This window comes from Equus caballus, chromosome 19 (genome assembly GCF_041296265.1).
Source record: "Equus caballus isolate H_3958 breed thoroughbred chromosome 19, TB-T2T, whole genome shotgun sequence".
Taxonomy (NCBI): Eukaryota; Metazoa; Chordata; class Mammalia; order Perissodactyla; family Equidae; genus Equus; species Equus caballus.
The window spans coordinates 30,308,782-30,380,870 of NC_091702.1; the positions used below are offsets into that span (position 1 = coordinate 30,308,782).

General features: G+C 36.6%; 1 long non-coding RNA gene across 1 annotated transcript; it reads right to left on the reverse strand.

The window, feature by feature from the left end:
* Positions 1 to 28,596: 28,596 nt before the first annotated feature.
* LOC111769031 (uncharacterized) lies at positions 28,597 to 58,435 on the reverse strand. The gene is made up of 3 exons (XR_002801744.2): positions 58,336 to 58,435; positions 52,403 to 52,805; positions 28,597 to 29,028 (listed from the first exon to the last, which is right to left on the reverse strand). It is a non-coding gene; the product is annotated as an uncharacterized lncRNA (long non-coding RNA).
* Between the last annotated feature and the right edge of the window lie 13,654 nt (positions 58,436 to 72,089).

A 72,089-nucleotide genomic window follows, 5' to 3' on the forward strand; every position in this document is an offset into this window, starting at 1 on the left:
AAGCTTGTTTAAAGTGATGTCATGTCCAAGAGAAAATGGGAGAAGATGAACTGGAGACAATAAGTACAGGAACTCTTTCAAGAACTTTTTCTTGAAAAAGTAAAGAGGAGCAGAGAGATAAGTTGGTAGCTATAGATGGAAATTTGATGAGAGGATTTTTTATTTTAGGAGAAATAACAGGTTTCAAGTAGTGAGTGTGTTTAGTTTAAATCTACCATGAGTTACAGCTTTGCCCTAGAGGAGTGAGTCTGAAAGTTTGCTGGAGAGGGACAGAGAAGACGAGGGGTGTGGAGCACCACACAGGGACTGAGCTCCAGTCACCTCGCATTAAGTGTATCTATTTGTTATTATGTCTCCCACACATACTGCAAAGTAAGCTCCATAAGAGAGGGCCCTTGTTTTATTCCCTGCTATTTCTCCATCACCTTGAACAGTGCCTAGCATGCAGTAGGCATTCAATAAATATTTGTTAAATGGATGACTATTTTTGGCGAACATTTGAGGCCCAGAAAAGTTAAATAAATTGTTTTCCCAAATCATTATGTCAGAGTAGAACCTACCACCTGAGCCTCCTGATTCCCAATACAGTGCACGTTCAGTCTTAGGAAAGCCTGGGTGTCAGAGTTCACTCCCTGCTCCTCAAAGCAGTATCAGAGGCAGTTACAGCTATTGCAAAGGCGGAAATGAGGCCGAAAAGAATGGAACAACTTTCCCACTTCTTTCCAAGATTATCCTAAGTCACTGCAAACACTGTTTTCATTCTGTTTAAAAGTTAAATTTTTGTTGATGATGTGGCTGTTAGTTAAAACTTAGGAGTCTTGAGAAATCTATAAATGATCTAACAAAACTAGTCATTTGTTTAACAATACAAGTGAAAATGAAATTTTTGAAAATTACCACAAATCTTGACCTTCTTCCCAGTGCACACACACTCTATGTATTTTTCAAGGACTGCAAACAATTGAAAACTTGCAAATATGACTCCTTGAGGTAAAAAGTTACATTATATGTAAATGTAGCAGATGCTTGCACAAAGCTCACCACTAATAGGACTTTTTATGCAATTAGAAATAACCTTGAATCTCTTATGCCTCAGTTTAATAAACTATATACAGCATAAGATTGAAAGGTTAAGAGAAGAAGTCTATTTCTCTGTAGTATTTATTCCTGGATGTTTAGCGGCATTATTAAGCAGCAATGAATCACTCCATCCATATGTAAAACTTCCACACTCTGTATGCATACGTAAATCTTTCACATCATGTAAAAAATGGCACAGGTCTTTTTTACACATACATACATAAATGGGAATTTTTGCCCAACAAGAAGAAGACTGGAATTTACTTTTATTAAATCAAATTTTATAGCTGTTTTATAGTTCTGTAAAACCTCATAACTAATTAGAATTGAAGAAATATTTTTAGGAGAGTCAGGGACTATACAGTGAAGCTAATTTATAGGAGTATCCAGATAATTATAGGTAAATTACTAGACAGTTTCTACAGAAATATACAATGTATATATAAATCAACATAGATGGAGACATGTAACATGCCTGTATATGGAAGTTAAAAATTGGTTCTCCAATCATGTAACAATAAAGTGCCCCTCTTGATAAGTTTCTAAAAAGCATAACATTGTGAAATAAGACAAATAGTTTGCCAGACATTGTTTGTTTTTCACCTTACAACTTGCCTCATCCTTTCATCTAGTAATTTCAGTTCGGGATGAGTACTCAGGGAAATAATCAAAAGCAAGGAAAATACTATATGTTTGAAGATGTTCGTTGCAGTATTTTTTATATAATTGTAAAACTGGAAAAAACCTAGATGTCCAACAAGAGGGAGATAGTTAACTAAATTTGAGTCTGTCCACTTAATATTATATGTGACCATTAAATGCATAGTATAAAATGCTCACTGTATAGAAATACACATTTAATCTGTGTGTGTTTAATTAAACAGTTCAATCTCAATCAATTCAGCTATCATTGTATACGTATATATTTAACCATGTGAATGCTACCTGGGCTTAAGGATAGGGAAAAAAAACCAGATAAGTAGCACCCTTTATAAAATTTTGTCTTAAGAATGCTTAATTCTGTCTGATTGAGCCACAAGGCACATTGATAAAGATTTTTAGGTTCCCAGGGTAATTATAGTTCAGACCTGAACGATCACCATTTAGACTTTCTTATTCATTGCAACTAGCCTCATGAAGCAGAAAAATTTACGTTCTTGATTCCGGGTGTTTTGCTAGCCTCTTCAAGTCATTTTGGAATCCTTTTTCAGGCGATATGAAGTAACTCTATATTTCAGTGCACATCTTTGCTATAGAAACGTGATTTTCGGCTTTGCAACCCGAGGATGCATTCCATGTATGAATAGGAGTCTTTGTGCAACAAGAGTAAAGTCATCAGCTTCTATGCTATGAAGAAGAAATGTTCATCTCCTAATGTGCATATATGTAAGCCACCTCTTTAAAATCAGCCCCCTTAAATGGCACCGAGTACGCTTCTGTGTATGACACATCAATGTCCATTAATTGCATGAAGAGAACCGAGATTCCAATGGCAAAATCTGTAAAAGTAGATATACAAAGAAAAGTGGAAGCATCTGTTTAATATATACGACATTAGAATTTAATTTTACCTCTGTGATGCTTTTGTGTGGCTGCAGTGTTACAGCAGAGCACATAAGCATAGCCGTGCAGTGTCAGCAGGTGCATGCCACCAAATTACTGCTTTTAATTTGCATATTCATCTGCTAAGAAGCATGTCATTATCATATCAAAGGGATACTAAGCAACATCTAGCTTGGAGAGATGTGGCATAGTTTCAATAGGAGCAATTAATGCAAGATGAGGACTCTCTTTCTGTCATGTCTCCCAGGGCTAGCTGTAATCGGGCTGATTATTGGATACCAATAAGACCGAGGGCCCAGTTGGCACAGAATAAGAGAAGAACTGGAAAGGGAGCCTGCTAGTCCTCTCCACTGTACACTTGATGGCAACGTGATGCTCTGGTCACTCAAAAGAATCCTGCTCTTATTATAGACACTGTCTATATGCACTCATCTATTTCAGTTATCATAAAATAGCCACATGAGGTCCAAAAGTATTCATGTATTAAAAAAAAAGAATGATCTTGACTTTAGAGGGCACGTAAAAGGAAATGTGAAAGAGACATTAATGTTGTATTCACAAATACAGGTTTTTGTACTTAGGTAAATTTCATTTGAACAAACAAACATCATCTTCCTCGTTCAAGCATTTATTGAGCACCTAAGTATATGTCAGCCAGTGTCAGGTGATGGAGATGCAGACGCGAACTCCTCACAGTCCCTAATCTTGATGGACTTGCAGTTGAACAGGGGAGACAGACATGTAAATCAAACTACACTTGAATAACATTTTCTTCCTTATTGTTTATGAAATTAGAAAAAGTCACAAAAGTGCAAAGCTGACTTTTTGAGATGACAGTAAGGGCACATGGTATCATCTCTTTTCAGGAAAGTCTTTAAAACAGAATTTTTAATTTTGGTTTAGTTTTAGAAATGATCTCACTTTTCCTCTCCTAATGGTAGTAGCTAAAAACAGTGTACAAATTTGAATACTTGAACAATGGGAGTCTCAACAATTTTTAAAATTGTTCTATTGTTTCTCAATCTTTCATTGGTATAAGAAAGTGCTTTTAAAAGGCAAGAACCATTAATAACTTGCTTCCTGCAGTGCCTAGGATGGGATGATACAAACATCCACTTTCATTAATTTATTCAACAAATATTTTTTGAGCACTCACCATGTGCACTGGGGATACAGCTGTGCCTGTGCCTACCCCTGAGTTTACAGTCACACGTGCTCCTGTGTGTGAATATATGTACCAAGCACATGCCTAATGGAATGCTCAATGACATTCATTCAACAAGCATTTAATAAGCACCTTATGTGTACGAGGCTAGGGAAATGAAAGGGATATAAACTTTACCTTGGAAACTGCAAACCAGCAGTGAATACAAAAAAGGTTCCGAAATGACCGGTGGGCCTAGGACCAAATGGCTTATGTGAAACAAAACTTAAAAATAAGAAGATATTCTTTTATGGGTATACAATCTTCGAAGCAGTTTCAGACATCAACCAGTCAACTAAGTATGACCCCAGAAAGTTTACCAACCCCTTTCTTATCAATCACTGTGAAAATTTCAGAGATGAGGCCTTGGACCTTAGTATGCATCAGGGCCGGGCACTTGGGGTACATCACCTTATTTAATATCGGAGGAAGATATGCGCTAAGACACCCAATTTGCTGATAAGGAAACCAAGGCTCAGAGATATACATTTCCCAAGATCACCCAGTTGGTAAGTAGCTGAGTAGGATTGGAACTCCGAGTTTTGTGATGCCACATATGTGTTCTGTTCACAGTTCTTTATAACTCAGCATTAAATATCCCAGTCTAATTTATTTTGTGGCAATGAACTTGACTATCAGAACTAGCTTGCATGATTATCACTAATCGTTTTGAGCAAGAACAGTATCTGCCCAGTACCACCCTTTTACTTTACTATGGTGGGATTTATGGGTTAAATGAAGTACAGTATATCACGAAAATTTGAACAAATGAACAAAAATATAGTCTTTTTACTTATATGTTACTACTCTGGTTGACTTTTTCTGGTTGACAAATGGAGAGGGTCTTTTCTCTTTGTAACTAAGCTTATGCTGAGAATTGTGGACTCAGAGTGCTTGGTTTGTTTCATTTAAATCACTTGTTCGGTAGAGTCGACAGAGCTGCTGATTTGGAGTCAGAAGACCTGGGTTTAAATCCTGGCTGTCTGTGGAAGACACTTTGCTAGCAAGGGCTTCAGTCTGCTCATCTGTAGAATGAGGAATTTAATCTATATGCTACCTTAGGTGGCTTCCAGGTCTAGCTTTCCATGATTCTATAAAAAATAGCTAGCCAGAGTCCTCCTTCAAATATAGTGCATAAAATATTTGACTAGTCCATACTTCCTGAATCCTTCTTTCCTACAAAAAATTAAAATTGTCAATCATGTTTTGAAGTAATACCTTTAGGCAAAGCTTCAGTAAATGGTAAAATTATTGTGTTACCTTCTCACGAAAGTTGACTGCATTACAGCACTGAATGTTTACTTATATTTTTCTTACCAAGAAGGAAGAAAGGAAGGTAGGATTGGAGGAAGGATGGAAATAGAAAAAGGAAGAGAAAGGAAGAAAGCCAGACTTGGGTATATGTATGTTATGTGTACATGTCCAACATAAGTGTTACATATGCATGCATACATGTATGTTGCATGCATGCATGTATGTTACATATACGCAAGTGATCTTATTGATAACTTCTTTAAGTTCTATAATTTTTTTTTACTGCCATAGAAGACTGATGAAAATATTGCCCTTCAACAAGTTGATATTCCCAGTAGCTTATGGCACCCTTCCTCTAAGTGAAATGGTGGGTTCAGCAAATACTGGAGTTCCTCAGAAAAGTTTATTTGGTTAGTTCTCCTGTTCTGTTAACAGGAGTCAGCTTTATGAATCAATTGATCGAACTTTTTTTTTTTTTTATTAATGTTATGATAGATTACAACCTTGTGAGATTTCAGTTGTACATTTTTGTTAGTCATGTTGTGGGTACACCACTTCCCCCTCTGTGCCCTCCCCCCACCCCCCCTTTTCCCTGGTAACCACCGATCAGATCTCCTTATCAATATACTAATTTACACCTATGAGTGGAGTCATATAGAGTTCGTCTTTCTCTGACTGGCTTATTTCGCTTAACATAATACCCTCGAGGTCCATCCACGTTGTTGTGAATGGGCCAATTTTGTCTTTTTTTATGGCTGAGTAGTATTCCATTGTGTATATATACCACATCTTCTTTATCCAATCATCAGTTTCTGGGCATGTAGGCTGGTTCCACGTCTTGGCTATTGTAAATAATGCTGCGATGAACATAGGGGTGCAACGGACTCTTGAGATTTCTGATATCAGGTTCTTAGGATAGATACCCAGTAATGGGATGGCTGGGTCATAGGGTATTTCTATTTTTAACTTTTTGAGAAATCTCCATACTGTTTTCCATAGTGGCTGTACCAGTTTGCATTCCCACCAACAGTGTATGAGGGTTCCTTTTTCTCCACAACCTCTCCAACATTTGTCACTCTTGGTTTTGGATGTTTTTGCCAATCTAACGGGTGTAAGGTGATATCTTAGCGTAGTTTTGATTTGCATTTCCCTGATGATTAGCGATGATGAACATCTTTTCATGTGTCTATTGGCCATATTCATATCTTCTTTTGAATTGATCGAACTTTTAACTATTTACATTTATAACTACAACTATTTATGTTATTTATCACTATTAAGTAAAATATTCAATTGTCATTTACTCTGGGCATTTGGATATTTCCTAATTGATTTGCCTAACCCTGCATTCACACAAGGAGGTCCACAAGATCCCTCTATTGTTTTCAAAAGATCCTAATTCATATCAAAATCTTAACTAACCTCACTCAGAAAAACTAATCACACACACAACTCTGTTAGAGGCATACTCTAAAGATGGCACCTTTCACAAATAAATCACATCTTCAACCATCAGTTCATTTTGTGCCTTCCTGTCAGCCTTGGTACAGCTTCCCAAATTTCCATACAGTAATTGTAAGCCTCAAATAAATGCTAAATTTTTATAAACTTCGAATAGGTTTTTTACTCATAATTCATGGAGGAAGTTTTTGTGTCTCCTGTTATCTTCATTGCTTATAATAGTGATGGAGTTTCTCAGCAAGTCTGCTCGTAACCCTGTCACCTCCATGTTTAGCTCCTACAGTAGGAAATGAGAACCTCAATGCTCTCCTTGGGAGGATTCAAAGTACTTCATCTGTCTTATGTAAACAAGAGGTATTGGTAGAACATAAGATTTTTAGGTTTCTAAGGAAAGGTAAAGAAGCTGCTTTCATTTATGTATCTATGTATTAGTGCATGCAGTAGAATAAGAAAATGTGTTGTTCTTTAGAAGAAACTAAGATTTATTGGTACAATTCAAATGGCCCGAGACAACGTTTGTTTGTTCCTAAAAGAAAAATCAAAAGTAAAAAGTATTAAGTGATGACTATAACAAATTACTGAGGTTGAAATTGAAGAAAGAATTCTAGGAGTCGGCCCCGTGGCCAAGTGGTTAAGTTTGCGCACTCCGCTTTGTTGGCCCAGGGTTTCACCGGTTTGCATCCTGGGCACGGACATGGTACCACTCATCAGGCCATGCTGAGGCGGCGTCCCACATAACACAACCAGAGACACTCACAACTAGAATATACAACTATTAGTGGGGGGCTTTGGGGAGAAGAAGAAGGAACAACAACAAAAAGAAGATTGGCAACAGATGTTAGCTCAGGTGCTAATCTTTAAAAAAAAAATCTAGTATCACACATTAGATTTACAGTTGGTAGGGGAGGGGAGATATGAATAGAGGAAGATAAAATTGTGCCATCAATAACATGAGAAGAAGTGCATCATGGACAAATTTTATTTTAACTGCACAAGATCTGAAGAGTAATAGATTCATTATATTCTTACATTATGCAAAATCATAGCTAGAGATCCTTGATCCATTTAGGAAGAAATACTTGGTGGAAAGGTAAATGAATGCTTAATTATGTAGTTAAAACTAATGTAAAACAGGAATGAAACTTGAAAGCATCCACAACCGTACGACAAGAGTATGTTTATCTGGTAAAAGGGAATTAAACCTTTCCAGAATAGAAAATTGATGACACACAGATACGCTTTGTTTGGCTGCTTTAAAAGTAGGGAAATTTCACACTCAAAATATCCAGATTTCTTTCTTTCCTTAAAAAAAACCCATAAGATCTGTGAGTCTCTTCTGTTTTGCCTTCGTCCCCACCAACTCCTTTCATCTTACACCCAGACTGGTCACCTACCTGATCCCCTGTTGGCTTTTGAGTGATCCACCTCTGATGTGCTAAGCATTACTCCAGGCCACATCCTTTATCTTGATAATCCTCGAAAATACCCCAAAAGACAGATAACGTAATTCACATTTTAAAGACAAGGAAACCGCAGCTCTGGGAGATTAGGTAATTTACACAATTATTCATGTAAGAATAGACTATCATACTCTTTATTACCTTTCTCTGTAAATGATACTTTAAGGATTAGAAAAGTTTAGACCAGTCATTCTCAAACTTAGCTGCATATTAGAATCACTTAGCTGCAAATTAGAATTTTAAAGGAGAAGCTTTAAAAAAAAAAGAAAATGTGGGGCTGGCCCCGTGGCTGAATGGTTAAGTTCGCGCGCTCTGCTGCAGGTGGCCCAGTGTTTCGTTGGTTCGAATCCTGGGCGCGGACATGACACTGCTCATCAAACCACGCTGAGGCAGCGTCCCACGTGCCACAACTAGAAGGACCCACAACGAAGAATATACAACTATGTACCTGGGGGCTTTGGGGAGAAAAAGGAAAAAAATAAAATCTTTAAAAAAAAAAAAAAAGTGTGGGCCCCGTCCCAAGCCATATAAATCAGAATCTCTTGAGAAGCATGGGTATTTTTTTTAAGTTTCTCAGCTGATTTTAACATATAGCCAGGGATGCAAACCCCTAGTTTAGGTATCAAAAGGCAAGATGACAGGGGGCTGGCCTGGTTGCGTAGTGGTTATGTTCTCGTGCTCCACTTCAGCGGCCCAGGGTTCGCCAGTTTGGATCCTGGGTGGGGACCTACACACTTGCTCATCAAGCCATTGCTGTGGCCGCATCCTGCAGAGGAGAGCTAGAAGAGGGACTTACAACTAGGATATACAGCTGTGTACTGGGGCTTTGGGGAGAAGAAAAAAAAGAGGAAGATTGGCAACAGATGTTAGCTCAGGGCCAATCTTCCTCACATGCACAAAAAAAAAGACAAGATGATTTCCAGTTTGTTCTTAATTCTGATTTTTATTAGTTGTTTCTATGAAAATACACACAGTCAGACAGACATTTGGCGTTAGAAAAAACAATGCACTTATTGAATGTTTTACTTCTGAAAATGCGCATTGTATTGTATTATACAGACAAAATATTAACAAACTTCCTAAATTGAGTTTGATTTGACCCAGTTTTACATGGAGCTCGTATAGCCCTCTTTGTTAAAGTACTGAATAAAAGCGAATATTTGAATTCTGATGCTGTTTGCTATGGGTATCAAGTATCTTCACATGGGTGAGTTTTAACTTTGAATATATGAGACCCAGCCAGGCCTCTGACCACATTGAGCAATTAAGGTTTAGTATAGTCTCATGGGCAAAGCTTGTATCTTTTCTGATGCCTTAGGGCTGTTTTAGGTGCCACATGCAAAGTCGAGTTTGACAAATCAGTGAAAAAATAATGAAACTCGTTGTTTGATTACTTTTCTTAAAATAAAAAATTGGACTAACTTAACTGGTCAAATTATTTAGGGTGGGTTGGTTTATATGTGGAGACTTCTACAATATTAATGCTATTGTTGTTATTTCATTAATTCTTGGAAAAATTCAATGTAATTTTTCTGTGGATCAATTCAAATATTACTAGGCCTGGAGAGAAGGAGGAAGAAAGTGGAAAATATAATTATTTACTCATGGCAAAATGTGACGCAATTTTTGCTTTAAAATAAACTCCATGCATTATAGATGAGTATTTGTTTTTAGAGGCCTCATTCAGTCAGGAAAAAAACTTGCAAATTACTTCCTTCTTTTGGAATATGTCTTTACCAGTAAGTGTACTGGAAATGATTCTACATTAAAGTGGTTTTTGATAGAAACAGCAGCACCATCTAAAATTAGAACATTTACTTCAGACGTGACTTATTTTGATACATCATAAAATTTTGTCAAGAACGATTATGAAGCAAGGTTTAAGATTGCAGTGTTCTCTGTTTTAGTGAATAGAGCAATGGATAGTAAATTTCAGAATTTGGGTACTCATCCAAAATTGGCAGCTAAAAACATGCTGGAGTTTGCCACAATTAAGTGTGGAGGCCTCGTAAGTCTGTTTCAACAGGTCACTGTCTAGTGTGTGTTAAATAATCACTCAGCATCAGCAGGCTCTATTGAGATCCCCTAACTCAGCTAATTTGAGCTCATTAATTTTCAAAGCATCTTCGTAAGTAAGACTACTAATGAAAACCTATCCTACATATAGAATATAGAGAAAGAGAATATGCCTTTCTAAAGGTGATGTTGAAATTGTATAAAGTTTAGATCGGCCTGAAGGACACAGATAGATAGATGGATAGATTTGAAAGATAGATGCCTAGATGTATATGCATGTATGCATATATACCTACATATACACATATACCAAATATATGTAATACTCAGAAATATAATGTAGATTTTGATATGAATGCCATGGTCTCAAATTCTTAAGTTTTAGTTAGAATCAAGTTGATTGTAAACAACAAAAACCAGTTCAAACCAACCTGAACAATAATGGGCCTTATTAGCGAGCATACTATAAAATCCAGGGGGCAGACCTAGCTTTATTCAGTGGCAAGTGATGTCATCAGGGCTCTATGTTGGTTTCTTTTTCAAGCTGTCTCCACTTGGCATCAAGATGGTGCTGAAAAGCACCCCCCGCTCACCCCCATCGTGACAGTCCAGCAACCCCTCTGGAAAGAGTTCTGCTTCAGTAGCTCTAACAGAAAAGCCCAGGGCAGCACCCTGATTAGCCTGGCCTGGGTCGCCTGCCCACCCTGTTCCAATCACTAGGGCCTGAGGGATAAGGTCCTCTGATTGCTTAGGCCTAGGTCATGTGCGCACCCTTGTATCTGGATGGGGGCTAGGGTCATTCTGCCTCCCCCAGCCACACAAAGAGGGTCCTCCCCTAGAAAAGAGAGTTCTGAGACCAGGAGAATGTAGAGGAGGGCGGTAGCTGGACAAAAACAACATATGCTCCACTTCAACATGCAAGGCACTTTGTACCCGGTCCCTGCCTGCCATCATAGCCTTATTAGCTCATATTCCCCGTAAATACATTAAGTAGCCCAACCCAATCACTAGAGTTTTCTGAATTTGATGTGTTTGTTGAGTGAATTAACGAGCACCTGTTTTAATAGATGTGCCTCTATGCTCTTACTGGGTGTATGGAAAACTTGAGGCCTCCTGAGTTAACTGAAAATTCCAGATAACTTAAAGATAATTGATGTTATTTTTAAGTGATCTTTATTATTCCATAGAGTGTTGAGTAAATATGGGCTTACTAATGATGGTTTTATATGACGAGCGTACTTCTATTTATGGATCTGAATGTCTGTCTCCTCTCCCAGACTGAAGGCAGGAGTCCCATTGTCTTTGCATCCTTCAAAGCACTTACTAGAATGCTGCGCACATACTGTGTGCTTAGGAAAAGTTTCTCAACTGAAATGAAAAGTAGATTCCAGTTCTTAGGCAGAGGACGTTCTACTTTCCCAGGATGGCTGTTTTCCTTCAAGCAGCTATCAAATGCCGTCATTTACATGTGTGTATTTGATGAAGAGACTGCTCTAAGTATAAACATCCTGACCTCAGAGTAGCTGTCTAGAGCAGTCTGCAAAATAAAAATTGTGTTTCCTGGTTTCCAGATTGAAGTTGAGCACTGGAGTGTTTTAGAAATGTGAGAGGCCATGGGGGATAAAGCTCCTACTTACAGAGATTGCCTCCACTGTTTGCAGGCAGATTGGCTTAACCTGATTTTTGAACATGGTATGGAGATTTTTAGGAGGAAGTTAGGGTATCCACCAATTAAAATTTATCCTGTGAACTTTTTTGCTTTAAATTTAGGTCAAATCTACCATTTATGCTACTATTAATAAGTTACATGAGTATAGTAGCTTGTGGTCTATAAATTGCTTGCACATTCATAGATTTCATAATTCACGTGAAAAAAACACCTAGGTTTTAGTTGACAGCAAGTATAAAGCGAACCAACAAGTGCTTAGTTGCCAAGAAACATAATGCAATTTCAGATTACATTAATAGAAGTGAAGTGTCTGAACAAAGGAGGTGATAGTTTCACTGCAGTCTGTACCAGCTAGAAAACATCTGGGGCATTGTGTTCAGCTCTGGGCTTCATTGTGTGTTAAGAGGGACATTGATTGACACAACTGGAGCTTGTTCAAAGGAGAGCAACTCAAAGGGTCTGAGATCTGAGGCCAAGTCATATGAGGAACAGCTGAAGATATCTAGTCTAAAAAAAATACTTAATTGAAAAAATAGCAACAGCCTTTAAATATTAATAGAGCTATCATAAGAAGTAAGAATTTGACCTTTCTGCATATCTACTTAGCATACAGAACTAGGACCAAGAGCTGAAAGCTACACATTTCAGTCCAATATTAAAAAAACAAAAAAAGTGTTAACCCCCAAAAAGTTGTTTTCAAATGGCATAATGGTTTATCTGTCACCGGAAGTGATAACTCGAAGTCTACACGATCGTTTATCAGGGATATCAGCTCCACCATCTGTTAGCTATGTGACTTTGGACAAGTTACTTTACCTCTCTGAGCCTCAGTTTTCCAATCTTGAAAATAGCTTTTTAGGATTGCTGTAAGGATTACATGAGATGATGCCAGTCAGGCCATCAGCAGTGCGTGCTCATAGCATTCGCTCAATGAAGGGCAGCATTATTCTCAGAGTAACTTGAGTAGGGCATTGCTAAACCATACAACAATAATAGGGAAGGATAATAATATCAGAGTTGAACTCACTGGGCCCTTATACACAAAAGAGCCTGATACAGGTTGACCCTGACAAAGGTTGGTGTGGAAACCTGTGTCCTCATCATGTTGTACAGTGATTTTAATTGATTCTCTTGTCTTGAATTTTATTGGAAGCCTTAGCCAAGGGAATGACAATTTTTCTTAATAATCAAAAAATGTTTATGGAATACTTCCCTGACTTTATGGAATGCCGTAGAGTATTATTTTTAAGCACTTGGGAAAGGGATTACTCACGAAGGGGTAGCAGAGATGGAAGAGGGCAGTTGTTGAGCCAAGCAAAGGCCGCCTTGTGGTTTGTGATACACCTTATGCATAAGAAATAACTTAGGACACTTAAAATGGAATACAGAGAGCAGAAATGTACTATGTGGCCTAGAGGCCACTTAGAATTTATGGGACAGTTCCCATAGTTCCATGCAAATGGACAGTTCCATTCAAATTGCAAACATTTGTTAAGCACCATGCCAGCCTTTGAAGACTAGAAGCTAAATATAGGAAATACAGAAGTAAATATAGGAAATGATCTCTGGCCTAAGTATTTTATACAGTGTAGTCTGAACTATAGAAATATAGAGAACTCACCATAAATCCAAATAAAACAATTTAAACCAAATGCTGTGGGGAAATAGGGTGGGAAGCAATGAATAGAAAGGAAATGTAATGCAGGTTGAGGGAGTCAGGGAAGTTTTGTAGCAGTGATATTGGTACTGGCCATACCTTTCTTTACGGGGTGAAAGGAGCACAAGCATTCAAGACATTGGGAACAACGTTGGTGGAAGAGCATCAGTCTTCCAGTGATGGGAAGCTGTCATGAGTGGCTGGAATACAGGAGGTTGTGGGGAAGGAAGGAGCAGCAGGGGATGAGCCTAGAAAGCCAAGTGGGGCAGATGCTGAGGAGTGGAAAACCTTGGTAAGGAGTTGAATAGGGAAAGAATTGTTGGGGGAGAAGTTCCACGAGAGCATATTCACCGTTGTGTATCCCATGTGGGACCACTGATGACTTCCTTGGGCTAGAGGGTAACAATACATCCCAGGAAGGTTGCTGACCTTGTGTTGAGACAACTGGTAGAGGTCTCAGAATGAGGAAATGAGAGAAGATGTAACTTGGAGATCCCTGAAGGTTCTTAAGTGAGAAGCAAAATAATGAAAATCGTGTTTGAGGGAGGTCAGACAAACAGTTGTGAAGATCACAGAAGGGAGATACCAGAAGCAGAGAACTGTGCTAGGAGACAACAGGAAGGAGCCTGTGTGTGTGTTGTGGCCAGGGAAATGGACAGGAAGCAGGGGGTTAGGAGGCAACACTGATGAGTAAGTGGAAGGATTGGTAAAGAAATATGTAGGCAAGGAGAGGAGGAAAAGTCACATACGAATGTACTTCTCCAAAGTTTGTGCTGCATGACTCTACCAGGGGATGCTATCTATGGCTCAGGTGGGCCTTTTGGTTCCTTTTGGGTTCCTGTAGTCAATCACTGTCCTACTTTAAAAAACAAACGAACAAACACTCTGTCTTGTTGAAAGTCCGCTTGTTTATGTCCCAATTTTAGTTCTATCCCATCACAAGAACTTCTTAACCAGGAATACAGTTCCTGCACCAAGGAAGGGAATTTCTGCATAATAAAACTAAAAGAGGATACCTAGTGATTATTAATTTCCTTCAGTTATATTTGTAAGGAGTAAAGCAGCAAATAGGTTTTTATTTTTTGGAGCTTTGTGAGCAAATCTACAATGTAATTTTTGCTATTTACAACCTGCGGTGTTCTTTTTTTTTCTTTTTTTAAAGATTGGCACCTGAGCTAATATCTGTTGCCAATCTTCTCTTTTGTTTTCTTCTTCTTCTTCTCCCCAAAGCCCCGCAGTACATAGTTGTATATTCTAGTTGTAGTTGTTTATTCTGGTTGTTCTATGTAGGATGCTGCCTTAGCATGGCCTGACGAATTGTGCCATGTCCGCACCCAGGATCCGAATTGGCGAAACCCTGGGCCACTGAAGTGGAGGGCGCGAACTTAACCCCTCGGCCACAGGCCGGCCCCCAAACTGGGGTATTCTAAAGATGACTGTGGAGCAAACTTTGTCATGTGTGAGCATGACCACTCCAGGCCACTTCTAAACTCAACATTGTGAATTAAGGATTCCATTTCCTCTCAGTTTATTGTCTTAAACTGGAAACACATCGAAAGTCATATTTTCAATACCCTTTGACTCAGCTTTCTAAGAATTTATCATTCAAATTTTTCATGGATATAGTCAAAGATTTTGTTGCATGGCTATTTTATTTTCAATAGCAAAAGGGAGGCAATCTAAATGTCCCACAAAATGGAATAAATTAAATTATGACACAGCTGTATAATATAAAATGAAATAATCTCTAGCCTAATAAAAATGTTATTTCAATAGATTATTTAATGCCATAATGCTCACAATATAGTGTCAAGTGAAAAAGCACATCACAAAATAGTCTGTACTATATAATCCTACTTTTGTAAAAATTAATGCACATGGATATATGCTTATGCATAAAAAAGAATAGAAGACTATTAATAAAAATGTAACAGTAGTTATCTCTGGATTGTGATTTTTATGTTCTTCTCTGGCCTTTTTTTCTAGAATGAATATATGGAGAAAATAATACTTTTTAAATAAAGGGAAAATACTTAAAAGTTATTGTTTTAATAATATGTCCGTAGACTTTTATTTTGAAGCTTAAAACATCAATGTATTTGTCACACTCAAGTGGTAGCTAAGGCATTTTTTAAAAATAATTAATTCTTTGCTTATGTGAAATTCATTACAACACTGAGAATGGTATCGTCTGGGTCCCCCCCCCCCAAAAAAAGATGAATAGTTTAGTTGTAGTTGAGAAATGATTTTATTTTCCTGTAGCTGTGCAGTCAATAATTCTTTTGGTCTTTTGGTCCAATCTGACAGTCTCAGCTCTACATTTGGTGGTTTATATGTGTGACCCACATGGGGCGAGTTTGGAAGAAGTCACGGGTGTAAAAGTGATGAAAGGGGACTTTCTGCTTGGATAGCCGTCCTTTGAATGTTAGTACAACTGTGACAAGAAGGGAAATACCTATGAAAGAAAGAATCAGGAAGCAGCTTGGGAAAAAAGAGAACGATAGAGGGATCTCTGTTGTTAGAAGGAAAGCTTTATAACAGAATGTTTTCATGCTAGAGATGAAAAAAAATGGCTTCCCAGAGAGCTAAACTGAGATTATGAAATGACTGAGATGTGACTTTCAGAGTGTCCTGGGCAATGTGATGATCAGGTGAAGCATGGTTAGTGTGTGACACAGGGCTCAACAGAACCTGAACTGGTCGCCCTCCCCTTGCAATATGACTCAGATAAGAAGCCTGATACCTGTCCTGGGGGAATGATGACGGGCAGGTAGGGGAAGAAAGAGAAAGGCAAATCTTGAGATATGTATGCAAAAAAATAGTGTAAGAAAGAAGCACAGAAACATGTAGTTTAATGCAGTGTGATAATCAAACTAGAGCCGTTGATGAGAATAGTTACGGTTTCTCCATCAGTCAACCCAATGAAAGATAAAATAATACAGATGAGTGGCAAGAAAGTAATGGTAATCATAATAACCATAGAAGCTACTTTTACAGAGAGAGACTACAGCCAGCAAAAGTGGGAGTCGTCTTGCATACTGTGCAATATTTAGCATCCTAATGCACAACTCTGACAGTTTATAACACTCTCTCCTCAGAAACCTTCCATGTGTCACCCCTATCCCCAATAACTGTGAGAGAAAGTTCAGATTTCCTGGTCTGGCATTCAAAGTGTTTCCTGACCTGGCTCCAACCTCCTCTACAACTTTACCTCCCTGTACTCTCTTTCATGCGCTCTATGCTCCATCCAAATAGGATTATATACTGGACACACACTGGCTTTTCCACTTTCCCACCTTTGTACACACTGTTTTCTCCACCTGTAAGGCTTTTCTTCCTCATTGTTGGATATCTACACTCAACCATGCTTCAAGGTCCCATCTCAAGTGCCATTTAGTCTGAAAAGCTTTAGTTGATCCTCTCCTCTGTTGCAAATAATTTCTCCCAACTCTGAACTTCCTCTTCCTCCTTTTAGGGCTCTTTCAATTCAATCTAACCAGCATTAATCGATCACTTACCATGTATGAGGTATTCTACCAGATGCTGGAAATTCAGCTACGCACATACAAATATATTCCATGTCATCAAGAAGCTAATAGTATAGATGGGAAATAATGGGAATCAATGTGAAAAATTCAAGAAGAGAAACATATACTAAATACATCAGTGTCCCAAAGGCATAATCAGTCCCCATCTCAGTAAATGGCCCCACCGTTTGTCCAGTTGCTTGAGCCAAAAACCCTAGTGTTCATCTTGGAGTCCTCTTCTCCCCTAGCCCCCACATCCAGTCTATAAAGCCTCTAAACTGCACTTCCAAACATGTCCTGAATCCATTCACTTTTCTCCGTTTCTGCTGATACCACCATCTCTTGCCCTATCAGTCTCCCTGTGAGTGTCTCTGCTTCCTGTCTTGCCTTCCTGCAATCCATTGTCCACAGAAAAGTCAGGGTGATCTTTCCAAAATGTTAATCAAACCATCCCTGCTTACAACTTACCCAGTGGTTTCTAGCTACACATAAAATCACAACTTCTTTCCGTGGCCCACAAAGTTCTGCATGATCCAACCTCTGTTCCCCTCACCAATTTCGTTTCCTACCTCTCTCATCCTCTCCACTATTTTCCTTCCACGCTGGTCCCATTTCCATACTCAGACACACCAAACTTGCTCTAATCTTGGCATCTTCACACAATCTGTTCCTCCTGCCTGGAACATTCTTCTCCCCCGGCCCCGATCCCCTCATGGCTCTTCTGATTATTTCTTATTAGCAATGAAGAATTATACCCCCTCTGATCACTTAAAGGTCACTTCCCTGACCATTCTACTTAAAGCAGACAATACCTACCCGCTACTACTCTCTATTATATCCCTGCGTTTGTGTACTCTACACAAATTTTTTGTGTGTGTGTGTGAGGAAGATTGGCCCTGAGGTAGCATCTGTTGCCAATCTTCCTCTTTTTGCTTGAGGAAGATTGTTCCTGAGCTAACATCTGTGCCAATCTCTCCCTATTTTTTGTATGTGGGACGCCGCTACAGCATGGCTTGATGAACTGTGCTCAACCCGTGTACCCTGGGCCACTGAAGTGGAACACACAAACTTAACCACTACACCACTGGGTCAGCTCCCTTATACAAATTTCAAAATCTGAAATTATCTTGTTAAATTATTTACTTACTTATTGTCTGTGTCCCTCACTACAAGGTAGGAAACTATTTCACTTCTGCCTAGCAACAAAGCTTAGCATGGTCCCGGGAATCTCGTAGGTGTACAATAAATTGTTTTTGAATAATATTAATCTCAGTTATCACCTATATAATACCTACTGTGTACCAGGCACTGTTCTAGCGCTTTACATATATTAACTTATTTAATCTTTGCAACAGTTCTGTAAGATGGATACTGTTATCATGCCTATTTCGCAGATAGGAAATGGAGGCACCGAGAGGGTAAGTAACCTGTCCAAACTTTACAACTATTAAGTGTCAGAACTGGGATGCCAACCCAGAATCTGACTCTAGAGCCCTTGCTCTTAATCTCTACACAATGCTGCTTCTGCAAGTGAATTCAGTGTTGAACTCTGTTTATGTGGAAAGGACAGTTGCTCAGAGGAGAAAATGCTACAGTGGAGTTTTGAATTGACAAGTTCAAGTTTCCAGGGAATAAATGAATAAGGGACATTCTAAATTGAGGGAAGAATGCATTGAAAAGCATGCATTGTGTAATAGGCATTTGTGTACGTCTTCCATTTCATATTTGCATGTATCGTAAATTTCAAATAATGTTTATTATGTACCTATATGCCCTGAGTGGTACACATGTGTTAGTTTTTAACATCTTTTTCTGAAAAGGACTTTGGACAAGAATGTAGAAAAAACTGTGTTTTAACCTCTGTTCTAGAATTTCAAATCTCTGTGACCACTTAAATGCTCTCTGAGCCTTAGTTTCCTTGCTGGTAAAATGAAAAGGATAATCCTCCATCCTGGAATGCTGGGAGTCTCAAGGAGATCGTGGATGTGAAAGATGAGTGTAGGCCATAAAGCACAAGAGAAACATTTTCTTTCCCTCATACAGCTTAGTTTAGCTTAATAATTCCAATCGTTTTCCCATACCTTAAGGCCCAGATTTCTTAATATTGGATTTCCTTTCTTGACTCAGCTAACTTAGTGGGGCTGTTCAGCTCAGCTTTCTTTTGATGAGACCTAATTCTTCACTAATCCTAATACTTGCGCTGGTATATTGCTGAGATTTTGATTGGATTTGCATTAATCTGTGGATCAATTTGGGGACAAATGACATCTTAATATGAAGTCTTTCAATCCACAAACATGCTATATTCCTTCAGCAATTTAGGTCTTTAAAAAATTCTCTCAATTATGTATGATAATTTTCTTTATAGAGATCTTATACATCTTTCCTAGCATTTAATGATTTCTTATGCTATTGTAGATGGTATCATTTAAAAAATTTCATTTTTCTAGTTGCTTTTTGCTGATTTATAGAAGTATAACTGATTTTTATATATTTACCTTGTATCCATTATTCTTTTTAGAATTACTTACTAATTCCAATAGTTTATCTGTAGATTATTTTGTATTTTCTGCATATACTATTATGTCATCTGCAAATAATGCTAATTTTCTTTCTTTCTTTCTAAATGTTATACCTTTTATTTTTCTTGCGTTACTGAATTTACTAGGACCCCAACACAATGTTGAATGGTAGTAATAGAGGACGCTCCTATTTCAGTCCAAATGTCAGAGACAAAGTTTTCAAGATATCACGGTTAATTATCATACTTGCTGTAAGTTTTTTATAGTTGCCCCTTATCAGTTTAAGAAAGTTCCCTCCTATTTCTGGTTTGCTAAGAATTTTTAACATGGACTGGTATCGAATTTTATCAAATGCTATTTCTGAACCTGTTGAAATGATCATATGATTTTTCTTCTAATTATTTCATTAATGTGGTGATTTAAAATAAATGATTTTCAAATGTTAAACCAACCTAGGATTACTGGAATAAACCCAGTTTGGTCATGGTGTAGTATCCTTTTTAAACAATGCTGGATTTGGTCTGCTAATATTTTTTTTTAGGATTTTTGCATCTATATTCCTGAGAAAGAAAGAGAGCGGGGGAGAGAGGGAGAAAGAGAAATTGCCCTGTAATTTTATTTGTTATAGTATTTTTATTAAGTTTTGGCATCAAGGTTATACTGGCTTCATGAAATGAATTGAGAGATTTTCCCTCTTTCTCTTTTCTCTGGAGGAGTTTGTATAATTGTTGGTTTATTTCTTCCTTAAAAGTTTGGTAGAAGCCATCTGGGCCTGGAGCTCTAAATTACAGATTCGGTTTCTTTAATAAATGTGAAATAATTCAGATTTTCAGTTTCCTCCTGGTCAGTTGAATTTTTCTAGAACTCTGTACACTTCATCTAAATTTGTATATGTATTGGCATAAACATTTTACAGTATCTTTTAATTATTATTTTTACATCTGCAATGTTGTCCTGATATTATTAGTACCTTTTCTTTTTTTTCTTTGATCAGTCTTACTTTCTATAGTTTTAACTACTTTTCCTTTTCCAGTTTCTTGAAGTTGATACTTAACTCTTTTATTTTTAATCTTCATTCTTCTTTAATATATGTATTATGATTCTAAATTTCCCTGAGAGCATAGCTTTAGCTGCATCTCACAAATTCTGATATGTAGTATTTTCATTATCATTCAACTCAAATATTTTCTAATATTCAAAGTGACTTTTTTCTTTGACCCCTCCTTGCATATTTAGAATTTTATTGTTCAATTTCTAATCTTTGTGAATTTTTAGCATTGTTGTTGTTATTGATATCTAGTATTTTTCCACTATAGCTAGAGAAAACTCTTTGAATTATTTAATCTTTTGAAATTTCTTACGACTTGATTTGCAGCTTAGCATACGTCAATTTGGATAATGTTTCATGTGCACTAAAAAGAAAGCAGTTTGAGGGTGAAGAGTCCAGTTTATTAATTACGTTGTTCAAATCTTCTATATTCATACCTTTTTGTGTCTGCTTATTCCATCATTTATTGAGAGAGGTGTGTTAAAATCTTTCATCATGATTGCAGGTTTATCTATATCTTGTTTTAATCCTGTTCATTTTTGCTTTATATATTTTGAGGCAGTGTCATTACATGCCTAGAAAGTCAGAATTTCTCATCTTTTTGTTAGGTTGAAACTTTTGCCATTATGAAATGCATAAGTCTACCAGTGTCTTATTTTCTGGCTTTGTTTGTCTGAAAATGGCTTCATTTTTGGAACGTGTCCTCACTGAGTGTAGAATTCTAGATTGACAGTTACGTTATTTCAATGCCTTGAAAACATAATTCCTTCGTGCTTTGGTTTCATTGCTTCTTTTGAGGAAACAATTGTCCTATTCTTGCTTCTTTGAAAGTAGTGTTTCTTTTTTTCTCTCTGCCTTTAAGATTTTTCTCCTTAACTTTGGTTGTTAGTTGTTTCACTATTATGTGCTGAGCAGTGGTTGCCTTTGCAGCTGCTCAGTGTAGGGTTTACCATGCTTCTTTAAAATGTGCTTGATATTCAGCAGTTTGGGAAGTTCTCAGCCATTATCTCTCCAAATATTGCCTCCTCCCTAGTCTCTCTCTGCACTCTCATCTACAAATATATCTCATATGCCTTTCATACTCCTTTATGCTCTTTCCTGTATTTTCCACTCTTTTATCTTTTCATGCTTGCCTGATGTTCTTTTGAATTGTATTCCACTTCAAAAATTCTATCTTAAACTGTGTCTAACCTGCTGTTATACCCAGTTATTATATTTTTCATATCTAGACTTTTTATTTGATTTTTTAATAGTTTTCAATTCCCTTTGAAATTCTCCATCTTGCCTTTTAATTCCTTGGACATATGAAACATAGTTATTTTTAAGCCTATGTCTGATAACTCCATTATCTATATCCCCTGTGTATTTGTTTCTAGTATCGGCTTTTTCTTTTCTTTTCTTTTCTTTTTTAGTCGTATCATACCTTCTCATTTCCCTCATTATTATTTTTAGAATATTTTGAGGTTTTGGATCATAGCGTCTTTCTCTAGAGACGATTTCCTTTGATTTCTAGTAAAAAGCTAGGTTAGGCTACTACCAATCTTAGATCATCTTAATCCAATTAGGAAATGAATTTATTCAAAGCTGGGTTTTGAGGGTAAGGCTCATGGTAAAGGATGATCTATTTCCAGATTATCTTTACTCTTAGAACATAGACATTCTGGTTCACCCACCAAAGCCTGGATTAGTGCCAAGACATTGCCTCTTCAGTGGGCTCTGAGAGCCCTGAAAGCTTTGCACTGCTTCTCAGGCTCTTTGCCACTGCCTTTAGAATTGGCAAAAAACTTGAGGGGAAAAACCAGACAGACACTGGACTCAGCTCTCTAGGTTTCTTCTTTCCCTAGATATTGGACCTATAAATCTCTACTTTCTTGAGGGCTTTTACAAATGTTTTGAAATATTTAAAAAATATATTTTGTCTTTCTTAATCAATTGTTCTCAGCAGGAAGGTTTGTCCTGAACAACCTAGACTGCCATTGCAGACAGTGTAAATGCCCATGATCTCTTGACAATTTCATTGTGATAGCCTCTTAACTGTTCTTCCAGCTTCCACCTCTGACTGCCTTCTGTCTATTCACAACGTAGCAATCAGAGTGACCCTTTTAAACGTATGTCATATCACGTCATTCTTTTACTCAGAATCTTTTGATGATTTCCTATTTCACTAAAAGAAAACACCAAAGACTCTTGATGCTCTATAAGGCCTCACACGATCTGACAGTGGCCCAGGGGTTCACCGCTTCAGATCTTGGGCATGGACATGGCACCGTTCATCAGGCCATGTTGAGGTGGTGTTCCACATGCCACAACTAGAAGGACCCACAACTAAAAAAAATATATACAACTATATACTTGGGGAATTTGGGGAGAAAAAGCAGAAAAAAAAGAAGAAGAAGATTGGCAACAGTTGTTAGCTCAGGTGCCAATCTTTAAAAAAGAAAAAAAAATGACATTACACATGACAATAAAAGGAGTAATCCTTCAAAAAGACATAACAATCATGAACTTGTGTGCACCCAGCATCATAGCCTCAAAATATTTCAAGCAAAACGACAGATTATAAGTAAAAATTGACAAATCCACATTCTTAGAGTGATATTTTAAAACATTTTTTAAAGAAATTTACAGATCAAGCGGATAAAAATTAACAATAATATAAAAGATTTGATGCCAAAAATAATGAATTGATCTAATAGAGATGTAGAAGACAGGGCATCCACAAAATAACATTCAAGGGCACTGAACATTTATAAAAATTATCCATATACTAGGTCACAGAGCAAATCTCAAGAAAAAATCATAAAATAGATATCTAACATATCTCTGACCAAAATGCAATTAAGTTAGAAAGCAAAAAAAAATAATTTTTTAAAATGTGTATTCAAAAACTTTAAAATATATCCATAAATATTTTTACTTAAGGTATAAATCACTTGTGAATTTCAAAATAATTTGAAACCAGAATTTCTGAAAATACGTTCCAGAAACTAGAAGAAGAACAGCAGAGTATATCTAATGAAGGTACAATGGAAGAAATACCAGTAATACAAACAGACATTAATGAAATAAAAACAAAAATGTCAATGAGAATTGACAAAACCAAAACCTGATTCCTAGCAAGACAGATAAGCAGAGGAAAAAGAGAGAGAGAAAGAGAGAACGTGACAGTGAACAGTTGTATAGAGTAGTTTTCCAAATCTTGAATGAATAAGTAGCTTCTGTTTTATACAAACTATTTCAAAGAATAGAAAAAGAGGAAAAGCTGCCTTTATCAGTTGGGGTTCAGTCAGGAAATAGAAACCATGCAGCAGGAAAGTTAATATAAAGAGTTATTAACTGTTTACAGGAAATTAACTACTAAAGGGAAAAACTTTAAAGAATACCCTAGAGCTGAGGGAGAGTACTCAAGGAAAGAACAAACTTGGAAAGGTGAGAGAGCAGGAACCTTCCCCAGGACTTGGGTTCAGACCTCATGGGAAAACTGTCATTACAGCCCACCGGGCGGAGGACAGGTTTGCTGGGTTGATCCAGGACAGAACTGACTCACAGCTGGTGGACCGAGGCTATCCATGAGCTTAGGGGGTGGGGTGCTCATGACCCTCCCTGGGAAGCTTCCCATGAAGGGTGCTTCTGAACTCTCTGGGAAGCTGGCCAGCGTGCCTGGGAACTCAGAGGAACCTGCCCCCTGGGGCAGCTGCTGCATTGCTGGAAGCCGCCTTCATGTCAGGGGGAAAGGGTGTCTGAAATTGACTGGGTGTGAGCTCCGCTGGGTGTACAGGAGTACCCACTGAACAGCACCGTAGCAAGAAGGAAGAAGAGCACACCAAGAAGGAAAGACGCTTAGGACTGCTCATTGCCACATTGTCTTACCAAAGAACTGAAAATGAACTTGCAACAGTAGCAGAATAGATAAATAAAATATGATGTATTAATAAAACAGTCAATATAGAGTTACAATAAACTGGTCCTACATGTATCAACATAGATATATCTCAAAATATGATTTTCAGTGAAAAATTACAGAAGTATCGTACATATTATACAATTTATAATAACTTAAACATATGCAAAACCATACAAATGTATTTAGTGATAATATATGTGGGAATATTTCAAATTCAGGATGTTGGTAACCTTTGGGAAAAGTAAGAAAAGAATAGGATTGGGAAGAGGCCTACAGGAGAATTTAATTATTTCAGTAATATTTTATTACTTCTTAAAAGATCCTATAAAAATAGAAAATACTGCCCGAATAGACTTGAGTGTTGTGTACCCATGTTTTTATATTATTAGTCTTTATAATTTTCTATATGTCATATTTTATAATAAAATATTTTTTTACAAGAAGGAATGGGTGGAATGTCCATCATTTGTCTCCCGCAGAAGATGTTTTATCAGTATTCATGAGCACTATTGTTTCAAGAAAGTCATTCCTATAGGGATGACTGTGCTCTGAGAGTTCCCCAGCCTGTGTTCTGGAGGATTCTAATAGATATTCAATAAGAAAAAAAAGCCTCCATGGTTGAATAAGTTGACTCTTGACTGGTCACAATACATATTGGCATATTCTGAAGAACAAGGGGAGCAATTTTTTTAAATCTGTTTAACCCAAACTTTTCTGACCCCAGATTTTTTTCAATATAATATTCATTGATATTTTACTGAACCCTATTCTGTGTAGCACAGATTAGATAAGTGCTGATTTGCTCAAATAAACCATGGTTATGAAATGCATAATTAGTTCAATAAATTTATGAAACAGAATTATGCTATTAAAGAAATCATCCCTTTGTTTAAGCTGAGTCTGATTTCTCAAATGATAGACACAGTTCTCCCAGTGTTTGTCTTTACAGTCATACCTTATCAACCCATTTGCGATACCTTAGTTCAAGGCTTGATTTTCAAGTGAAGAATCATTTGTAGCAGAAAATATTACAAAAGAAAAGTGATGTGACCTATATGTCCATTCCAATCCCACCAATTTTCCTGATTCTACACCAGCTCAATCAGTTGTAACACCCTTTAATTATCCACTAAAATAGTCGTTTTCCAGTTCAAAGCATTCAAAACCTACAAAAGCTTATGTTTGGGGCAGTGATTGACAGTACTCTTTTGGGGGTGGGGCCCAGAGAAATGCAGCTAATTCTTCACTAACTATTTCTTCTTATGGATGTCCTCGTAATTGAAAAGCACGAACTTAGATTTTGTAAATACCACTTGTCTAGTCAGGATATTTGATTCTTAAATGAATCAAGGAATTCAAAAAGCAATCTAAATGGAAATATACCATCAGGCTACTGGTACCATTGGTGTAATTTGCTGACCTCAATATTTGTCAGTTTTTCTATAAACACATAGATTCCAGTGTAATCTTAATTTGTAAATTGTAAAAAAGGCTTGCCTGGGTGACTTATTCAAGAGTTGAAAATTGGCACTATATATAAACATTGAAAAAGGATTATCTATTCTCCTTTAAAGTTCTTTCTTTCATATAAGGAGTTGACTCTCTTTTTATGGTGTCACAAAAATTTTCATTCATTCATTTTTTTTTTTTTAATGTGCCGGGTACTGAATAGTTTTAAGCCACTGTTGGCCAATTCAACTCCTCTATAAAAATGACCAGTGAGATTATAGACAAAAAAGTTGTATGACCTTGGAATGGTGTTCTCCCTTCATTCAGTGAGTATTTATTAAGCACCTACTGTGTGCCAGACATTGTCTAGGCACTGATTATAACAGAAGTGAACAAGAAAGCCCAAGTCTTTGACCAATCTAGTGATTGAGAGACTTAGACAAGTAACTACAATTAAGTATGATTAGTGTGACTATAATGGAAATACAGGTTGATCTTTGAGAAGCTAACTGGCCCTTATTTATTTGCTTATTTATTTAATATTTTTTAGTACCTGATTCGTGCTAGGCATTGTTCTAGGAGCTGGAGGTACAGCAAGAAACAAATCAAAGTATCTGTTCTCATGGGACATCTGTTCTTACGGAGGTCAAGCCTGCAACACTGGTCTTTATCAGCACCATACGCCAAACCAGTATTTTCCAAACACGTACCAGTAGTGAAATATGAAATTATGTAGATGGTGCACAGACTAATACAATAATCGTTATGCATTTATATTTATGATTATTTATTCACAGCTCATGATACAGGCTTTCCATTTGTGGTATTATAGATAATTATCTCTTTCTAATTGACCTTAGTTAATTTTAAAAAGCTGAATTGTCAAAGGAAAGTATTGAGTAAATAAGTACAGATTGTACGTAGACTTGGCAAAAATATTATGATGATGCATGTATTACCAAAAAAAAATGGGAAACACAGCTTTCACCCGAAATAAGATATCCAGATGTCAATGGTGTCACTCCATTGCTCAAATTCTCAAGATACACTTTTCATTATTTTAAACTTTTTATGGCTATATGAAAAACAATTCTGGGAGGTGGGGAGAGCAGATGTAAAACATTCTGTATTTCACTCTTCTGTAAACTGCTTGAAAGTAAGGAAAGTCTCATTCATAGTTGTCCTGCATTTAGTAGATACTAAATAAATACTAAGTGAAGGGATGAAAAAATTAATTAATGAAACGGGAAATAGTCTATCGCATCATTCAAACGACAGTGAATGCTCTGGCCTGACTGATTGTAATTAGCCGTAGGGCATAAGAGGGAACAGTCTCTGTGAACCAGTCTACAAGACCAATTTAGGACTCTGCCCTGAAGATTCGAGAACCGCCTTTCTAATAGAAGGAACATAAAAGAGATTAACCTTTCTGCTATGTAACTACAGACCCATTGGTACAGCTTGCCTTGTATCACTGCCATTGAAGAACAGAGATAATGAAAAACCCTCACCAAGTTATACGTATTTTTTTAGAGGACTGATTAAATTAAGACTCCATTAAGCAATCTTTTACCATCACCAGGGTCTCTGTATTATGCTAACAATCCAAAGAGAACCCATAGAAACTGCAAATTATGGAGAGAGTTCTCTTTGAACCTATAGAAACTACAAAAGGGGGAAAAGAGGAAGCAACTTTTGAAAAGTGACATCCTGACAATTTTGTGTAGGAGAAAAAACAATAAAATGCTAAAATATGGCTACCTTCTGTATTTTCTGCATCTTAGAATAAACTTTTTTATGCCTTATTTCAAAATGTTAATTCCTGCCATTTTAGCTACTTGAGGAAACAGTTTCTATTTTAAAACTTTGAAGAATTGAAAGATCATTAAATTTTTTGCTAATAGAAAATCTTAAGAAATAGTTTAATTTCAAAGAACCAAGGATTCAATTATGATGAATAGCCCACATTTTTGCTTTTTGCTGTGACAGTTTAAGTTATCATTCTACAGTAGGCAGCCTCTCACAATCACATCAGTTCAACCAGGAATTAGTCTCTTTTCCTTTCCAACCTGTGCGTGTCTCACAGTTACCAATACACAAATGGAGTTAATATCCTGGTCTTGTTGATGTCATTCTTGGGTTTTCTTGTCAACTGGCATGAGAAATTTCGTCATGAGGCATGTTGTTAGATGCCCTCTGCCAAGTTCTCTTGCCTCATTAGACCAATTTCATAAGCCTTTCTGAATCTATTTGGTAGAAATGGGATCCAGACATCCATGTCTGAAATGGAATTCTCCAAGCAGTTGTACCTCAAACAGTGGTCATCTCTTTGCTTTCTCTTTGTAAGCTATCGTATGAGTTGTGTAGGATAGGATGAAGATGAGCTGCTCAACTTTTAAACTTACCATTCTGCAAGGAACACGCATATAGTCTCCTCAATTTGAACAATTGCTGGGAGCAAGATTCAGTCCCAGATCCTGCCAAAGTTCACTGTAAATAGCTTGACAGGAGGGGAAAATGGCTTTCTTCCCTTGCTAATACATCTTCAATATACACTGTGTCTAGATCCACTTACAAGTAGTTGCTATGTCAGTCCTTTGACTGCCCTTGCAAATCAATCAAAGGATCTACCATTTCTCTACGAGAAAACAAATGATTTCTTAGTGCTGACTGACACTTCCATGATAAAAGATCCTTTAGGAGCACGCATTTTGTAAATCAAAACTATGCTAAATACAACACACAGAGTGTGCTTTCTTTCCAATGATCAAATAAGCAAAGATTATTTATTCATTTGTTTATTTGCATATTTACACTCATATTTTTGTTTAGGGGCATGTCAAATAAGAGATTAGAACGCAATTTTCACACAAAAGCCCCAAAGAAACATGACGTTATTCTGTGGAAGTTATTTGATTGTTCTTCATAGTCTTTTCCTTTCAACTGGCATTTGGAGAACTAGCCACACAAGCTGCTCCATACCTTCCTGCGTGATACCATTTCTTCCTGTTCTCCTTATCTGTACCTGCGAGGATGCACAGCTTTCTCTTTTTTCTTTCTTGTGGGTTTGTGCAGTTTCTTGATGTTTGTGACAGGCCACGATAGGGGAAGCTTTTATCACCGTGGGGTTTGGAGGCCTCAGTAAATTGAAAATTGCAAATGAAATCCACTGGGCTTGAATTCATCAGCTATTATGTCAGATGACCTTTGGCAGCTGCTGATAAAAATGAGAGAATGTTAGCTCTGATCCAATTTTCAGCACTAACCATTCCTTTTCAAATCCATTCACAGTCAGGCAGCAGACACATGGGAAGTGAAAATGATAGGGTTTCAAGAGAACAGCATTGTGTTGCAGATTAAGAGTTTCTCCCCCTATTTCTAGAGGTCGGCCCCCAGGCCCCTGTCTGGTATCTACCTATTGTCCAATCAGTTTCAATATCTGCTTCAGAGGACATGTTAGCCATCCTTACAGATAAGTGCTTACAGGAGAGAATGTTGGACTTAATAGTTTTGCTTAGGAGGCATCAAGGGTCGCAGTGTAGCAATATTGACTGGCACATGTTAGTTTAATCTGACATTCTAAGGAATGTGACACTAGATTCTTTCAGAGTTGTTGATCTCTAGGTGATTTTTGTTACCAGCTCTGGTTTTATAAAATTTATTTTTGCACAACTATTTATATTCATGAGTCAGAGATATTCTAAAATATCTATCATAGCCAAGCAAAGGCAGCTTAAGGCTGTCTAAATAATGTATGGGTGGCAAAATTATGAAACTAGGAACCAAATGACTTGTGTTCATTCTGTTCTTACAATCTAGTTAAAGGTAAATGTTGTCAATAGTATTTCAGGAGCTAGATTACCCTGAAATAAATGAGTTCCTGCTGACTGGTAGATTCCCAGTAAATGTAATAGATTTTTATCATGCAGGGGAAAAAAATTAGACTCGTTATTTTCCACTGACGTAGCATAAACCAGCAAAATAACACTATGAATGGTTGAGTCATTAGTATGATTTCCCCAGTAGGAAACACAGAATCCTTCTGAAAATAAAGCAAACTGAAATTAATAATTTTTTCCCTTATTTGACTGTTTAGAAAAGAAAACAAAATGTCTCCTTCAATCTTTTGAAAATGCTGAGTTCATTGAGGAAACACTCCCAAACAAATGTGGGTCAAGAGGCATCAAAAATTGAAATGCGTGTATGATTACAAGTATTTTCCAAGAAATCTAACAAACTGAAAAATATTGAATCTGTATCAATCTAGGTTTCCTTGGCATGCAGATTTACTTTCAAGTTTGCCTTTGACATTCTACTGGTTACCATTATGTAGAAACAGGTGTTCATATGTTAACAGAGTTGCAAAAATACTTTTCATGGCATAGTAGTTGCATTCTTTCTGATACATAGTCCACAGCATTAAGGAACTATAAAGACCCTTAGATGGTTCTTCTAAATTTCAGTCTTTGTGGGGGAAGGGAAGAGTATGGTTCTATAAGCTTCCCTCCTAAGAAAAGCAAAATAAGTGCATATATATCTATAGGATGTATATTATCCATATAGTATATCTTACTTTAAAAAAAGTAATTATTTAAAGTTAGTATCTCATTGTTTTTTTCTCTCCCTTTTCCTAGTACTCTTAATCTCTTTTAAGAGAAGACAACTATGTGTTGTCCAATGAGCCTGTATAAGTAAAATGCCTAATGATGGTGTCCAAAAATACCCACATGCACATTAAAAGTCAATTATTATCAAAGAATATTTTAAAGGACTCAAAGTCAAGTGAGCAATGATTAAATCTAAAGTTAAGAGGGACCACCCAACCAAAAGAATCTATATTCAGTATATTTGGAGCTACTTTTGATTTCCCCAGATGATTCATTTTCTAGACTTTTTTGTAACCAATGAAGGCACACATTTTAGAGTCTCATAGATTTAGAAAGCCGTGATACGTGGTTTCCTGGCACTACATACCTCAGTCCATTTGGACCCCAGGGAAATGATGACCTGGCTGGCTCTGTAAAAACACCACTACAGCTTTGGGTGGTTTAGTCAAACCACCCTTCTGACAGAGCAGGCAACAGCTCTTACCAAAATGCTGAAGTCTGCACCTTCACAAGTTTATCAATGACTGCGGTCACATATCACTCAATTCATCCATATTCATGGAGCTGGACTTGTTTTGTTTCTCTGAGTTATCATTTCTTCAAAGTTCTACCTGCCTTTAGGTTTTGCAGTGGATACTGCCATTACTTTTAAAGAAGCAAGTGTTTTAATAATGAGCATGTTCTTAGGTGACTGCAGCTGTGACAGGCCCAAGCCATTCGGCTTGGACCCAGTCAGCTAACAGGTCCCTGCCAGAAGGAACAGCAGCACCCACACTTGGCTGGACCCTAGGGCCTGGCTTTCAGCTGCTGTGATCTGTGTGCTCAGATAGATGGAGCAATTAGATAGGCCTGTTAAGTCTTATGTCTTCATTATTGATTTATAGTATGAACTCAGCGTGATTATTGAACCAGACCAGCCAGTGAAACAATTGGGTCATTGATCTTTACATACACATGTATTTCCAATTTCTATTTGGAGAGGAAATACATGAATATACCATTATTTCTGGCATCTTCTCCAAGGGCTTGAACAGAGATTTGGATAATTCATTGTTTCCACCTCCTGACCTTTCATTGCTGTTCCTTCTATAGAAACACTATCCAACAGAACTTTCTGTTATGATGGAAATGTTCTACTCTATCCTGTCCAATACGGTAGCTACTAGTCACTTGTAGCTATTAAGCATTTGAAATGTGACTAGTGCGACCGAGGAGGTGTATTTTTATTTAATTTTAATTTAAATAGCCACTTGTGGCTACAGGCTACCATACTGAACAGTGCAGCAGCTTTGTAGCATACTAAACTTTTCTCCTCTCTCCATCAATAGCACTTGTCAAAATTCTACCTCTTTTTCAAGACCTTGTTTAAATACCACCTCGTTTATAAAGCCTTTATTCATTCTCCCACCTCAACATTCCCCCACCTCTCTCTGAATACATATCATTTTGTCCCCTTGATCATTTTTTGTCTTGGATTATAACTATCTGCTCTACTATACTAAAACTGCTTGAGGACAGGGACTGTGTCCAACCAGTGATATGTTACCTACAACAAATATTTGAGGAATTAAACTGAGTTGTAGGTTTTATAGAGGGAGAGGATATTATCTTTTTTAATATGTGCTAAGTAGAGAAGCACTGACACTTTGTCATCCTTCTTTCACGCCCTCTTCTTAAAATGAGTTTAGGAAAAGCCCTATTATCTCCCTCTTCTGATTATCTATTAGCACTGAGGCGGAAGTGTAAAGCAAAACTATTATATTTTCTCCTTTTGAGGGTAGGAAACTTGGGTACACTTCCTCATCTTTATAGACAACCACACAATGCTACACAAGGAGGAAGAACTCAGTGAATACTTTTTGAGTCAAGGAATAAATGAATGAGAATTATTATCCAAGTTTCGCATTATCTTTGCCTGAATCAAGGAGATGTTCTTATATGGGCTTCTAATGTTAGAAAAAATTATTTTAGAATATTTACTTAGGATTCTACTCAAAAATAAATTCTAAGAACTGTTCCATACCTTGATTGTGGTAGTAGTTACAAAACGGTATGTGTTTGTCAAAACTCAGAACTTGAGGGTGAATTTTACTACGTATAAATTTTTTAAAGGTGAGTAAAAATACCATGTACTTTAGAGTATGCTTATAATTTTTAAGTAGCTAGCATTTTAGCAGTAAATTAATGATATTTATATAATACTAATTGTATTCACTTGTGTGTCTCTGTGGTGTCATATGGCACCTAATTGACTTTTGGGAAATAGTAAGGTAATCTGAGACAATTGTGCTATGATTAAAAGAGTACTGGATGTGGAGTTAGAAGACTGTTTCAAAAACAAAATTCTTCCACTTGTTGATTAGAAATACTACTAATAATTACCACCTTATGTTATAATAGCTTATACTTATTGAATGCATGCTATATGCTGGGCACTATTCTCAGGACTCTGTTTAGGTTAATTCATTTAATTCTCCAACAACCCTATAAAGTCAGTATTATTATCCCGACTTTAAAGATGAGGAAACTAAGGCACAGGAAGATTAAGTAACTTTCCAAAGGTCACACAGTAATTAAAGTGGCACTTGGCCATAGTAGGTTCTCCATAATTTCTGGAACATCTGAATATTAGCATGGTAGAGTCGAGAGACAGGTTTAAGGAGCACAGGTTGGCTCTCACTACCTTACCATCTCTTAACTTGTATTCTCTTCAATGAAAGGAAGATAATACTGTTTTCTTCACATCTAGAAGGGAAGGCTGCTATGTGGGTCAAATGAGATAATAACATGAAAATGCGATGACCCATTTACTAATTGTGCTTGGTACTTGTACTTGGTGTTTTACCTTAAGGTTGGTGTACCTTTATTGTGTGAGGGAAAGTCATCAACCCCAAATATGCCTCATTTGCTGACTCCCATTTTCAAAGTCAATTAGTCATGACCACACTCGAAGAAATCCAGGGAATGGAAATAATAAAGATTTCAGCCTCCTGACACCTATTTATACAGCAAACTCTTTGGGCCAGTTTTCCTTTGTGAAAAATATGGGAAAGAGGAAAGGGAAGAGCAGATCTAAAGGGAAGAAACTAGAGATTGAAAGGAAAAGTGGAGAATCCCTCAGATTCACCGTGAAAAAATGCAATTAATTCAACCAAGAAGAACCATTCTAACACTGTCCTTTGCCCTCTGCCCTCTTCCATTCACCTCAGCTGGCTACTGCCAGGCTCACAAAATGCTGGCCACTGGATGGATGCCTAGAGTAAAACTTTTTAAAAGAATAATAAAATACTTATAAAATACTTCATATCAGAGCACTTTAAAATTGTTTCTCGTTCCTAGGAATATATACATGTAAAAGTGGGGTTTTTTAAAATGAGGTTAAATGATTCTACCTAGTCTTACTTTAGATATTTTATACCTATTCATTGCCTGTGAATAAATTACCTTAACAGGATCACATGTCCATGCACTTTTTTTAGTCTATAAATACCAAAATTATGTCCAAACAGATCTATAACTATAGATCAAACTTTACTAATCATTACCTTCCACCAACATATTGTGTTAATTTCCTTTTCATAATAGCAATCATTCAGATGAATAAGAGCCAGTGGCTTTAAGGAGTTCAGGTTAGGTGGAGACCTTAAAGAAATGAAATAGATTATAATAAAATATAAACTACTTACTTCATACTTCTGCACATGTCTTGTGAAAACAGCCTCCTGAGATATGCAATTTTTTTTAAGTGGAGTAAGGAGAGAAGATTTCAGAGTCAGAAGGAAATTGTTTTAGTCCATCTGGCCAAAGAATATTAAGTATGATTCAAAGCTAAAGCTGACACTGGCTTTTCCTTTTGACCGTGATTGATAATAATAATGGTAATACCTTCTATTTCCTTAAGTGTTTACCATGTGCAAATGTAATGCAAGATAAATAACTGTAGTGCTACAATAAGTAAACCCCCAAATCCCAGTTCTTGATAAACAGTATCTGACAGATATCAATAGAGAGTGATATGGCTTCAGTGGCTCTTCTTTGTGGTCTTCCAAGTGATGATTTATGGAAACACCTTCCTTCCATTCTACAACTTTGCCATCTCAGAGTCGCTCACTTCTAGCGGTGTGGGTGGAATAGAAAGGAATCTTACCTGCCCCAGCCTACAAGTGACATATCACTTCTCTTTATATTCCATTGTGAGACCTAGTCATACAACCTTACCTAGATTCTCGGGGAGCTGGGAAATATAGTTTAGCTCAATGCCAAGGAAAATTAAATGGATGGTGAACCCATAATGTTGTATCTGCCACAGCCAGGCACTGTATTTTACATGTATTAACTCATTTTATGTTTATAATAACTCTAGAAGGTAGATGTTATTATCCTCACAGAATATTATAACCTCTGCATGTTATTAACCTGCAGAAAGTTTAAGTAAGTTGCCCAAGACACACGGTTAGTGAATGGTGGAATCAAGATTCAAACACAGCCCATTTTTAATGGATAAAACCCCAAAATCTTATAAATGAACATGCAAAAAAATATATAAATGAACAAAGGACATGGAAAATGAAGAAACAGAGCTAATAACTTGGTTATGAGAAATGTTCAGGCTCAAAAATAATCAAAGAAATGGAAATTTAAGAGGAAAACTTTTTACCTGTGAAATTAACAACAGCAACAAAAGTTTAATGCTATACCCAATGCTGACAAGGGCATGGTGGAAAAAATATTGAAAGGAGATCACGAAAGTATTAATAGTAGTTGTTTTATGATGGTGGATTTATGGGTAATATTTCTCTCTGATTTACCTTTAAAATTATTTCATTTTATAAACACATCCTTGCATGAACATACACACAGACAGAGTGTATAAGTGGTAGTCCCAGTTTGGGCTATGGTAGCGCAAGACGTCTACAGTTAGCCCTCACTTCAAACAAGAACTCTGGCCATACAAGAGGACATAGTAGTTGAAAGAAGTAGGGAGGCATGCGTGTTTCTGGAAACTTCTGCCATCTCAAGACAAAAATGTCCTTATGTAATGGCTATGAAAGAATGAGACTGACTTAGTCCTGTGGCTTGTGGAATCTGTCATCATTTTATGGTCACTCGTGGAACTTGTGTCTCTTAAATTCACTTCTATAAAGAAATATTGGTTTTTGGCATTCATAAAGCTATCAGAACATTAGTGGAGAGAGAATATTATCACATAATAGAAAAGAAATTATCATTTGTTACCTAATAGTAATATTAGTCATACGCAAAGCAGTGTAAAAACTGTAAATGTAGAATAAAGTGGTTTAAAAAGATCAGAATCCTGAGAAATTTGACACAGGGATGTGGGGGCCCGGGGGGCAGGATAGGGGAAAGGACAGAAGGATGGAATGTGTCACAGTGCTTCTGTTTCTGGACATTTGGGGGAATCTATTTTCAATTCTATAACCAATTTAGACATGACTTTTAGCCAAAAAGGAAGACTCTAACTGCCTTCCTCCTCCATTGTGACAGCATGTCAGCAACACAGACCCAAGACACTTATAAAGACAAGCCATTTCTCATATTTTCTGTATTAGAAAGAACAAACTTTCACAAAAATCAATTGATAAAGACTTGCTCGTTTAAGCAAATATTAAGCTATTCCACAGCAGAGTCTGAACACAGTCCATAAACAGTAAAAAGTTCCAAAATAGGAGAATGACTAAAGCCAGTATAGGCCATCATAAGACCAGAAGAATATGGGGAAAGCAAAATAAAATTTAAAAAAGATCGAAAAGAGATCTCTATAACCTGGAAAAAGAAAAATCTAATTTGGATATTTCCCTGATCGAGGTACAGTGTAAGGTTTTAACTTTAAGGCCCATTTCACTAAATCTAAATGATGGGTTTGCCTTGCTAACTACATATAGTTCTCAAAAATAAGCTTGCAGGTTTGCATTAGTCAAAGAAACAGTTAGCAACAGTTATTTATGTAACATGGCCAGCATTTTTATATTTTAATGCATCATTTCCAAAAGTATAATTTATATAGTATCAATTCTGAGATATAGTAATAAAATATTATACAATCGAAGATCCTGTGCTCACTGAAACAAATTATAAAACGATTTATTTACGACAAAATGTGTCAGAGCCTTTAACTAGTACTTACTGTGGATCTGCAATGGGTGGGGGGAATAGGAAATACATTGTTCAGTGTTTCACAGGGGACCCTTTTTCTGCCATGAAACATGTCAAGGGACCAATGTCTTTTGGATCACACTTTAGATGCACCGATTTGGCACTGCTTCTCTCCACCAACAGAGGCCTTTCTCTTTGGTTGTGAAACGGAGGATAATGCAGTCATTAGGAATGTGGACTCTGGTGCCAGACTGAGGGCATTTAAACTCTGTGATTTGCTGTGGGCTCTTGATCAAGTTAGTTGACCTCTCCTTGCTTCTATTTCTTCATCTCTAAGGTGGGCATAATAGTATATCTAGCTAAGAGAAATTAGTTGTGAGCATTAGATAACTCGATACATTTAAAGTACCTAGAACATGTCCTAGCATTTGGCAAGCTCTCAATGCTGGCTCTTGGCTACTAAGGCAAGTAAGCAGTTGCACCAAGTAAATATCCTTCTTTATTAGAACAACTCCAAATCTATTTTAAGTTATGCTATGCAGGACATCTTTATTTTGCAGGGAAGTTTTCTCCCCAAGACTACAGATGATAAACCCATTTTCTAAAAGTCTAAAACTTGTGATTAAAACTAGGGAGATTTTTTTTTCTAGGTTTTTTTCTAGGTTCTGTGTTTTCCTCTTAAGACCCTAATTCTCACCGTGTTGCAGTGATATAGTGATAAATGAGTGATATAGTGATAAATGATAAAAGATAAATCATCTTTGTTTTACTGGTAGGTCTCCCAAGATGACTAGAACCTTCTACTGAGGAATCTCTCTTAAATCTGCATCCATGAATAATCAGAGAACTAAGTTTCAATTAGGGCTTCATTGCTGACAGTATATTTTCACATATGTGATTGCACTTAGGGTTCTTCCCAAACTCTTTTCCTTTAGCTCAGGCTGTCTCCTTGCCCCCACCTGTAGGGTCAGCTATGTTTATGTTCAACTCCAAACAGGAAGCATGAATTACTTACTACTCGTTTATTTAAATCCATTTCATTCCTTAAGAAGGATTTTAGACAGATAGCAAGAGATCGACTCAGTATCAACACTAGCTTTGCTACTTGTCACCCTGCCTCCCCAGTGAATGACCTGCTGCTCAGGCACCCTGTAGCCAGGTCTGAGCGAATAGCTCCAGCTCTCTCCTACAGAGCTCACACACTGCCACCACCTAGATCCTGTCTTGTTGGCCCCAAAGACCCTTCCTTCTAATACCCAGGTCACAGATAACCAGACTTGCTACATCACAATCTTTTCTAAGGAAGCCTTGATCAAACTCTCTTTTAGAGACCTTCTTTGGGGAAAAAATAAGGAAAACAATAAATGGTGATGGTTAATATTCTCAAGGAAGTCAACCAATTTCCATGTTCACTTTGCTCAGAAAGAAAAATTTCACGTTATTAAATTCATGGGAAGGTCAATGCTTGCAACTTTTTTGTGGGAAATCTTTGTCCAAAAGTTTACTAGTTTTCTGTTTAATGTTGCACCTAAAGGGGGACCTGTCCAATAAGTCCCACCAATGAAGTAATGGATGCCCTCATTGCAATAGAAAATGTTCAGAGTACCTCCCAGGTCCTTGAAGCTAATGCCCAGATTACTTACCATCTAGAGAATGTAGATATGCTTAGACATGAAAAAGAAGAAAGCAGGAGCCTGAAACTAATGTTTAATATCTGAATGGTATATACTAATGGGCTGGGTTTTTGTTTTGTTTTGTTTTGTTTTGGTGAGGAAGATTCACCCTGAGCTAATATCTGCTGCCAATCTTCCTTTTTTTTTTTTTTTTTTGCTTGAGGAAGATTAGCCCTGAGCTAACATCTGTGCCAGTCCTCCTTTACTTTGTATATGGGTCACCACTTCACTATGGCTGATGAGTGGTGCAGGCCCATGCCTGGGATCTTAACCTGTGAACCTGAGCTGCTGAAATGAAGGTGCCCCGAACTTAACCACTACGCCACAGGGCTGGCCCTAATGGGGTTTTCTGACTGAGTGATTTATTCAGATTTTCCCATCTTAAGAATTCTAAGACCCTAAAACAGAATAATTTTTTTGATACTTATCTGCTCCCTCAGATTCCCTAAATAAGATTGCCCACATTTTTTGTACCCTTTTTATTGTGTTAAAATAGACATAACATAAAATGTGCAATTTTAACAATTTTTAAAAGTAGAATTTATTGGCATTAATTATATTCACAATGTTGTGCAACCATCACCACTATCTATTTCCAAAACTTTTCCATCCCAAATAGAAACTCTGTGCCCACTAAGCAATAACTCCCCATTTTCCCCTCCCCCAGCCCCTAGTGATCTCTATTCTACTTTCTGTTTCTAGGAATTTGCCTATTCTAGATATATTATATAAGTAGAATCATGTGGTATTTGTCCTTTTGTGTCTAGTTTATTTCACTTAGCATAATGTTTTCAAGGTTCATCCATGTTGTAGCATGTATCAGAACATTATTCCTTTTTATGGCTGTATAATATTCTATTGTACATATATGTTTATATATGTATTACATTTATATATACATGTATCATATTTTGTTTATCCATTCATATGTTGATGGACTATTGGATTGTTTCAACCTTTTGGCTATTGCGAATAATTCTGCAGTGCATATAAGTATCTGTTTGAATCCTTGTTTTCAATTCTTTGGGGAATATACCTAGATACTTATGAGTTGAATTGCTGGGTCATATGGTAATTCTATGTTTAGCTTTTTGAGGACCCTCCAAACTGGTTTCCACATCCGGTACACCATTTTATATTCTCACCAGCAACGTATGAGGGTTCAGATTTCTCCATATCCTCACCAAAACTTATTTTCTGTTTTGTTTTTGTTATTATGGCCATCCTAGTAAGTGTAAAGTGGTATTTCCTTGTGGTTTTCATTTTCACTTCCCTAATGATGGCTAATGATGTTGGGCATCTTTTCATGTGCTTATTGGTCATTTGTATATCTTCTTTGGAGAAGTTTCTGTTTAAGTCCTTTGCCTATTTTTTTTTTTTTTTTGAGGAAGATTAGCCCTGAGCTAACTGCCACCAATCCTCCTCTTTTTGCTGAGGAACATTGGCCCTGAGCTAACATCCATGCCCATCTTCCTCTACTTTATATGTGGGACGCCTGCCACAGCATGGTGTGCCAAGTGGTGCCAGTGTGCACCCGGAATCTGAACCAGGGAACCTCGGTCCGCCAAAGCGGAACATGCACACTTAACCACTGCGCCACCAGACTGGCCCCTCTTTTGCCTATTTTTTAATTGGGTTGTTTCTCTCTCTCTCTCTCTCTCTCTTTTTGTGAAGAAGATTGTCCCTGAGCTGACATCTGTGCCAATCTTCCTCTATTTTGCATGTGGGATGCCACCACAGCATGGCTTCATAAGCAGTGCATAGGTCCATGCCCAGGCTGCTGAAGTGGAGTGCACAAACCTAACCACTGTACTGCCAGGCCAGCCCCGGGTTGTTTCTTTTTTTATTGTTAAGTTGTAGGAGTTCTTTATATATTCTGGATATTAAATCCTTATCAACATGTGATTTACAAATATTATCTCCCATTGTCTAGGTTGTTTTGTCACTTTCTTTTTTTGTACGTGAGGAAGATTGGCTCTGATCTAACATCTGTTGCCAATCTTCCTCTTCTTGCTTGAAGAAAATTGTCACTGAGCTAACATTTGTGCCAGTCTTCCTCTCTTTTATGTGGGATGCTGCCACAGCATGGTTTGATGAGTGGCACTAGGTCTGCTCCCAGGATCCGAACCAGCGAACCCTGAGCCACCAAAGTGGAGCATGTGAACTTAATCACTACACCACTGGGCCAGCCCCTTTCACTTTGTTAATAATGTCCTTTGACTCACAAAAGTTTTTGAATTTGATGAAGTCAAATTTAGCTATTTTTTCCTCTGTTGCTCATGTGTTTTGTGTCATATTTAAAAATCCATTGCTACATCCAAGGTCATAAAGATTTATCCCTATGTTTTCTTCTAAGAATTTTTTGGTTTTAGTTTTTATATTTAGGGCATTGATCCATTTTGAGTTGATTTTTGTATATGGAATGAAGCAGGAGTCCAGCTTCATTCTTTTGCATGTGGAAATCTAGTTGGCCCAGCACCATCTGTTGAAGAGACTATTCTTGCTCCATTTAATGGACTTGGCACCCTTGTCAAAAATCAATTGGCCATAGATGTTTGGATTTCCTTTTGGACTCTCAGTTCTATTCTCTTGGCCTATATCTCTGTCATTATGCCAGTACCACACTGTTTTGATTACTGGCTTTATAGTAAATTTTGCAATCAGCAAGTGTGAGTCCTTCAACTTTGTTCTTCTTTTTCAAGATTGTTTTGGCTACTCTGAGTCCCTAGCAAATCCATATGAATTTGAGGATTGACTTTCTCATTTCTTCAAAAAAAAAAAGGTAGTCAGAATTTTTATAGGAATTGCATTGAATCTGTAAACAGCTTTGAATAGTATCAACATTTTAAAAACTTTGAGTCTTTCTATCCATGAACATAGGGTGTCTTTTCATTTATTTAGATCTTCAGTTTCTTTCAGCAATGTTTTGTAGTTTTCAGTGTACAAGTCTTTCATCACCTTGGTTAAGTTTTCTCCTAGGTCTTTTATTCTTTTAGAAACTGTTGTTAATGGTATAGCCTTCTTAATTTCCTTTCGGATTGTTCATTTCTGTTGTATAAAAACACGACTGATTTTTTTGAGTTGATCTTGTATTCTGCAACCTTGCCAAATTTGTTTATTAGTCCTAGTAGTTTTCTTGACTGTTCTTTGGGATTTTCTATACATGGGATCATGTCATCTGTGAATAAAGATAATTTTACCTCTTTCTGTCCCGTTTGGATGTCTTGAATTTCTTTTTTCTTTTCTAACTGCTCTAGCTAGAACTTCAGTACAGTGTTGAATAGCTGAGTAATCTTATCTTGTTTCTGATTTTAGGGGAAAACTTTCAGTCTTTCACCATGGAATATATTAGGCATGGGTTTTTTCATTAATGCCTTTTTTTATGTTGAGGAAGTTCCCTTCTATTCCTAGTTTTCTGAGTTCTTTTAATCCTGAAAGAGTGTTCGATGTCATAATGTCTTGATCAGAGAATAACTGAGACATAAAATAACTCTTTGCCTGGTCTCAGGGTCTCTTGCAGTACTGAAATTTTTGTGTCATTGCTTATCTAATAGGAATAAAATTAGGCTTTGCCAAAGGAGGGAATTATCCCTGATTCTGGCAAGTATCTCACATACAATCTTTGCTGCTAGCCTGGATAATTTGGCACTTTCTTAGATCATGGTTTATGCTACTTCTGTCTGTGGATCCAGACTATACACCTGCCTTGGCCCTCCATTTGGGACTTGGTCTCTTGATTCACCCAAAACACTTTAGTTTCTAATCCTAGCTCTTCCCACTAGATTGACATTATCTGCAGAACCTCAGTTTCTACATAATGACTTCTTCCCACCACACCTAAGCTGTGGCCCTTTGCTCAGCCCTCATGATCTACCAAGCCTTACATCAGCCTCCCAGCATCTCTTGTCAAGCTCCTTATCCCTCTCTTCCTCAAGCATTCTGGGAATTCCTGGTGACTTTGTTGTTATGGTCACTTCTTGCCTTGAGAGCCTATCTCCACAGAGTTCTCAGTGCCGCTTGTACATTACCACTTCCTACTCTCTCTTCTGGGCTGATCCAAGGGTGGGCCTCAGCCGTCTCTGATTTCCACTTAAAAAATGCTCACACAAGGCATGTGTGTAGACAAGACTCCACTGAAGATATGAGTGGCTAGTTTGGGTTCTTAATCTAGTAACATCAAATGTCACTATTTTAGAAAAATCTCCTCAGCCATTTTGTGCTGATTGGAGGTCTGGTCTCCCAGTGGGTTTCATATTCCCCTCTCTCTTTCCCTTCACTGCTCACTTTATTCTGCAGAGCAGCTTAGTTCCTAAGTCACTTCTAAACTAGGTTCCAGTATCCCATTGCATATCAACAGATTCATTCTCGTGCTAGGTCTCAACATTCCTTCTTCCCTCTCTACCAAGAGGAAAAGAATAGTATAGAGATGTTTTGCTCTCCTCATATAAATTAGGTCACCTCCCTTAGAAGATGGAAAAATCTACAGTCAATTTGAGTTTTAAATAACAGAGTTTCTCTGTTTCTCTCTCTCTCATAGACACACACACACGCACGCACAAATAATACAGTTCAAATACTATGTGCTGAAAGATAGGCTATCATATATATCACCCTAGTCCCATGATTCCCAGAATGTGTGCAGAGGTGGCCCAGAGTGCCATAGTGAACTCACAGGAGATGCCATGGAATATTTTATGCTTTTGAGGAAAACACAGAGCTTGCAAACTACCAGCTCCAAGTGGTTCATAGTTTCACCATTAGATTGTCTACACTTATTTTGATGATTTCATATCTTTGCAAAGCTGAGTTTTCTGTGGTTGCTTTGATAAAAAGCAAGTACCATACTAAAATCAATGTGGAACAAAAAGTAAGGGTGGTGGAATCAATCTGATTTCAAGGATTGAGAAGTTTTACAGCAGCCAACAGGTACACATATCCCAGTAGTAACTAATTTTGGCTACTTAAGATTAGATTAAAAATATTTTCTCTGTCAGTTTGTATGTATTATCTTTTTCAAAGGCTACTAAGTTATTAAAACGTAAATACTTATTAAGTACTTTGGACCTTACTACTTAAGTGAAACTATGAAGTATTTCCTTTGGCCTAAGGGCACTGTGAAAAAAAATACCAAGACAGTTTAGGGAATTCTGCCCTACTCTTTTATATAGATGTCAGCTAAAAAACCCATATTTAACATTATGAAAAGGTAACCAGAGTAACTAATACAAGCATCCAGGGAAATTATTATTATAAAAAACATTCGTTAATGAGAACATTATTATAATTAATATTATTGCCTTTTTAATGTAAATACCTGAAAAACTTTAAATCAAGAAAGTCTTCGGAGAAAGTCAAACACTGATTAATAAAACTCTTTAAAGAAAAAAGATATTCTGGTTAGTTAGATATTTCTCATTCACAGAATATTAATAAAAAATCTTTTTCAACTCTTATTCTGAAAACTTAAACAAAAACACATTGGCCATTTTTCTGTCTTGGTAGGTATATAGTTAAATTTTCTGTTAGGGATTAAGGAACATAATAAGAGGTTAAGTCACTGGCCTGGGTCTACAACCACAGTGAGTGGCAGAACCAGCCTCTGAAACTAAACGTTCTGGCTCAAGCACTTGAGCGATCAAGGGGTTTCAGTAAGTTTGGGAAATGTCATATGTCGTATTCCACCTCAGAGAGTCAGTGTCCACAAGCATATTAAAGACTGAGAAATCCTGCAAGAAAGAAATTTTTTAGATTTGGTTTAACTCTGCATTTCCAAATTCATTGGTCCTCAAATCCTCTTAGACCTAACAGTTAGGCTGCCCTGTTTAGCAGTGTGAGCCTGGGAGTCAGACAGCGTGGTTCCAATCCCTGCTCCACTGCTCAGCTATGTCACTTCACCTCCTAATCCTCACTTTCATCGTCCATAAAATGGAAATAATTCCAATACTACTTCAAAGACTTGTGCATATTGGATGACAAAATGTGCGTAAAGCATATACTAAATACTCAACAAGTTTAGCTAAAATTGTTGTCCACATTCCTTAAAATTAGTGTTTGCAGGACATAATTTGAAAATGCCATCATAAGTATTCAGATAAAAGCATAAAAATTCATACACAAGTAATTGCTCAAGGTCCACTGAGAATACAAAATTTATTGTAAGGCTTTCAGGTAGTGCATGTTTGTGAGACGGAAGATTATTTTTAATCATGGCACAAAGTTTGGAGTTTTCTTTCAGGGATGAAGAACCACGTAGTGTTGTGGCCATTGCTAGGACCTGCTGATGTCTTGCTAGATGTTGGCAGGCACACAGATGGTCCACAGAAGGATAAAGGGAGAGCTGGTGCTCAGAGGGAGATAAAGACAGGGCAGAGGGGAAGGGAGCACTGACCAGAGCTGCTTCTCTCACCCCAACCAGCGGAAAAGGAACATCTATCTTTCCATTAATTTAACCATTTTTCTCAACTCACAAAGAGAAAGGATGCTCTTCTTAGTAGTTACTGTTCCCCAAAAAAGATAAATAATGTTCTCTTTCTTTGAAACAGAAAGTGAAGAATTGTGTAGAGAAAATACCAGTTGGTTTTCTTCTAAAATGTAGAGTTAGATGAAATCATAAAAGAAGAGAATACAGAGTAAATACAGCAGACTCCATTTAGGTTGGTGAATTAGAAAATTTCTAAGGAGACGTTAGACCACCAGTATTGCTATTGTCCATATATTTGTATAGCAGTTACTTTTCTGTAAAGTATTTTACATGCTATTGAAGAACTTTTACCTAAACAGCACTTCGATGTTTTCAGTAACAATTTCATCACATTTGCACAACAGAAAAATGGAAGATTTTATTAATATTAATGTACAGTTGGGAAATGAATACTTACAGTTGACCCTAATGACAGAATAGACATTGTTTTGGTCAAAAAAGGAATGAAATATTATGTTTTCTACAGTGTACCTTGGCCACATGCTTTTCTATGATTAAGCTATCTCTTCAATGCATTAGTCACACAATTTATACCTGGACAGGGTTGTATGGCTCATCAAGAAATCTTTATGCAACACAGCAGTACATAAGTAGGCTGCCTGATATATTATTCCTTGTTGTAAAAATGTTTCTATCTCCTGAATGTGATGATGAGCATTTGATTCATTTGTTCATGACTCTCTGAGGATAATTTATCAAAGTCAATGATACTTAGAGATCTGAGAGCAATTAGTGTTGCTTCAGGTAAAGTTAACATGGCAGCCCCATTGAAGGTCTCCAGGGAAAACATTGCTTTCTGTATGGCTAAGATCACTTATTTTGTGCCTCAAACTCTAACAAGACAACCTCAAGAGTTCCTTGTATTTTTGTGGGGAAATTGGAGAAAGAATATGGAGTCCACAAAAAAATATCCCCCCCAGTTCAAATGTTATATTTACATAAAATTAGCTAGCAGAGCCCAGATAAGCCATGGAAGCTTGATCTTTTGCTTTTCCTTTTCTCTTGAAGCATGAAATAGCAGTTTAATGTTTTATTTTGACGTTACAGAAATTTAAGTTAAAAGTACTATTTGTCGTACAAATTAAAATATGTGATTTAAACTATGGCATGTTTCTAAATTCATCAAAATCATCACGTATTATGCCATCCTCTGATAATTCTCACCTTTGATCAGAAGAAGCTCAAAACTTTGCTCTTGCAAAGAGCCTGCTGAAAAGAAGCCAGCTCTTTCAGCAGATTCTGTCTGGTGCCCAGCTCCACTGATGTGAGGGAGGGGATAAGCAGGCAGTGGGTGAAGAGGCCTCTCCTGGTAGGAGGGGCTGGGAAGTACAAAGTGGCACCAGTGCCAGGTACAACCTCACTTAAGCAGAAATTGGAATTTGATGAGATTACAAGATGAGGAGACACTGCTCATGTTGATTTTTCCTTCCTGGGAAGTTGGTGCTATGTGCAAACTCTCATGGAAGTATATTGATACCTATTCAGTTTTCATTAGAAAAAATATGTGTGCTTATTGCATTCTTTTGACTAGTAGGAAATTTTTCAGCGTGCAGTTTGCCAGGGCTGAGGAGATATGAACAATTTCTTTCACTCTCCCAAAAAGATCAGTATATTTTGTTTCTTTTTCTCCTTTTATCATCTTTTATTTCTTCCTCTTCTTTCTTTCTTTTTTTGGAGGTTGGGGCTTGTTTCTTTCAAATTGCTCATGCTTTAAAAAGTCTCAAGGTATTTTGGGGTTAAGGAAAGTTGGCTCCATACAGAAATCAAAATATATCATTCTTAATTTCCAAAGCAATTGCATTTATCTATAGGCAAATACATAGAAGTCAGGTTTCTTTCACACTTAAAAAAAAAAAAAGATAAAAGCATTCGAATAGCGTAAAGGGCTCCTGTGGCACTGTGTTGTTACAGCACAGTAAAACAGAACTCTTCAGAGTCTTAATTTACTCAAGCAGCCCCTGTAAAAATTCATGCCAGAGAGTGAGAAAGAAGGTTGGCAGCCAGAGAATTAGATGCCAAATGGTTCCTCACTGGCAGTGGCATCTGGATGGGAGGTTGGCCTGTCTCCGGGACTCTTGGCCAACAGCACTGTTGTCTCTACAGACGGCTGTGTATCTGTTCAAGAGTCCAACAACTGTGTGTGTGTATTTTGGTAAGCTATTATTTCTGGGCCAAAGATTTCCACGGCATTTTTGCATCTGTTGGCACCACTTCTATATTTGGCTCCCCCCATTCCCACCCGCTGCTACATTTTAGTTTTCTGATCAAAAACATTGCATGTAAGTGGAAATGCTTTAAGAGAAAAAATTATGCTTCTTAAGATTTTTCTTAAATCCAACAAAACATATATAGGTATGGCGTTCACATTACTCTAGCTGGACTGTCTTCCCTTCTACAAGCCATGAGTAATGTGAAAGTTCCCATCTCAATGCAAAAATTTCCTTGATCCTTGCAGGAGTAAGATAAAACCTAATTACGGAGCTATCAGAAGTTACTTTAATCATGAGAAATATAATGGAACATGAAGAAATTTAAAGTCAAGTTACTCTTTCAATGTTTCCCAGAGAAACAAAATTATTTTATAATTTTATAAATGTAGTTAGTGCTACATGACACCAGGGGTTGCCACACATCCAATCAACTAGCTTGTCAAAGTCCTACCTTATTGTGCGGGGCTACAACTTCTCAACCTTTTAAGATCCTGCTACGCAAAGTTATTTGCTTCAAGGGCACTCCCACGCTAATGTAATTCAACCAAAATCTATTAGATGGCCCCTTTCTTCAAAATTCTGGGGATACAAAGTCGAATAAAATGTCTACCCCAAAAAGTTTATAACCTTTTTTTTTTACTTTTTGATGAAAGAAATTGAAACAGATTTTTAAACAAGTAACAAGAACACCAGGCAGGAAAAAGAAATAAAAGCTAAATGGAGGTCCAAAGTACCATACAGCATATTTCAGGAATGTGCCAATAAAGAAGTGAACCCCATTTTTATGAATACCTTACAGAAGCACTTCAGTCAAGCTTAGTGTTTTAAAACTGGAAGCGCCCATGGGAATTATGTAATCCAAAATCCTTCTTCTATGTGTTTAATGAGGAAACTGATGGCCAAAGAGAAGAAGTGATTCAGTCGTGGTCACACTGTAATTAGTACAAGGACACAGATCCAGTTCTCTCTCAATACTCCTCCTCTTGACTTTAACATTAAGACACATTTAAAATTGGCAGGGAAATCCTTTAAAAGACCATGGCATAATTTCATAAGATAATGAACAGTGACCCAAGACTAGGGAATTACTATGTGATATAAATGAGAGGTGGGATGAAGCTTGCAGCAATTACAAGCAATTCTCTTTGGCTGGAGTGGCTAGGGCAGGACTCCCAGAAAGATCGTTCAAAATCAACCTATAGATTAAGCAAATGGCATCTGCCACAACTTTTCTCTCTCCCTATGGGTTGTAGACATCTCTGTGGAGAAAGAGGCATGTCCAGAAGCTTATAGATGACCACAGTGTCACCTTCATCCTCTTGGTGACCATAGAGTCATTAAAAATGGTCCCCATTCAGATCCACCACTTAAATGTCACCATCAGCAATTTGTGACCCACTGGAAAAGAATGAGGGCTCTATGGTCTGAAGCAGGGTGTTACAAGTATTCAAACAGTTATATTAAGTTGAAATTATTGTATATATTAATTATAGTGTTGTCTGTGTTGGGCACTATAGAGAACAGACCCTCTCCAGCCTGGTAGTGAGCAAAGTAAGATTGTTTTCTGAATTAAACTAGGTAATCAACACATGATGGATTGGAGCCATGTTGAACTTGATAATCAACACACAAGATCAATTAAAAGAGGCTGAAAGATCCCCAAACCTCAAGGACTCTTCCATACCCTAAAATAATGAGCAGATGTGAAGGAGGAATATGTCAATTCGAAGGGAAGCTGGTCAATCACAAAAACACAGAAAAAAGAAATAATCAAAGAGGTGTGTATGGGCAGTGTCCATCCCATAACCATTTTAAATAAGGGTGCCTTGGTCCAAAGACCCACTTGTATCAATCATGCCTTTTTATTTTCTGGATTTTCTGGTGTTTTCACATCTGGGGCCTTGCTGACGCTGAAGAGACTGCCCCTGCCAGGGCTAGCTAATTTCTAGAGAGAAAACAACTTAAAGCGACTCACTTTCAAATACAGACCAACTGATCAAAGCCCATACTCCCAGCTCCCTCGTTTATGTAGCTTTCACACTCTGGACCGCTATCCACTTCCCCTAATCACCCCAGTGCCAGGTATCAGGCAACCAGCAACAGGCCCTAAACCCCAGAGCCTGCTGAAATGATTCAAACTAGCCAATCTTAAGCCTGCTTATCCTGCCTCTCCCATTCCTTCCCTTGAAAACCACAATAAAGGTTCTTGACCGTGTTTTTCCCTCACTCCCTCTGCCTCCCAATCAACCCTGGTGCTCCCTGTGTGGCCCCCCTGCATTGTATGCTGTGCCTTCTGTTTCCAGAGATCTGAGAATATAAAAATTTTCTCTTTCATGACAGTCATTTCCATGTCTGTGTGTCTTGCCATACCTGATTAAAACAAATCCTAGATATATTTTGAAACTACCACCCTGGTGCTAGTGGCAGCAAGCTAGCAAATCTCTATTAACCTGAAGTCTTTGAACAATCTAAATACACAACTGTCTCCTACTGTTTCCTGTGCATTCTTATCCGTTTCTCTAATTCAGCATCTCAGGTGGCATGTCTATGGGAACAGAAGACTCTGGATCAATCTCTATCATATTTCTCAGTAACCATTTAATAAATGAGATTTCTAGGTTTCTACATTGATCTTGTGAGCTTAGTTAATATGAGCCCATTCCTGAAAGATTTGTCCTTTATCAGACTGCTATCAGTGTTGTGAGCCCATATGGTGAGGATCGTGGTCTAGAGCCTTGCTTCTCAAACTGTGGTCCTGAAACCAGCAGCATCAGCATCACCAGGTAGCCTGTTAGAAGGGCGGTATCAAATTCTCATGCCCCACTCTAGACCTACAGAATCAGATCTGTATTTTAACCAGATCCCAAATTTGTATGCAAATTAAAATTTGAGAAATGTTACTCTGGAGGAGGGACAAGCAAACTTTTTCAGGACAGGACTAAATAGTAAATATTTTAGGTTTTGTTGGATAAGGTCTTTGTTGCAAGTACTAAACTCTGCCATTTTAGCCCGAAAGTAGCCATAGGCAATATGGAAACAAACAAGCACAGCTATGTTCCAAAAGAACTTTAAATATGGACAGTAAAATTTGAATTTCATATAATTTTCACATCACAAAACATTTTGAAAGTTTTTTTCAACCACTTAAAAATGTAAAAACCTTCACTTGTAAAAAATCTTAGCTTGCAAGGCCTTACCAAAATAAGTGGCAATGAAATCTATACAGAAATTGATATTTAATAACGTACACCTGAAATTACACAATGTTATAAGCCAAAATGACCTCAAAAAATAATTAAATAAAAATAAGTGGCAGGCCAGATTATCCTACTGGCCATAGTTTGCCTGCCTTTGTTCTAGACCATGGGAAATTCAATAAGATCAAGTTAATGAAGTGAGGCATTCCAGTTGACCCACCCCAAAATCCCATGTGCCAAGTGAAACTTTTCCTCGTTAAATATCCAGAGATGGGTTACATTTTTGTTTTGAGCAAACTTGATGAAATATAATTCAGTTTTTTTAATAATTAAAAGTTTAAATTAAGACTTTATGGGAGCACAGGAATTCTAGAACATAGATATAGAAGTAAACAGAGAGTAGATACCTCCCTGATGGAAGCGTACCATAATCCGGAATATCAGTGCTTTAGTCAAACAGGGAATTTCCAGTTGATTTCACGTGGTTGCCTAGGTTGTCTGCCCATGAGAAGCAGTGAGGAAGTGATAGACCAACGAACCCTCCTACAACAAGAACGGTCACATGCACTCACATGCGACGAGAAGGATCAGAGCTCATATAGCAAAGTGCAGACGGAAGCAGGTGTAGAGGATGTTACCTGCTTTTTAACCCATGTTTATATGTACCAAATGGCAGGAACATTCTCGTCTCTTGATTTTCTGTCATGATTTGTGCAGCAGGAAACCCACTAGGAAGCGGGCCACAATCACCAGTCAGCCCTGCCACCATCTAGCTCATCTGTCATCACAGAAATGGTCTGGACACCTCCAGTGAGTTTATTTTTCCAAGGAGATAAGGCAATTGACCCTACAATTCAAATTAGTGATATGAAGTGAGTTGGTGAATTCGGCATATTTCTTACTGTTTGAATTATTAGATATTTTTCTCTGATTGAATTAACTAAGAAAAAAGTTTTCAATCATGATTCTTTAAGTAGCAACTTCAGGGAACTCTAAAGGCCCCATATGTGATGTGTACATTTCACAATAATAGTTGTATAATCTGAAGGAAGTTTTACTTTTTACATTAAATCTTATTACATAAATTTCTAATTTTATGTATGATCCCCAGTTCTAAAACTTGGATATACGTCAGAATCACCTGGGGAAATTTTTAAACATGCCAATGCCCAATGGGCTCGCCAACAGCAATAGAACCAGAATACCTGGTGATGGGTCCTGACAGCTCTGTTTTAGAGGTATTCCAATGTGTGGCAGTTGAGAACCACTGCTTTGGCAATTATCAAACAAGAATGACATACTTTATTGTTAGACATTGCTATTTTTTTCTGAAAGTTTTGTAGGACACTTTAAGTTTAAAAATGAATTAGAAACACTATTAAAAGAAAAAAATCATTATGATTCTTCATGAAAACTACTTCCAGAATGTTCTTAGAATCAGTATAGATACAACTGAAGCTGTAAGTCTCTTTTATTTTTTTTCTAGATAAGTTGGCTTTAGATATTGATTAAATATGATGCAACAGGCACGTGTTCCCTAATGTTCTAGAAATATGGCAGTTTTGTCACTTCTCAGCACTGTTTCAAAAACTGGGATTGCACTATACTGCCTCTGTCTGTACTTTCATCACTTTCATTCTCTGTTCGATGGTTAATATCAAAGTAGATATATACTATGTTATCAAAATGGACTGGCTTTGATGTTATTTTTGTCGTTCCTGCTTGGTTTTTCACTATCTCGATTCCAGCAGAGTATGGGACTGTGCTAAGCATTACTCAAATCTGTCTCTACCGTCACCCTCGGATTTTCTGAAGACATTCTTATGGAGATTTGGGAGGAACCAGGCTGCCCTCTTCTAGCCTCTGCCCCACCCTATCCATTCCAACTTTTGTGCCTCTGAGAAATATCTGAATAAATCAGAGCAGTGCCGTGGGATATCTACTACCCAGGGACTACTCTTCTCAGCTTTCACTCAGGGATAAGTGAGCATAAAGTTGGCTGTTTTTGTTTTTTAATTTTTGTTATTATTTTGGATGTGTGGAGGAAAAATCATAATTAGTTGTTTTTAAAACATTTCTTCATGTGAAACAGAAACTGAAGGTAATTTGACTATTCAAATTTCAAGCTGTCGTGTTAATAATAATTAAATTGTTAATTATTGAGCACTTTCCATGCTAGGCACTGTGCTAGGATGATTTACATCCATTACCTCATGTAATACTCACAGTCACACCATAACATAGGTTGGAAATGCCCTCATTTTATAGTTAAGAAACTGAAAAATCAAACAGATTAAGTAACTTACCTGAACTCAAACAGCTAGTTAGCAGGACCAAAGCTTGAAAGCAGGTCTTTAGGATTCGCAAACCCACAGTCCTAACCATTCTCTACACAATCCAAAACTACCACAGTGAAGTCAAATGGCTTCCTTTACTGTGACCTAAAAAAAAGAGACAGACTTGGTTCCTTCCGTCATTCCACTGTGCTCGCCTATGCATGAAACTTGATTCCTGGTTAATAATCAGTCAGCTCAAACAGGTTCATCACCTCCTGACCAGTCTGTCTGTAACTGGCCAATTCAGTAGAAGCAAGCGAGCTGGCAGCAGTTTTGAATAGCTGCCTCAGGAAGATGGTCCCTTCAGTTCGGGATTGAGACACAGGCTTAGGAGGAGCCACACTGCCAATGTTTTCAGGGAAAACATCCAACTCTGAGGAAAAAAATCAATTAAAAAAATTATTAAAGTACGCGAACATCACAAACCCTAAATTCGTCTGTGTTTTTTTAGTCTGAACATCCCTTAATAGTTATTGTACATGCATGTAAATGGATATAATGAATATATGCATGTATGCATGGTATGTATATGTACACACACACGCGTACAAAGATTACTTGCAGGTGAGCATAAATTAAACAAAGTGTGAATCCTGTTATTTTTCATCTCTTCTTCCACACCTGGTAGATTTAAACCCCTACAGGTCATCTTGTCAAAATACAACTTTCGTTCTGAAATAAAATAACAGAACAGAAACAAACACAATCTATTATAACTCACTGCCAATGTTGCCAGATAACTACAAAAAAAAGAGTGTCTCAGACAGAAATATCAATAACTTTAATGCGAGCGATTTGTTAACAGGGAGGCAAACAAGCAAACTTGCTCTCCGCTGACTGTCACTAATATTTATTCGTCCAGTGACTGTTAATCAAACCAAGTTTACAGTCCCGTACAGCACCTGTCACAGGTGCTGATCATTAATCAGCTATTACAGCAGTTTATTCTGCTGCTGACAACTCGCAATTTTCCACTGATTCAGCTAGTTTGTCAGGTGGGAATTATGGCATAGCGCATGTGACAAAACACATCACCCTTTTTTTTTTTTTTTTTTTTTTTTGCATTTTCAGGCTTCTCTCTCCTGCTTTCTCCCCCTTTTTAGACAAACAATATCTGGGAACTCAGAAGTAATAAGGCGGAATGCATAATTAATTACCCAGCTTGCTCTAATTAGGGATGAATAAGTTGTGTCCCTCTCATCATCACAAATGTGGTGATGGGTAATACCAGTTTATGCTGTATTAACTGCAAATATGCAATCCTTCTGAGAGCACTTTTGTTGATGAATTTGATGAATGTGACAATAATTAGCAGAGACAGATGAGAGCTAAATTACTACTGACAATGTAATGCTATCCTGCTCGAGGGCCTGGGAACGTGGCAGGATAACATGGCAGGGACCTGGGCCTCATTTCTAATTAATAGTCTTTTTTTTTCCCCTTTTCCTTTTTTTTTTTTTTTTTTTTTTTTTGCCAGTGGGGGAAAAAAGGAGTAACGGTAATTGTTTTCGTCAAAGGCTGCAGGGAGTTATCAGGGTAATAAAGTTAATTAGCAGAACAAACATCCTTTCACTGCCTTACCAGTCTGAGGAAAAGAGGGTAATTCAAACTGCAGAAAGATATAACTAGATGGGATGATAAGAAAAGAAATTTTACACAAGAGGCAAACGGAGAAGAATGGTTTTCTCCCTTCATTTCCTTGGCTTGATGCATGGAAAGAAACTAGACAGCTTCTTCTTTCAGGTTTCAAAGTGTCTCATGTAAAGAACTTTGTTGTTATGATTTTGAGTTTGGGAAATAAAGTTAGCTTAGATCAAATTCCACTGTTTACTTCATTCTTTTCCAGGTAGTAATAGGTTTGTTCAATTTTATCTTTATTCACGTGGCATTTTCATCATGTCTCAGGCATAGAAGTTCGAATATCTGCCAAAGAGACCATTTAGCTGCATTTTGTCTTACAGAAGTCTGTGTCATTCTCTGAATCTTTTGGAAAAAGTTAAAGAAATTAAGTGATTTCCACCAAGTATTATTTGTTTATTCTCCTGGGTAAATTAAAACATTAGAGTGAAATTTAAAAAATGTACATGCTAGGGGCCAGCCTGGTGGTGTAGTGGTCAAGTTCACACACTCTGCTTAGGTGGCCCAGAGTTCACAGGTTCGGATCCCTGGCATGGACCTACACACTGCTCATCAAGCCATGCTGTGGTGGCGTCCCACATACAAAACAGAGGAAGACTGGCACAGATGTTAGCTCAGCAACAATCTTCCTCAAGCAAAAAGAGGAAGATTGGCAACAGATGTTAGCTCAGGGCCAATCTTCCTCATCAAAAATTAAAAAATGATTGTGCTATTTTATTCTATTTTTGTAGCCTCAAAAAGTCATCTTTCTTAAAATGTGGCAGCATTGATTTTCATTTCCATTGCAGCTTTTTATATATGTAAGTAACCAAAGAAAAAAGTGAACAGTTTAATGAATCTCAGTTTTACATTATGGTTTTAATCAATTCAGTGACTTTGTTTGACATAAGTAGATACAACATAAAGGGAAAACATCCACCAAACATTCTGAAGCTTTTGCAAGTTCATTTTCTCCCTTTAAATATTATGTGTTTGGCCTCCTTTAAACATCAAACACTTGAAACAATTGTTTAATATTAAATAAAGAACACGAGGATGGAACCTGATGCCTTCTAAAATAATAGCCATCAGAAAGTGTCTATGGATTTTTATTCCTTTTAGGTACATTTCAAAAAATTTTCATTTTATGCTTTTTAAAAGTCATTAGATATCTCATAAGTTTTACATATTTGTCATGCATGTAAGTGTGCACACATTTGTTTGTTGTCAGAGCTAAATAAAATAGCCTCCCACGATGACTCTGTGTTTGATTCTAAGTTAAGGACATAAACAGTAACTGGTGAGCTTGCTTCTGTGTCTGGCAGCATGGCACTAGGGTGATTTCTGGCATAGAATCCTATATGGGTAGACTTCCGCCAAACATGGGGGAAATATCTACCCGTCTGGCCTTAACTCCTAATATCTGCATTATTAAAGTGCTATGCTTGTCCCCAAAGACAAAGGCAGTGTGAGAGTAGAGAACATGATATTAAACTAAGAATGAGAAAACCTGAGTTCTTTTCTGGCTCTGTTACTAACACCCATATGATAGTGAGCATTTCTCTGTCTGCCTCTGATTCTCAATTTGCTCGTCTATGAAATTGAGTACCTTCCCCTCTAACCTTATAATGTTGCTGTTGACACAAAAGGAATCATTTTAGTACTTTGGAAACCATGAGATGTTTTGTAAGTATACTGTTAATATTATTAGAGTATAGAAAAAATCATGAGAAATAATCTTGAAAAAGTCCATTTCCTTTTAATTGCCCTCCCATGTATGGCTAGTCAGAAACCAGAGCTAAAAGACTTGACAGGAAGTTTTTATGATATGAGGGACTGAAATCTATCCTTACTTTATGATTTTGCTGCTAAATTTATCAGGGAAACTATCATTGTAAAGATAACCCCAAACTCCTTTGGTCAAACCTACCTACCTTTTCAAGATTTTCTTAATCTCTTGTTAGAAGAGCATATTAAGGTCAAGACTAGAAGAAAACTAGACTAATCATGAATCAATATAACAAGATCTGTTAGGCTTGTCAAGCGAACTTCCATTTGAAAACATCCAAGTTTCTCACAGACGAGCAGGCAGACACACACACACACACACACACACACATGCACACCCCAAATTTAGGTTGCTATGCTTTGCCTTCTATCTTTAGGAGTATTTTAAAGTTTTTACCGTATAATCAAACTTTATCTTTATGTAGGAAAACTCTAGAAGTAAAAGAAGCGTTGGGTACTACTTTCAACAATTTGTAACTGTTCCTATTTAACTACTATGTGAGGTAATTTAAAATAAATCACTTACAGAGACAGAGAGAGAAAGATTGAGAAACTCTGAAAGAAGTAACACAAAAATCCAAATGCAAAATTGTTTTTTTCTACAAATGAGTTGGAATTTTTATTGTGAGAGAAGAAGTAACAGGGAGCATATTTGTTTGTTTCCTCTGGGACCTATGCTGAATTTATTGAATATTCTGGTCTTTTGCCCTCTAGCCACCACCTCCTTCATTGGACCACAAGGAAGGCCGTTTTGGAAAAGTAATGGAATCCAGTCAACTTAACATTGTTGATCTCCAAGGACCGTTGAAAATTATAAAACTTTCTGTGGAACTCTGACATGCCAGAAGCTGCTAGAAAAAGCAGTTTGATATTCAGAACCTCATCAAGAGCTTCTCCTCATCTTTGGATAGAGACCAAAATGATACTTTCAAGTAAGTAGGAATTTCTAATATTAGCGTATTGGGTGGAAAAACACCTTAGTGAAAAAATTTACTGGAGTTAAAGATTCATTAATCAGATACTCCAGGCACTGGCTGCATGTACTGTTGGTATTATTTTGAATATTCAGGAAATTTAATTCTTTCTTTTTGTTTTTACTCAATTCCTTGGCCATTGTTTTAGAGAGTCTTTTGACAAATTCTCAGTTCTTGAGGGCTCTGGGACATTTTTGTTTCCTTATATGAGTGCAGAGGAGTGTTAGGTGGTTAAATAATTACAAAGGACTAAAAATAAACCATAGTTTATTTTTTCAGATTTTGAATTACAAAATTATTTAAATGTTGTCTGTAATCGAAGTGCTACATTACTATGTAATGAAATTACAGTACTGCTTAATGACATCGGGAAACTGCATGCAAAAAAATATTTGTACACAAGGTGGTGATGTTAGCAACCAACTACAGTACTTTTATTCTGCTAAAAACCACAATAAATAACAACAGATTATTTTCCCTGAGTGATTGCTAAAAAGTCTGTTCAGGTGTTCATATAATGATAGCACGTAGGAGCACAGAGCACATAGAAAACTTGTCATCACACGTCATTAAAGTAGCAGGGAAGGAAGAGAAGGAGGACAAAGCACAAAAAGGAGAGTTAATAACTTCTGAAGAAAAAAATTGTATTTACATGTAGTAACAGTTCAAGAACCCAGCTTTTAATATCTAAGTTTCTATTGACACTTATTTGGATATTTAAGTCCAAAGAATTAAATCCTAAATGTAAAATTGTTTCTGTAGCTCTAACAAAATATTCCCACTTCCCAGAAAGATTTCTTCAGAAAGCCTTCGCTTTACAACACTCCTCAGCCTTTACAAACAGCTTTCCTGATCCCAATCCTGACTAGTGTTGATCCATCGAGGGCCACGTCTTCTCCTCTATTCATGTTTCTTGTAGAGAAATTTACATTTTTAGATTTGTATTAGCATAACTTCGAACAATTAAAAAGCGAAGCTGGTAATGAGTGACAAACCTTATTTCTCATGGAATATTGGACTTCTTAGCCTTATCAATACTAAAATATAAATTAACTAATATATGCCAACACTTAAACCAGTTCATATTTTTTGTGCATTGGTATGTTAATAAAGACCTCTAAGACATAATTAATCATATTAATATTCAGCCCGCAAAATTCAATTATTTGTTACAGTGAAATACATTTATTCTCAGATTTTTTTTTTAAAAAAAGCAAATGATGGCATCAGCAGGAATACAGAAGTTGTTGGTTACAGGGCGGAAAGCTTGTGTGCCATGAGTCAAAAAGGTAGGCAGATGGATTTTCAATTTTAAGATCCTCCTCCCCAGATGAAAAGAGCAGCAATTGTTATTTGTAAGCTAGAAAGCAAAATATCTGTTCTTGAATTATCTAAGGATGAGTCAGAAACTTAAACCCAAAGAAAAGTAATAAATAATGACAACAGATGTTTGTAAACCTGTGCTCCCCTGTTCGGTGTTTCTACGTGTTGTTTTGCCTTGATGTGCTGTCAGCCGCCTCTCACCTGGGAGTAGTGATATCTTATCAAAGCCCAAACAGTTCCTCTTCACAACAGACAGATAATAGCGCCTTTCAATTTATCATACTGGAAGTCTAAAAGAACCATGGGAACGATTGGTCAGGTGACAGTTTGATGGACAGTTTGACAGCCCTTAAAGCATCATGGGAAATGGTTGTCACCTGATTTTCAGAGCGACCAGGGAGATAACCTTCAGAATGATGAGGAAAACAAAAATCTGAATATTTGTATAAAATCCAGTGGCAGCATCAGTGTTCACTTAAGTGATAATAGGTATGAATTTAGATGACTCAAAATGTGATTATCAAACCTGAGAGGTTTCTTCAAGTCCAGAAGTGCCCTTCATCCCTTTAGATGCCTTTTACATTTTTATTCAAATGTCATTTGCAAAACATATACATGATATAGGACCTTTGATTTTAAAGAGACAATAAAATGTATTAAGTATTTAACCACATGCTAAATATATTAACTGACCATTAATATTCTCCAGCTTTGAAATCTGCTCTCCTTGTACACCTTTTCCTAAATATAGTTTGTACATTACAGTTCATATGGATACGATTTTACTCTCGGGCTAACTCGGCCTCGTGAAGACCAGTATAGCTTTGGTGTGAGAAACAAAATAAGAGAAATCGGTTTGAAGATCTTTGGCACAAACATGTTTGAATCCGTATTCACTTATACAGCCAACAAACATGAATTGAGCACTTAATACACACGAAGGTCTCTGCTGGATACATAAAGATGAGAAAGATAAAACTCCAGCTTACAACTTTCTTACAATTTGAGAGTGAGGATACAGTTTTAAATTAATAGTAGATGGCAAAAGAGATCAAGAGATCAGTCCAAATCCATTGCTTTCTAGTTGGTGAGGCTTGCACACGATCGTTGACAAAGCTGTCTCTCGCAAGTTCTCTCTTGTGTATTCTGTATGCAGTTTACAATAGCTTCATGGTCTGATCTAAAGAGATGCTGGCTGAAAATTGGGATTCCAAAGGAAAAACTAAGCACTCAAAGGTTATACATTTATTGAGCGCCTCCCAAGTTTAAAGAATGATTCCAGAAACAATAGGGAAGTAAAAGAGACTTGAGATGCGATTCCCGTAACTGAGAAGGACTCCAGAAATCGCAAACCCTCAGTCTCTTAGATAGTTCAGCTGCTTTTTTTTTTTCAGAGCATACACTCAGTAACTTTTTATTTTAAAATAACATCTAACATACAGAAAAGTTACAAGAATAGTACAAAGAACTCCTTCATAGTCATCATCTAAAATTCACCAATTGTTAACATTTTGCCACATTTGTTTTTATTACCGTTTTCTCTCTCTCTTTCACACATTCTCCCTTCCTTCTTCTCTCATTCATCTATTATGTAATATTATATTTTTGAATAATTTTAATAGAGGGAAATGAGATTATATTTGTGTCTGATTCGTTTTTATACTCCTTCATAAAACCTAGCAACTGCCTTGTATGTATTTAATAAATATATATATGAATGAATGATACATAATATTCAACCAAAACTTGTCTTTGATCTTCTAGACTTGTGTTTATAATAATAAATATAAAAGGTACTATATTATTTGTCTAAAACATATGAAATATTTTACAAACTATGAATCTTCCCCCAACTGTCTGATCAATAAATGATTTAACAAAATAAAGAAATAATACAATAAAATAAAGAAATTGCAACAGAAATGTCAAGTGACTTCAAAGGAAGTAAAAGATAAAAGCTTCAGGTGCTGCTGGCTCTTTGTCTTTCTCTGGGACAAATAGACAAAGTATAGATGCTGGACAAAAATCAGGGGTTTAAACAGAAACTGTCTTTCTAAAAAACACTCTGGCACCATTGTTGAAACTGGTACCATTTGGCTGCTTGACACTTTTAGGATAACACTCTGCTTTCACAAATTTTGATTCTTTGGATTCACATTCCGACATGATTTTCCATATCCAGTTGTGCCAACACCAGGCAAGCCAGACAAATTGTAAGAGCACCCTTAGTGTTTTCCAGGAAACTGAAAAAAGCCAGTAAATAATTTAAATAACGATTAACAACAAAATGTTGTCCGTGTAATTCTTCACAAGAAGACACATTATTTGAGAAAAAAAAAAAGAAAGAAACCAAAGTTTGCAAGTGCAAAGCAAAGTACTTTTGAGTGCCATACGCAAATTCAAATACTTAGAGACTGATAAAAATACATTTTGCTTATTTCAAATTGGAAGGGCAAGATGTGGGAGGAAGATTTATAATAACTAAAAATGGACAAGGTCCAAATGCTACAAAACAACTGAATTCAGAATTATTTCTGAATCAGAGCTGTGGTTGAAATGCTTTTCCTTTCCTTGTTGAAATAAACCCATGCAGGATCAGGTCATAACACGTCCCAGATGTAGTTCCTAGCTCACCTGATATGAATTAAGATTTATTGTTAACAACTAACGTAGTCATTGAAGCCAACTAAATAAGCTAAATTTAAAGCCAGAACCAAAGTCTTATTATTTCATAGTTACGCCAAAATTTGTGGTCTAGAAACTTAGAATAAATGCTAGTGTTGAATTTTCAGTCCGACTAAATTTTTACCAAAAGAAATTTTCAGACTAAAAGTTTCACGGAAGGAAAAAAAATGATTTATTAGTTGTCATAAAACCATTTTTAAAATATGACATACACTTTCACATTATAAATTTCAAGATATAGATTCAGCGTGACTGTTAAGCATTTTGAAGGGCGCAGAAGTCTTAAATTACTGGCTAATGTAGGTTAAATGAATCATGGACTTTTTAAACACTATGCTTACTTAGAGTATATAAAATTGGTCATCTTCCAGCTCAAAACATGTAAGTAGCGCTGGATGGACTCTTGTGCTGAGATGCAACAGGGCCTCTGTGTGAGACACAGGAGAATCTTGAGTCTCATGACTCAAATTAGAGTATTAAAGTTATTTCTCTTAGCTCCTTCTTCCTTCAAGGTATGTACAGCACACAGAGTGTGTGAAATTCTGGATTCATTTTCCCTTATTTTTCTGACTCTGTCTTTCCAAATTTGGTGTACGTGGTATCCAAAATACAAAAAGCTTTCCTTTAGATGCCTTATTTTATATATACATTTTTGTTATTTAATTATTTATTTTGAATGATAAAAACATGTAGCTTGCATGGGTAGAAAATAGGTTGAAAGTTTTAAAATATTCTGAGCTCATCATATTTATTCTGTACTTTTTCCAGGAAACTGGAGCCTTATCAGAAAAGTGAATCAAGGCGTGTTTGATTTTTTTTTAATGTTTTTGGAAAGCTGTCTAATTTTCTTAATGCTAGAAAGTAACCACTGAAGAATCGTACCTAAAGTTACCTTGTTATGACTTTTACAACTTCATTACAGCTAAAAAGATTTGACTTTTGTTTCTTTTTTTCAATAAAAATGTAAAAATGCAGAAAAAGAGTGAAATATAGTAGCATATCTCACTAATACTATTTTAAACATTTGCTATTATGTTATTTATGCTGCATATTTACAAGACTATGTTTTGAATGTAGAAAGAGAATTGATTCTAGCTTTCTATCCAACTACTCATAGTTCTGATTTATGGTTATTCAGAGATTTATGGTAAACTTTCTGAACCTCGCATCTGCTGAATAATCCTAGGGTTATAAAAGTGGCACCTTATATGGTTCAACTTTCACTCCTACCTAATTCATTCTCCTACATTCTTCTTTTGACAGATGTAAAAGAAAATACATGAAGTTAGATTTAAACTAATTCTTAGAATCCAAGTGGTGTTAGAACCTACATTAATACATTCATTTTTCTAGACTATAACTATATGAAATGAAGAAAGCCCAAAGTGTAAAGTGAAATTATTGCTCAATGAAGTGATTATTTTATCCACATTGTATCAAATTGACAGTTTGACTTTTTCCACTGAGTATGCTTAACGGGCAGTTGGGTTGGAATTTTGTAGGTGCAGCCATAGCGTTTTAACAATCAAGCAGCAGTGCTTCCCATTATTCAGTCTGTATGGCACTTCAAACCCACCATTTTCTCTCTAGCTTTATAGTTAATAGAGGACAAACAAACATCATGACTTTCCACCCTTGTAGTTAATATTCCTTATCTGTTATATTTGAAATTCGCTCTCTCCTCTCCTCTCAGTCAAAAAAAGCTTCATTCTTTGTTTCTCTTCCCTCACCTTCTTAGGAAAGTTACTTAGAGATCTCTGAGACTCAGTTTCCTCACCTATAAAGTGGAAACAATTATACATACTTCTTAGATTCATCATGAAGATTAAAGATTACTACGCAGACCTGCATATTACCTCCAGTAACACAGTCTCCTCCCAATTCAGGCTAATTCCCTTCCCTTTCATTAGTGGAATCCCATTGATTGAATTGTGTCAGAAGACAGGTTATTCAATGTCTTAAATTAACCTCTTTCCTTCAGTTACAATGAAGCATAAACCCATGTGTCAGCAGATACTAATCTTCCTGCTGGGTTAACTCATTAAAAAGAACTCATCAGGGCTGGCCCTGTGGCCTAGTGGTTAAGTTTGGCACACTCCACTTTCAAGGCCCGGGTTCGCAGGTTCAGATCCTGGGCACAGACCTACACCACTTGTCAGCCATGCTGTGGCAGCGAACCATGCATAAAATAGAGGAAGATTGGCACAGATGTTAGCTCAGGGCTAATCTTCCTCAGCAAAAAAAGAAAAGGACTCATCACAAAAATATTTCTAAATCGTAAGACTGAACATTGCCAATGTTCAGAAAACACAATCTTTTCCAAAGACAGGAAAAAAGATTCTTTGCCTACCTTTCTGAAAGCCACTACGTATTTCCCCTTAAGCATTTTCCCTTAAATTTTTTTTTCTACAATTCCATGAAGCAATAGTAAAAGAATATTTGGATTATGTCGTCCAGTATATTTATATAGATATCTGAAAACTTCAAGATATACGAGGTATTATTCACATTCCGTTACTATAAAATCAAGGAGGAAACTATCCTCAAGGCAACACAACAAATACTTATTCAGTGACAGGCATTGTATTCAAGTACTCAACATGGGCTATCTCATTTAATCCTCACAACACTATTGAGGTAGGTATTATTATTATTATTATCATCATCATCGTCATTATTATTTCATTTTACAGATGAGAAACTTGTTCATGGAGAGAGTAAGCCTGGTCAAAGTTATATAGTCTGTTAGTGCTGGGGTGGAAATTCCAAATGATCTGCACAAAACTTATTGTGCTGATTTGGACATGAGCCTTAAAAGAATGGCATTCCTTTTTTCTTAAAAAAAAAAGAAAGAAAGAAAAAAGAAAAGAGCAATATAACCATTTCTTTACCTTTTAACTCTTAGGTGATAATAAAATCTAATTCTACATATTGAAAGCGTTCATTTAGACTAGTGGTTCTCAAATTTTATTGGCCTCAGAAACCCTTTGTATCCTTAAAAATTGTTGAAGATGCCAAAGACCTTTTGTTTATATAAATTATATCTATCGATATTTATCAGATTAGAAATTAAAACTGAGAAACTTTTAAAACATTTCATGATTTAGTTAAAAATAGCAATAACCCATTAGATGTGAATATAACTAATATATGTTTTGAAAAATAGCTACAGTTATTTCATGAAAAAGTGGCATTACTTTATATTTTTTCAAATTCTATAATATCTGGCTGAACAGAAGACAGCTGAATGCTGATGTCTGCTTCTACACTCAATCTGTTGTGATGTTTTTAAATTTTTATTTTTTTAATTGCGGTAACATTGGGTTATAACACTATATAGCTTTCAGTTGTACATCATAATATATTTCGAATTCTGTGTAGATTACATCATGTTCACCACCCAAAAACTCATTATAGTCCATCCCCTCACATGTGAGCCTAATCACCCCTTTTGCCCTCCCCACCCCTTCCCCTATCGTAACCACCAATCCAATCTCCATTGCTATGTGTTTTTTCAAGCATATCAAGAAAATCTGGGGACCAGCCCAGTCATGCAGTGGTTAAGTTTGCACATTCTGCTTTGGTGGTCCAGGGTTCACCGGTTAGGGTCCCAGGTACAGACCTACACACTACTTGTCAAGCCATGCTGTGGTAGGCATCCCACATATAAAGTAGAGGAAGATGGGCACGGATGTCAGTTCAGAGCCAGTCTCCTCAGCAAAACAGGAGGACTGGCGGCAGATGTTAGCTCAGGGCTAATCTCCCTCAAAAGAAGGAAAAGAAAAAGAAAATCTGGCCTCTTACAAATGTGTAGTTGGAAAAGAGAGGGATATTTTAATAGACTTTTCAGATAATTATGGATATTATTTTTTGACAAGACACAAAAACTTGGCAAATGTGGTTTTTTAAAGGTTAGTTTCAATATGGAATTTGAAATACTATCAGTGAACTTTTGTACACTGTCGTATTAAAATCCACTGGTGTATTTGGCACCTTGGATGGGTCTTTCACCCCTGCATGGTTTTGAAATAACTTGTTAGTCTTTTGGAAAATATCTATTCACTTCAGATCTTCCAATGTTGACATATTTCATTATGCAATATTTAAAAATCAAATCATATTAATTAATATCATCACTGATCTCATCAGAAAGTCAGCTTGCAACTCAAACAATCACACTAGTGCTCTCCTTGAGACAACCATCCTACTTCAGTACACAGCAGAAGTGCTTTATGCGTATTTCCCATTTCGTTACACAGAATGTTAAAAAGACATGTCAAGGGACATGATTTAATAATCGATAACTTTTACTGTTTAATCAAGGAAATTCTCAAGTGAAACTGGATTTTTTTTTTTGTAGTGGAGTGTGCAGAAGTGAAGAATATAATGACTGCTGGCAGAGTTTAGTGCCACTGCCTTAAGTCACCAGCAGTTGACCCACCATTGTGTGTAATCAGTGCAAAATACCAACAGTAAAAAAAGCAAGTAATAGCTTAGTATTATCTTAAAAATATTTTTGACTTCATGGACCCCCTGAAAGGGTCTCAGCATCTCTAGGGGTTTTCAGACCACACTTTCAGAATCATTGATTTAGAATTATACTCTCCTTCTGCCTGTCAAATATTCCCCAGGTAATTCTGGAAGAGGAATTAAAATGGGATAGAAAAGTTGCATGTAAAATAATGTTTTATTCCTTTGATTCTTGGTTCTCCTCGTTGTACTACAAAAGTTAAAGCTTGGCCTTTTCCACATGCTGTAAAACTCTGAATTCATTTCTTTTTAATCACTTGTCTGGATTACTGTGGTCCCATGTCTATGCCTAGAAGTCATTATACTGTTTTGAAAGGTTTGTTGAACAATATATTAAGAGGAAGAGAGAATAAACAAATAATAAGATTTTCCCAGTCTGTAAATTAGTTACTGTGTATAAACGGCTCAGCAGGTAAAGTCATTCAGGTCAATAGGGTATCTTTCACTAATCAACCTCTACATTAATTTACTAATGTCTCTGTACCTCCCAAAGTGAGAACTCTATTCAGATGTATTATTTCTGTTTCCTAATTTGAATAGATTATGAATATATTATGATGCAATTGAAGATACACAGATTGTGCATATTAGATCTTTTCCGTATCTAATTCAAGAATGAAATAGTATGTGTTGATAAGAAGTCAGTTGTCATGGATAAATGATAGAAGCTGGACCTAAATTAAACCTAAGGTGAACTCCTTTAGTCTGGGCCATTGTAAACTGTTTAATTCTGAAAATATCTCCTTAAAATAAATTTAAAAATTATCCCAACTAATCCTTTATGAATAAAGGTTAAAGACTTAATCCTATGATTTTATAAATCCACAGTGTCTAACAAATTGCATGTTTATTTTACTCTATTGTCCAAGTCAGTTCATACAAGTTCTTTCATAAGAAGGGTCGATGCTTAAATATAAGACACTTGGAGATCTGTGAACTCTTTATTTTAGACTCATTTTAGATTTTGAATATGTCACCAGTTTGTTGTTTTCTTCCTTTTTCTTGTTGTAATCCAATGGTAAGAGACAATAGAGGACATTTACCAAATTTTCTTACTTCATTTCATTTTAAATAACTTTATTTTGAGTAAAAATAAAACTGAAATATTTATCACAGGAGTAGTACAGGTGAGGATAGGGTGAAGGGGGATATGTTCTCCTTGAGCTTTCAGATGTCACCTGCCATTTCTCTACTAAGGCAGTGCTCATCTGGGCCCACTTCCAGGCTCTCAGATTTCCCACCTTCCTGGTATGCCACCACCCCAAGCCTCTTCTATCTTCATCTTTACATGCCACTCATTCTTCAAGGACCTCCTCAATAAAGCTGAGTGACACCAGGTTCCATACTTCTCCCTCTTGTATATTTACAGCCTGGGGACCATTTCTTTTATTTCTTCAACATTTTCTCTAGTTCTGTCCCATAGTGCTCAGTTCTTAATAGGTACCCAAAAAAACTTGTTATGATCAAATACAAACCATCAGGAAAAAATGAATGAAAGTTAGTTCATTAGAAGAGTGATTTTTTTCAAATGATTTGAGACATATTATGATTTTGGAAAACCAACACAAAATTAGAGATGGAAACAATGAAAAATTCAGAATTTCCCTAAGGAAGTTACAAATCGTTTTATCTTGTAAGCACAGAATAGTTTCGAGCAATGAGTTTTTTGCAAAAGAAAGAGTAAAGTGTTAACCAAAAGACTGGCTATGAACTGAACAATATTTATAGTAAAGAGGAAAACAAACAATGTTGTCTGCCTTATGTTCTCAAAAGATTACGTATTTAAAGGAATAAAACAAGTCTGACAGGTTTAGAGAAGAAAGTAAATTTGACACTCAGCTTCGTCCAGTTCTACAGGCTTGAGATTCACAAAAGAGTTTGGACTTACATCTGTAACAAGAATTAAAAATATCTGTTTTTGTTGAAATATCTGCCTCAGTGTCTGCTATAGCATCATCACTTTCTCAACTGCATGATTAGACTTTTAACAGAAATAGGAATTATAAATATTGGAAAACAGTTTCCATTTTTATAGATGTATTGTAAACTTAGGCCAGAAAAATAAAAATTCAACACATCTTGAGTACAGAAAATCAACAGTATAGCTGGAAAATTATGGAAAATAGAAGTGTTAAAGGGGTCCTATCTGCAAAAGAAACAAAAAATATACTTTTAAATTTCTAAGTAGTTTTATGAAAACCTTCACAAGGAAAGTACGTAACTTATGTGAAGAGAACTAAAAACTACTGTTAAAAGACTAATAAATGTACGGCTATAACGTATTCATGATTGGAGAAACTAAACACTGTAAAAACTAATTTTGCCAAATAATGTAAACATGTAATATTATTTCAATAAATAGCCTAAACAAATTGAGGGCTGGTTCCTAAAATACACTGGAGGACTAAACAAGCAAAATGCAAAGAAATTTTTGAAAAAGAAATGTATTAGAGGTAAGGTAACCCTGCCATTTTTTTTTTTTTTTTTTTTTTTGAGGAGGAAGACTAATCCTGAGCTAACATCTGTTGCCAATCTTCCTCTTTTTGCTTGAGGAAGATTGTCGTTGTGGTAGCATCTCTGCCAATCTTCCTCTACTTTGTATGTGGGACACCACCACAGTGTGGCTTCATGAGTGGTATGTAGGTCTGCACCTGGGATCCAAACTCGTGAACCCAACCACCACACCACGAGGCCAGACCCACCCTACCATTTTTTAAAACATACTTAAGCTATGATAATAAAAAGGGTAGTGCCAGAATACTAATTAAGCATTAGGGTAGAATAGTTCAGATATTATGTACATAAAATATATATTTATGTACAAATACATATTCACACATATGCATATATAATTTCTACTCCATTTAGTTTCTATTATATATAACAATTTAATATATGAAAAATAATGTATAACATAACTAGTTAATGAGGAAAAGGATTATTCAGCAAATAGGAGCTAAGGATTTGAAAAATTGCCAGTTAAGATGGCCACTTCATACTACATGCACAAATAAAATGTATATGTTGTGAGAAGAGCTGAAAGAAAAAAGCTACTATGGGAACTCTGTAACTTTGCAGTGGGAAGATTCTAGATATTACTCATTTTTCCAAAGAGTGTCCATTAGATTTTAATTCCCAATGGCTTTTGCAATGTATGCATCTTTGTCTACCTCACAACAACTAGCACTGAGCTTTTCACACTATGCGTGCAATGCACTTTTTGATACGTAGTTGATAGATTTATTCATTTATTTACTCATTCAAATATTATTAATGAAAAGTATTTGGCCACATTCACTTTTTAAAGGTATGCTTTCTTCCTCTAAAATGAGCGTATTTTGGTCCATCTTTTTATCTGTAACCAACATAGTTGTATCTGTTTTGCTTGGGTTATACTTTCCTATAAAAATAAAAGCAATAAAAACAAGTAAAAACTAAAAACAACCTTGCGCCTTTAGCTTTTGAATCAGACCATGTTTTCCATGAATGGAGCAGTTGGATAAATCAGGCTTTAAGATAATAGGAACCCGAAGAGCAGAACCTTTCAATGACTTTCTTCATGCCACAGCTCACACTAGCTTGAACTTCATTTTCCCAGTGTAATGATTTTGGTCATGGATAATTTGTAACTGAGGTCTCCATACTGGAATTGGTCTCATTTCAGGATGAGAGTAAGATTTATATGAGAACAGCAAAATGATGGTCAAAATAATCTTTCAAAAGTCAGGAGATAACCTTATCTCTAGGGAAAAATGCTGTCCAGTGACCATGTGTTCTAAAATAAGGGTCTTACTTCTGGTCTCACTTTTCTATCAAGGAAACTGTAAAAATATGATAAAATAGAAAGCTATTACTTGAGTTCAGGGAAAATTGAAGGTATTTTATTTAAATGTTTCTCTTTCCCCCAGTGTGCCATTTGTTATTTTTTTTTTTTTGCATGACATAATTTCATGGTATTTTGATAGAATTTTGTACCTAAAAGAAATCTTAATATAATTTGTATTATTGACCTGAAAGTTCAGAGGCAACATTATCAAATAGTAAGCAATGTCTGAGTAAAATTTTATTATTTATGGCAAAGGTATCTCTACCATTTCTGGACATGTTAGTCAATTGTGCTAAAAGTGCGCTCACCAGCGCTTTATAGATTGTGTTTATTTCTTCGTGTCAGTCTCCTGTTCTTTTGGAAAACTTAAGTCTACATAACTGTGATTTTTTTCTATTTAAGTAAAGACTGCATTCTTTTCTTCCTCCTTCTAGATGATTGCACAAGTTCCCTTCCAGTTTCATGAACCTATGACTGTTTAGTAAAGTTGAACCTAATGTAATTCTTTTTGGATACTCATGTATTCCTTTGAATTTCCAGAACCATTTATGGAAAAAGAACTGATGATGTGTACTGCAGTCTTGTAGAGAGCACTCACTCTCATTTAGTCTATTTTGGTGAACACTTCAGGGCCTGTAGTGCTCTATTAAAAGCTGGTGATTGTTGGATACATTGGCAGACAGACTGATAGATATAGATAGATGGGTGGATGAATGGATCGTGAGGGAAGTGGAAATATATGTATAGTTTGGTCTCTTCCTGATGAGGTCAAAGCCTTACTATTTTCCTTCCAAGCCTTTGTATCACAGACGTCATCTGTCTTGCTGAGTGCTTCTGAGGGAGCCTGTCCAATACTGTTTTTTCATGAATGGCCTACTGGGATCACTTGGAACCATGCCAGAGTTTCAGCCAACTTAGATTATACTCATGAAGATTCTTCCAGACTTTGGTTGTTTGCATGGCTGCTGAATCTTACATTTCTTCTGCCTCAGAGCAGTGGTAGACTGATCAAATAAGATAATTCTTTGTTCTTTTTTCTGAAATCAGCTAAAGAACATTTTCTCTCATTGTATTTTGAAAATTATGTAAGGAATAAGTAGGTCTTTTAAAATAAATATTGGTAGTTTATTTTTAAATGAATTTATATTGTGTAATCCAAAAGATGAGCAAAGGAATGATTTATAGGAATGGATCTATTTTTCTGTGCAAAAATTTCATAAGCATCTAAGTCTTCCTTTTTTTTTAAAGATTGGCACCTGAACTAACAACTGTTGCCAATCTTCTTTTTTTTCCTTTTTCTCCCCTAATCCCCCCAGTTTTAGTTGTACATGTATTTTTTTAGTTGTGGGTCCTTCTAGTTGTGGCATGTGGCATGTGGCATGCCACCTCAACATGGCCTGATGAGCGGTGCCATGTCCACGCCCAGGATCCCAACTGGTGAAACTCAGGGCCGCTGAAGTGGAACACACGAACTTAACCACTTGGCCATGGGTTGGCCCCTAAGTCTTCCTTTTAAAAGATAATCTAAAATCGAGAGGTAGCACTGTGAATGACTAATATCCCTCTGATATATTCCCCCACTAGGTTAAAACAAATCGTTTTACCTCTACTTTCTCTCTGCAAAATGGAAATAATCTTAGCCACTTGGCATTAAGGTTTCTCAAAGTTAGCATTAATGATCATTCTCAATAATTCCAAGAAGCAATTGGCATATACAGGCTAATGTGTACATTGACATTATATGGGTTATGATTTATCTTTCTTAGAGATGGGACATCAAATAATCTTGGATCAAGGATATTTAAAATAACATTACAACACTGAAAGACAATGTGAGAATAAAGACAGGCCCATTTGCACAGCAATGTAGAATCTATGTCCAAAAATAATTTCTAAGCCCTGGCCATCCACATGGGCAATAACTCCAGTTAAAAGTCTCCGAGGTGTGCCTTTTCATGGGGGAAATGTAAGACACATGCAAAATACATTCATCCAATGATGATTTTAACAATAGAGAGAAACATATAAGGATGAAATAAGTAATGAGAATAGTTTGTCCATTAAGAGTTTGAGAGATCAGAGGTCAGCCCAATGGCTGAGTGGTTAAGTTCATACGCTCTGCTTCAGCGGCCCAGAGTTTCGCTGGTTTGGATCCTGGGCGCAGACATGGCACCGCTCATCAGGCCATGTTGAGGTGGCATGCCGCATGCCACAACTAGAAGAACCCACAACTAAAAATACACAACTATGTACCAGGGAGCTTTGGGGAGAAAAAGGAAAAATAAAATCTTAAAAAAAAAAAAAAAAGAGTTTGAGAGATCCGAACCTATCTCAGTACAAGACAGTTTATAAAACCAATGCCATTCAATAAAGATGTTTCCTGAGAATATATCTTCCATACTTCCTGAGAATGGAAGTGACATGTCAGAAAGACATGTCAATATTCATCCTGCCCACCCAGAAATAGCTAGGAATTGTGAATACAATATCAGCAACTGGAGACCTCAGTTTGATAAAGTTGTGTGCTGGGGATTTTTGAAGTCTTCTGGCACAGTTCAAAGCAGTGAGAAAGAACGGACCTAATATTCGATGAACAGCTGCAGTAAACGGGCGCTATGAAGAAGATTTTGAAAACATGAATTCACTGAAGGCTTAATATTCCTCACAAAGTAGATTGTTTATTCCCATTTCACAGATGAGAAACTGAGTCTCAGAGAGGTTAAGTGAATTTCTTGAGTTGATAGAGCCATCATATGTAGAGGATTTGTTCTTTTGGTTATGTTTGGTATCTTCTAGAACGTGGAGAGGAATACAGAGATACAAAAAACATTTTCCCTTTCATCAAATAATTTGCAAGTTAGTGAGGTGTATGTAGACATACATATAAATGTAACAACACTAGGTAGGATAAAAA